The sequence below is a fragment of the Aphis gossypii genome, chromosome 2 (assembly GCF_020184175.1).
Source record: "Aphis gossypii isolate Hap1 chromosome 2, ASM2018417v2, whole genome shotgun sequence".
Lineage (NCBI taxonomy): Eukaryota > Metazoa > Arthropoda > Insecta > Hemiptera > Aphididae > Aphis > Aphis gossypii.
This window is the reverse complement of record NC_065531.1, coordinates 25,166,228-25,238,316: the sequence shown is the minus strand read 5'-3', so window position 1 is coordinate 25,238,316 and position 72,089 is coordinate 25,166,228. Positions and strand designations below refer to the sequence as shown.

Below are 72,089 nucleotides of genomic sequence, written 5' to 3'. Positions count from 1 at the left end.
AATTGTATAAATTATAAGATAAATATTTTTATAGTATGGGTATTGTATGAAATTCCGTATCATTTGAATTGCACAAACTGCCTGTCTCTGTAATTTCAATCGAAGACCAAAAATAAAAGAAACATAACCAATAATACAGTTAATTCCCAGAAAAAATAATATAAGCAAATTACAAATCATTGTTCAATAAAAAAATCTTAATAAACTATTTAAATCTATTGATTATCGGATATTATATACAATGAGTCAATAACTGTGTCAAATTCTATAGCACACATATCCTCGTATTAATCACTATTCTCTAAGTTTTCAATACTATTGTTTCCTCATTCAGCTTCTAAGAATCGCAATAATTATATATATTGCGGTTTCACTGTTTCTCTACAGCGTGTCCTGCTGTTGTACCTATAGTATTGTATGTTACTATATAATATCGTCGTGAAGACAGGGGCGGAGAGTTTCTCTCGTCTCGCTACGCTCTCGCAAGACTTTACAGGTTTCCTTATGGTTTTTTCACTGATTTGAGTGCACATCTGCGATTATATTATAGGTATTATTGTTAAAAGGAAATAATATATTCTACTATAGATCAAACGCATATCCAATTAGACAGTTCTTGCGTACAGTTTCGACAGGTGGATCACTGGTATACTCCGGTGCAGTGACATCATTACACCACTATATATTACTCGTGCCGAACATCAGGTTTTACAGGAAAAAATGATAATAGCTCACGGTTTCTCCTCCTCACTACACCCTCCAACCCGCCCCACCAACTACACTACTTAACACTGCTCGTCTGCCTCAAGTGTTTTGCAATAAAAATAACAGTCAACCATTATTGATCAATGATCATTATCGACGGACCCAACACTGCAGCGGCAGAATATACTAGTATAATTTGACTACTTCATTACTGTAGAGTGTAGAGTGTAGACGTTCAGTAATTTTCTATAGACGGGCAACAAAACTAAATGTCATCTCGATTTGACCTAATGACCGGAACTTCGATAAAGCAATGCAAACATCCTGGTTGATGCGGGTAAATTTTACAAGTGAATCCCCGATAAACCTGAACAAAATGTACGAACAATGTGATCTACCTACGTAAATTAATTTATTTTATCCACGACAAACTAAATGTGTAATAAACTGATAAAATTGTTCGTTTAAACAAATTGTGTACGACTCAAAATGTCAGGGTTCAGTTACATGATATGAGTACAGCAATAAATAATTTAAACTAACTAATGTATTTCGTTGTTTTATTTAATCTATTTAAATTTGAAAAATCAGTATTTGAATTTGATATTTGAAGATATAAAAAAAATGACTTCATAGTAATATAGTATATATTATGTATACCTATACTGTATTCATAATACGAAAACCTATAGCTGTATGACATTATTAATGTAGATCATTTCGAAATTTTATTTTCACAACCAGATTCCCTATTTAGTATTTTGTGACTTGAGTAAATCTCATTTTTATAATTTTTTATAATTAAACGTAACCCAATATTACGAGTATATTAATAATTGCATCTACCAATATTATCCTTATAACAAACGATTTTTCCATTAATATGGTGAAGGAAGAAAGAAATTTTCTCACAATTAAGATCAATAAGTAATTTATATTTATATAAGCGTGTGGCCGTACATACTTTTTACCTCAATTTATATTATTTTACAAAACTAAACAATATCTGTTCTAGGAATTATTACTTTATTCACACGAATATACATGGCACATGGCCACATTTCGTTATAATATTAGAACATCCATTTTCAATAATGGATAAATTAGTAATGTTTTATCGGTTCTATATTTTATCCAATCTTTGGCGGCGTATCAAAGAATAATATTCAACTTGTGATTTAATACAACCTATGTATAGTATTTTTTAATTTAATTCAAATAAAACAAATAATAATATTAGTATTAATTTACTAATAAAAAATAAATATATGAAAATTAAAACATAATAAGGTTTGTTTTAAAACGTCAATCATTTAATATGCCTATACAGTCGAATAAAACTGTAGTCGGTATTAATGAAATCAAGACACTTTTAATTTTTTAATGATAATTAATATCAAATATATATGTGAACATAATCAATCATGACTGAAAATAGTTTTATAAGCTTGACATTTTTTGCATAAAACGAATGAAGAGTAGTGGGTACAACGTACAAAGTACATATTATAATAATGTCAAACTGATAGCCAACTAGCAGAGACTAAAATTGGCATAAGTATTTAAAATGACATAAAAAAATATTCATCGTTATCATTTTAATAGCCATATTATATATTTACTCAACAAACAATTATAATAGTTTGAGTTAAATTTTAGAGATTCTGTCAATATTTTGAACAATGGTTGAATAAAACTATAATTTTCACGAATATTTTAATAGTTATAATATTATACACCTAGAGAATAAGGACAGTGCTTTCTGTAAGGAGTATTATATAGGCAATTCATTTATTGAAAAATTTAAAGCTTATAGATAATACAGGTATAAACTCTAAATTACGTACTTATAAGTATAATATATCATTATGTATGAGTATGATACCATATTAATATGGTAGGCATTATCACTGAGTATAATTTTGTATTATTTTATATACTTTTCACACATATTATAATAAATTATTATATTATATGTTATAGAAGTAATAATATAAAACTATAATCAATGGTACCTACTAGCGTTTCCCATACGGTCACAGATATTATACTTACGAGTATAAGTGTTATATGTATCGTACTATCGTATTGGAGAAAAAAAAAATATTTAAAGATTTTGATTGTCTTTATTGAACAAAATAGATGTACGGTTCTAGTTAGTTGTTACGCGTATATGATAATATTATACATTCTGTAATAATTACAGGACAGCAATCGCCGCTCGTCGGCGCCGCCATATGACAGCAAAAACAATATAATATTATATTATTATCGTTGGCATTTATTCAAACATCGATTGGCGATAATTAGACTGAATTCGTATGTAGGTATAATATAATATGTTAACGAAACGTTTATGTGTACGCACAGCTCATCGACGACACATACACTCGCAGTGTATATAAATATATGTATATTATATATAGATAGGTAATGTGCACACTTAACCTCGGTATCCGCACTTTGTCACAACTGTCAACTATACACGTATATATGTATACGATTCTCACCAGGGAATCATGAAACTGGTTGGTCGCGATTTCGTTCTTAGATTACACCGCGTATATGAAACGTCCACCCGTTCAACGATAGTGTTGGGGGACCTCGCATTCCGTTTTTTTTTTGTATTTTAAATTCCGTTTTTTTCTTTCGTCTACAGTGACCACCGGACCACGTGAGCGTATTCAAAATATAAATATCTCATATGCTTATATTATAATAATTTGATGTGTTTAATATTATTGTCTATCTACCTAAATTGTAATTTATTTTATAGATGAATTGTCTCCGCGCATGAGTTGAGTGTATATGTCGTATACTATTACTATATACAGAGTGATCACAACCATGCTTACTCCCATTTTTTAATTTTATAATGAATTTATTCGAATTTCGGTTTTTGTAATTTTTAAATATACTTAAAGACCAATTTTCAAATTCTTAAGATTATTTGTAATATTTAATAAGGTGTGCTCTGTGGCAAATAAAGATACAAACTTTGATTTTTCAAATGAGAACTCTCCTTTTTTACTATAAATTATTTAGTGGATAATTGAATAAAACATTTTAATGTAACTATTTAAAAACTCAAATTTTTAATTTTTAAGTCATCAAATGAAATTGTTTATATTAAGGTCTTAAAAATGGTATAACAAAAATATAAAAACAAATTAATGTTTGAATGTAGTATTTACTATAAATTATAAATTTTATTGATAAATTAGTATAAACTACTAAAATTTCCAAATTACCATAGACCATATCTTCTAAAACTTGCATTTCTGCAAGACACTCCATAATACAAAACATTTAAAAAATGTCTAAATACGGTTTAATGATATATTAAAAAATCAGATTCTAAATAACTGCATTATTGAAGAAGAAGAAATGGGATGAGCATAATTGATGAATCACACTGTATGTACCATCGTTCTTGTATTAATATTATACAGGTATATGTATAATTTTAATATAGATAAATAAAGTTTAACCTAACATACTCAATGATAGTAAAAAAATATTATAACGATGATAATGAAAACACGAGATTATTACGGCACCGGTATTTTACAATAATTTTCCGTCTTAAACACATAACGTATACTCTATACATTATACATAGCCATTATATAGGTAGGTATTGCCTGCGTATATTATTGTAAGGTTTGCAAAAAATTACAGTGATTACACTTTTATGGATAATACCTATTTAATATTATGTATTATATGTTCACAGTGGAAATAGGTTTTTAAAAATCACTCGTGCAAAACACGGGCCATAAAGAAGTTGCCAGGGAAAAAAATCGGTGTACACATATTAATTATAGGTGTGTACGAAGGAGCGTTCTCGGTCATCGTCGTCGTGACGGTCGTCGGTCATTCACAAAACGAATATAACATATTATAAGATATTATAATGGATCGTTAAATGCGCACATCAACGAGCGCTTTTCTCGATCTCGCGGACTCGTATAATATATATACGTACATAATATAGTCGAGTTACACGTACAGAATATTATGATATACATATTATTATATAATCGCAGACGTTAACGACTTGTGGACGAGTTGATATCGGGTTGATACTTAATTTCAAACTCTATAAATTACGCGCCGTTGTAGGTAGGTATATATACTTAAAATTCCCTCCCGTATAGACGATGAGGTTCGTAAAAAAAAAAAAAAAAAATATTCATTAAGTATACCGTATACGTGACTTGGTCTAGACCTAGTGTGGGCGAACGGCGGACGGACACGTACGTATATACATCTATTCTATTGGTGTTTTTCTCTTTTAATTTTATCGTGTACGTACATCATGTACGCGGTTAATTAATACGTATATAATATAATATAATATGCTGTGTACGAGCGGATAGGTGTAAACGACGCGATCGCGCGACTGTACGATTGCGATGGTGATGATGTGGTTGTATTTACAAGTATATAAATTATATAATACATACATATTGTATATGTGCATGTACCCAACCTATATCTGTAAATTAATTGAGTGGAAAAGAAAAACGATTAACGAGCGCGGGCTGTCGCGTCTGTCGATTATTATTATTAATATTAATAATAATAATAATAATACTTCTATAATCGTCGGTGTCCTATGGGGCTACGGCGTGTTGTCAGTGCACGCGTTCCGAAAATATAATAATATTAATATGCACTTTGATCAAACGGCGGAAGAAAAAAGTTGATTTTAAAAGGCCAATGTTTTTGGAATGTTTACAATAATTATTCAGGATGGTATTATACGCCGCCACCACTGCTGTGTATAATGAGTACACATCTAAACCAGAAAACCAGTATCATAATAAAATATACACAGTAAGTATATCTACGTTTGTTTTAAGTGTACGCCCGGGGGGTCGGATAATATGTGGTGTGGAGTTGTGACAAGAAATAAGTATTTCTTTTATATTTCTCAGAGACGTCGCGCGCAACAGAAATAAGAAAAAATATCATTTCCCAAATGAATAATTAAATAGGTATACACAACACACACACACACACACACACACATATATGTATTATAATATATATTATACAGGTCGTATCTGATACGTCGACGATGTTCCCAAACAAAAACTATGACAATAATCGTGCATTTGAGATAGAAAAACGAGTGACCAGTGTCGTATATATTACGTAGGTAAACCTAACGTTACAGCAAAATAAAAACTTTCAACCGATTCGATGTACGCCTACACAGATATTCTTCAGGCGCTAATGTGTTATTATAATAGGTACCTTATTACACTGTTACGTAACGCGTTAAGTAGAATTTAAATTTATTGACGTTATATAAATTGATGTGAATGATATGATAATGTTAGAGAGTACCTATAATGTGAATAGACTGTAATTTTTTTATAATATCCAAATATCTAGTACGCTAATATGCTATTTTGAAGAAATAACAATTTATTCGAAGACTAAGGCTTATAAAAACTTCCAGAGATGGAGTATAGTGTCTATAGGTTATGAAAGCTTTATCAAGAATATAATATTCACGTTTAATTGTTCCGTTGATATTATTATTTATATTTTATACTTAGTATGTTAATAAAATAATAACTGTCACCAGTTACGAATAATTTCATTCGGTATAACACGTACTAATATCTAATCTGTAATTCGAAAAATGAGACAATATTTTGAGAATCAATTATAAATACTAAATAGTTCGTGATAGTTCCTCGAGTAATGTAAGATAGTAAACATTATTCTCAAAAAGAGAAAATAGATTTTAGCTCATTTTAACGAATTATTTTCAAATTTTCAAATTTTCAAATTGATTTGCAATACATAAGCATATTTTTCCAATCGATTCAAAAAAGTCGGGATTTCACGGACGTCATTAACTAGGTTAGTAGTGAAAGCACGATTGTTTTGTCTTGTAATGTGTCCTAATAACTTATGCGCTTTTTACGACTGTTAGAACCAAAACGCTAGAGTTTACTCAAAGGTTCTATGAACTTGCTTTGGTAAAGATCATTATTATTATAATCCTTTAAATTGTATACTTATATATTATTACTAAGGTTTGTTTCTTTAAAGTTCCATAGCTATGAGTGATGGGAAAGGTTTGCAAAACGGTTTTGTTTAAGATGCAAATATCTTAAATAGTTAGTTGAGTAAGTTAATTTGGTATCTCGTATACGCCTTTGAATCGAATATAATTCGAAAAATTGAGACGTTTCAAAAAAAAAAAAATATGACGTTTTAAACGGATAGGTTTTACATTTCAGCTCTCTGTAAGAATATAAACGAAACGTTCAGAGTGTTCAGACACAACCCATGATGTGGATCGGCGAACGTAACAACTACAGTGTTATTATAGCTACCAATCATCTACTAGCCGCTGCATGTACACGCTACCTATTAAAATACACGCAGGCGGATGTTGCCGGACTATACGCGCGGGTGCGGCAATCAGCTAAGAAGAAGAAAATTATCATTATTGTTATAATAACTGTGATTGAAAATACATAGATCTTTTTTTTCCTGCCCGAATTTCTACTGCGTTACACGGATTAATAAGCTTGTGTGGCCAGCGTAGATTTTATTATACAGATATATTATACCGCCTATTAAAATACATCGTCGTTGGTAAGTACGCGTGTAAGCCACTACGTGATATAATGTGAGTTACTATAAATCCGAAAATACGCGCATGGCAGCAGCGAATTAATAAAACGATAATACGTTGTCATTAAATAAATTATACCTACGTGGCTATAGATATGTCGTTGTGAATATTTGATGCCAAATAATTACAATAACTCATTTCGAATAAATGACACGCCCAATGAGTTCTCGACTACCAAAATTTGTTCTTCAAACGTACACACGATATATACTTATATAGTTATATATGTATAAATGCAGTAAGTATATTATATACACGCACACACCACATATATATAGCACGCGTGGATCGAGCTAAAAACGCATAAAACTTGTTTTGCGAAAAATGATTAAGGTGTAGTATAATATTATTAATATAATATAGTGGATGACGTTACTCAAGAAGATTAGACACAAAAAAAAATATTCAGGACCACGCTGAGTCTCTCTGGTACGATATAATAATATTATATACTGTATAGGTAGGTACCTATTATATATCTAACGGACGCAAACTAAATGCGATGTATAAAACATTATAACAAGAACCAAACACACATATGTACCTATACCTACCACTCAATGTTTCAATCGCTAACGGGTGTGAATTAATTGTACACTTTACAGAATAGATTCGGTTGCGTTAAAGTAAGTATTATGTTGTAGGTACAACGTTAATTCGCAAAAGGCCATCTTCAAAAAAATATAAAATCTAAAATATGGATTTTTGTTCCAAATAAACACAATAGTATACAACATTACGGCTTATATAGACCCGCGAAGAAATTCCATATAAATAACTCATAAAACAAAAAACCGAAAAACAATAACAATAATTATTATTGCAACTGCCAAAACATTCTTTGTGTCATAATTTAAATATCCGCGATTTATCATCGTAACTTTTAACTTTAGGACTTTAATCATAGACAATATTATATTAAATTATTTGACTTTATACGGTCACATTAATACCAAATACGTTAAACTTTTGAACATTTTTTTAAACAAAATATATTACTGTATACTTACTATAAAAATTATTAAAAATAAAAAATTATAATAATATATTTTATATCAATTTAACGAGGCAACTCTTTTTTGCCTAATCTTTAGATAATAATCTTATCTAAAACCGTGTCCACGGGTCACAACTTCTTATATCGATAACATTTCTATTAGCAGCTGTTAATTACACATTTTATAAAAACCTGAAGCTTTTTTAGCAAATAATATAATTTTATTATATGTTTATATTGCTATAAAGGGGAGGCGTTTTAACACCCAAAACAGCTTCCTTGACTACGAGCTACGTGCCTAAGTCACGTACCTGCAATTATAGTTACAATGTTATGGATTTCAATTTATTGTAAATGTATTCAATAGTGAATATAATAATTATTAAATTATGATTAAAAGTTGTTTATTAACCATACTGTAAAAGACAACCAACTCATGTACAGAAATGTATTACTTCATTACAGCTGTAATTGTACGTCGGTTACGCTAAAAACCTAAACCGCGTCAGCGTCGTCGTCCCTTAAGAATAACCCACCAGAAAAAATCATTTGGAGTGACGCATCACAATAGTTCATATTTTTATAATAATACTAAACGATTAGAAACAATATCAAAATAGATTCAATAAAATCAAATTTCTTACCTTTTGGTAGAACGTTTCGTCGAACCTTCAAAAATTCGGAAAGTAAAATCCAGTTATATTCCAGAACGTAAAACGCCGAAATTTAGTGCATTGACTTGGTGTGGCTGGATAAACATGTTGAGTTGAAATTTGTTTAGTATTGTCAATGATATTTATTATGCAACAATATGTTAACCACAAAATAAATTATTTGCCGTAACTACTAACTACGCGTAAACTCTGCGAGTTCTATAATTTAAGGCGCCAATATAATTCAACCGTGAAACGTGAAAACAATAGTAACCACACGGTCCGAGTGTGATTGAAATCAACTACGCGGTAATACACTATACGGTATAAGTGGTAAGGTGAGGTATGAAAAAGAAAATTATGGTTAGCCGACGGTAACCAATTAAAACTATAGAACATTTAAGAATAAATCGGATTATTCATATACATGAACCTGCAAAAGCGCCTTTATAGAAGCGACGTGCCGACGTGAATACTTTTACTTAATTTTATTCGATTTAGGAACATTGAATACGTCATACGTCATACAATATAATTATAAGATAGCAATGAGTCGGGTGGTACTACTGAGTACCTTCCCACCCTGTAATTTCCCATTATTTAATCTAATAGAAAAATTACTTATATTATACAAACAAAATATATTTAGATTGTAATTATTAGAATTCTCCGTCAGAAAAAAAAATATATAGATATACAACTGTGAATTATTATATGCAATAATAATTTGTTTCTTCAGTAAAGATTATAATATTACGTCAACGACAGCGTAAAACTGAAACCAGAAAGTAAATTCAATATTTCAATACATTTAAAATATAGGAATAGGATGTAACGTAAGTACGTTTAGAATATTAGATATTAGATAATATTTTGTGTTAATGTTATTAAGTTAAATGGGTTACTAAATATGATAACTTGTATACCTACTTACTAATTTTATTTCTATTGGGTCCGGGCCACATGATGCGTTATTAACCGGTGCATTGAATTTATATACGTAAACAAATATAGGTAGTCTTAATTTATTACTATTATTATTATTATTTGATAATACTTTATAGATATTTGTCTATATAATACATGGCCATATCACATAGCTCACATTTATGTACTTCCTGTTGGGTAAACCACCGATAAATTTAAAAATATACAGAAATAGTCACCTTATTATACTTGTACAAACTTTATTATGATGATATTAATTTTTCTCCAAATTATCTAAAATATAATGATTGATAAATACCTAATACGATAATAAATTATGATAACATTTCCAACGAGTTCTAAATAGGTATTATTGTTACAAATCCTTAATCAACATAGATGTGTTTTTGAACTGGATACAGTTTTTTTTTATTTGTTGTAACGATAAAAATTACAATTTTGCTTTCATTACACGAGGTTGCTTCTATACAATTGATGCATAATATAGGTGTTACTATAGCAACCTAATTGTTACATTTTTTAGATTCTGAGCGGAGCGAAGAATGTATTGGTTTTACAATGATGTTTATTTTTTTTTTATTCTGTAAATACTCTTTTTCCCCTAAACTTGCTCAAAAGTACAAGTGTAGAATATTTCTTGAAAGTTTATATTCTTGAGCTGGAACTTTAGAGAGGTCATTTTTGGATTTTCGAAACGGTACTCGAAATAAAAACGGCTAAAGGAGAAAAAACGTACGATATCACGATTTTGTAATATTAAATAATTACGGACGACTAATTACGGCTTTGTTTATCACCATAGAAACGAATAAAATTAAATAAAAAAGATCCCTTCGTCCGCTTAGAATCGTTTTTTATCGAATGCAATCATTGCATTCAAATCGAATGCCTACAGTAAAATTACACTATCCTGTCCGAGGACCGAAGGGACGATGGACAAACATCCACCATCGAAATGCGCTGACCTACTTTTTATCATAATTTTAAATACATCTATCTATAATTTAATGTTTTTTTATGCAGCGGAGAAAATATCATAATTTACACAATGTTTTTTTTTATATATACAAAAAAGCTTGAGCTCTATTAAAGAAAATTTCACGAATTTAACCACCGTTCAGATTGTTGGAAATTTCTCGTTAGATCTAACCTATTCAAAACAACTCATTCCATACTTCCATAAATCCCTTGTATAATACCTCTTGCAGCTGTAAGTTATAACAACTTATAAACATAACATAATTTGTGAATAATAAGTTTATATTTATGTAAATAATATGGTGAATCAGTAATGATGACCCTCATCATCTATATAATATAACTATTAGCTATTATATTATTAATAATAATCATAGGTGTGCTTACGGATCAGGTCGTTTTGAAAATGGACATATTAGTGAATTTAAATTAATTCAAAAGTAATTTTGAATATTTTTTGTTTAGCGAAGAACTAATTTTATGCAAGAAATTTCCTAGCTAACATTACTCGTCCAGACTTGTAAAATTTTTTCGAGTACGCCAATATGATAGGTCAGAATTATCAACACTATCAACAAGTCGTGTATATGCAGTGATCTGAATTCACAGGTGGGTTTATATTCCATTATCCGTAAAAGTATATTAGTACTTAAAATGGAGCTATGCCAGGTATGGAGGTTCTCAGTGTGGGTTTCGCAACGCGAAATGTAGACGACCTGTAAAATAGTAAAATATTGTAATATGTAATCGTAATCATCATCATCACCATCGACGCCGTTTAAAACGCACCGAAGCGTAAATACCCTGCACCGGTGTAGTTTTATCAGGACAGATCATCTGCATCACAGCTCTTGACTGTTACACAAAACCTGCACTGTACGATACTATCGCGTATACTATATACACACATTTTATAAGTGTACCTACTTACAGGCACACGACGTCGGCCGACAGTTTTTTTTTTTTTTTACACGATAATAATTAGTAGCTATATTTACATTGCATATTATATATATATTTATATTATTAGGCGTACAGTGTTATACGCATAGTATTAGTGTTATTGTATCGAAATCAAAAAACAAATTATAATTTCCTCTCGTCGACGAGATATTAATATAATATTATCACAACGATGATCGCGCATTGTAAAAATAAAATATAAATAATAAGTGGACTTTTCTCTAAAACTCGCGTTTTTGTTTTTTTTTTCTTTTATCAATATCTATCTATACCTAGCTTATAATATAATAATAATTGTAGGTAATCGGTGGTCTTCGCGTGTTCGCGCAATTAACATAAAACGCGGTTAAAACCGTCCATTAACTACGGCACACTAACGGCCGCGTATAGAACAACGCGCTACCTGCAACCGTCGCGCCGCCGCCGACAGACCAATTAATATTATGCTCTGTCGCATAATATTATACAAAACATAATAATAATATTGTATCGATATTATTATTTTATAATGGCCGTGTTGTGCACCGTATCGCGGCGATCCGATCTCGCGCAGACGGCGGCGGTTATCGATCCGACCGGAAATCATCGACGGCCGGTGTTATCGATGCTGCAGTATATACCCACCGTGTGTGTATAATATGCATTGAGCATAATTATTTTTATATTATTATTAATTATTATTACTTATATAAATAATATTATTATCGTGTTTTATTCGACACGACAACGTACGTTCGGTCACGTTTTCGGAAATTATAATGCGTTGTAGAAATGTAGACTCAGAGATGAGCACACAGTTCACCTGCGCTCAACGTATAGTATAAAACTATAAAGGTAACATATTATGGTTAGAAAGTGACCAGATATTTTGTGTTTATAAAAATGTTAATATATATAGGAATATCGCAAACATTCCCGAAAACCAAGAAAGGGTTGATTTGACGGGAGGAGAAGGTATGGAAAAGGAAAGGATTATATTGCAAGTGATGAGTATATTTTAACACACGGTTTTACAAAGTGATTTAAATATTATATGCAAACAGATTTTAGGTTATAAAAATAATAACTTTCGTAAAATATATACCTAACTCTTTATTAGCACTGCTCTTTTCATCTCTTTCTCTGCAAAATTAAAATACAGTATCAAAATTAAAAAAAAAAGGAACTGTTTTTATTCATACTAATGTTTAATGTTTTTGTAATAAGCTGCGAAAATTAATATGACATTGAAATAATAAAATTGGGACACAATCTATTACAATCCAGTCTTGACTCAAAGATTTAGAGGGACACCTATTTAAAAATTGGGCTTCACATTAGATATGAATTATAGCGTAACATGACGCACCATGGTTGAACTGGGAGGGGGTAGAAGACATTTGGGATGAGAGACGAAATGGATGCAAACAGCTTGAGTACCAAATACGGAATTGAATCAGTAATAACATAACTATACGACACAATAATATAATATGTAAATTTGTCGTGCTTAAATAGGAAAAGAACAATATCATTATGCAACCGGTTCCGTTCCCATCATTCAATTTAGAAAAAAAATATTACAAGAGGCACACCAAAATAATTATAAAATGAGTGGTATCCGTCTTCCCAAAATCTAATACTATTTGAACTTTATTAACACATTTTAATACATTAATTACTATGTGCGACGAAACCACTTTTATTCTTATGTACCATGTTGAATTTTGTTTCTGCGTAAAAAACATTTAAACAAATTAAAATAACATTCAACACTGTAATTTTATGATAATTATTAATTATTATATTTAATACCCGCGTGTATCATAAACATAAGATTCAACAATTTCTTTGTAGTCTATAGGTCTAATTTTTTGAAATCCGAAAAGCGTCATCTTAGTTATGATACATATTTTCACACCACGTATATGGTATTATTATCTGATCAGTTTTTGGGAGCTAAACAATTTTTGTGGATGGGCTTTACCTCTTTGAACCGCCATTAGGTTAGGTATAAGCATATGCCGTTTATCACATTTTTTCGTCAAGATAATAGACTAACAATTACTGTTGTCTACGCGGCATCAGCAAAAGTTCGAGGGTGGCAAACAATTTATAACCACGCTAATAATATAACTGACGAGTTTGAAGCACAAAGCTAGGTCACTCAACATAGTTGAATATATTACCAACCCCATGAATTACGATACAATAAAAGTCAACCCACTGCCCAAGGAATCGTTATAATCGCTAAAATCGTTTAAAATCTTACCTAACATTTTAACATGATATTTATATTATAATACTAAAAATTAAATTATTCATAAATTTCATATTGATCTGGACACTATTTATGTTATAAATCGTTATTTTTTAAATCAATATGCTTAAATTTATTAGAAACAACCAACATTTTTTTTTAGCTTTTTTTAAATCACTATACGTCACATTATTGATTGTAGGTACAGTTCTTCTCGAAGTTTACAATGTTCTACCTACACTATTGGTTCGTTAAGCAAAACGATTTATTCTAAAAAAAAATATAGGTTAGGTGTCTTATTCTCATTCTACAAGAGCGCTTTAACGTTGGAAAAACATTATTATATTATACGACCAATACTGATTTTTTTTAATACTATGGTAATTGATAAGTTGAAATTACGTCTTAAAACACATTTTATAGCTTAGAAACAAATCGTAGGGACTATTATTGAATAATATTATAATAAGTAATAACACATAAGAAGTCAAGAAACAGTGTTATAATACTTGTGAGAAAAAAATAATGCAATGATATTCCTGCAATCATAATTTTAATTTATAAAATAATATTATTGAGTTATTTTATAACCCAGATTATAATATAATAATGTTGTCAACATATCTTATAAAATGTATGTTACATTTATTGCATTCTTTCTTATATTTTTTATAGAAGATTTCTAATACTAGTAACACATCCAGGGAGGGGGAAAATTAAATTCCCCCTCTTTCCCACACAACTACGCCAATGATTGTGATCATTTACTGTCTTGCAACTGTTAAAAATAAAAACCAAGGGGAAGGGGATTTCCCTACTTGTGTCTAACTGCAGCTATATACTGAATAGTCAGTGACCACCGTGTATAGATGGTAAGCTGCGATCACAGGCACGATTCACAATCAATGCTGATAGATACTCTGGTCAAACATGGGCCATTAGGATATTGGCATGGTGATAAATAATAATATAAGGAAAGAAAAATTTCAAGTCTCCGCATATTTTTTTCTTATAAATATATTTAATAGAATTTTTTTTTTCAATTTCGTCTCGCGTAAACAAATACAGAGCGGTACAGACATAATATTATTATTAGGTTCATATAATATTATAAACGAGTAACGATTTTACGATGGTACACAGATATGCAAAAAAAATTGTTCATTAAAAAAAAAAAATATATTAAAAACCGATAAGAAAACAACGTTGCGTTGTAATTCATACGATTTCTGTTGGTCTTCTTAAAACATGGATTTGAGCAAAGCTTAACATAATTATGACGACGAGGTTCGCACATCGCACTTTAGTAAAAATAAAAATAGACATACACGGATATAGGACGACACATAACTACTATTACTACGCTGTACCAGTACATATTCGAAAATACAAAAATTGTTCACAGGTGCGTTGCGTACGTTATACATAGAGTATTATATAAATATATTATATTCATAGGTACATAAATATAGTGTTATAATATTACATTGTAATGGGAAATATAAAATTTATAATTAGTTTTTTTCACGGACAATCTTTTTACGTCGTTCACTATTGCGATGAAAAAAATATTACAGTTTTCAAATGATATTATTTACGGTTTGAATAGAAATAAATACGATTTATATTATATATATATATATAAACATAAATAGGTATATTTTATACAAATAAAAATAATATGTCCCTGTTTTACCGTTTTCCGTTTAACAATCTCACGACGGTTTTAACATTTCGTTTCTATCACATCATGCACGTTTTGTATAATAATATATAATATTACAATAAAAATAGCGTTATATATTAAAAATAATTCAATCGTCCGTAAATAATATTTATGATATGACGTTGTATACTGGTGATAATCGTTTGGAAAGAAAAAAATTCAAAAGATATGCGATTTCCTCAATAAAGAATTTTCGATTTTTTTTTTTTTTGTTCATCCGGCTAATTTTTATTGAGATGATAGTCGAAAAGAGCGTGTGAGTAAAAAAACTGTTTTTTTACTGGATGATGAGCACGCTTCATTACAAAAAAAAAAATTAATAATAATTATAATAATATAATAATAATAACAGTCGCTTCGTATAAGGATTTCACGATAATTTTTTTTCCCCGTTAGACGCGAAATGTTATTTCCCGTAATCAGGTAAATAGGGGATATCGTTATTAAATTTGAGCAAATATTCGCTTCGGCGCGAACAAAAAAAAAAAAAAAACAATACCAGCATTTTACGAATAATGACGGATGACTGTAGCGTCTGCAGCTGGACGACCAGAATGTATCGAAAACCAAATCGGCAAATCTCGCGGCGACGATAACAATGGTACAAAAACGAAAAAAAAAATTGGTAATAAAAAAACAAACTTACGTAGGATGGCACGTCGCGGTACATAATACATAATAATATATACAAAATAATAGTAACACACACCCTGTTTACACTTATTTGAAAAATAACTAGAGTAGAAAAAAATAAATACGACGCGCGTATGACGACGTTCGTGTTGGTATACGAAAATTACGCAACGACGATGATTGTCGGTGTACGAAACAAAAAATATATACTATACACGAGAAATCACTATGTATAGATAATATTAATAATAATAACATAATACCAAAGTATTACGCGATTATATATTATTATAATCAATACACGTATGATGTACCTATATACGAAAAAAATTTAATCATTCAGGAAAACGAATAATTAAAAATAATTATTACCTATACATGCGCATAGACTTACTATTATTTTATCTTTGGTTTTGACAAAAAGCTGTGTGCGCACGCACGTTTGTAGTGTGTATATGTGTGTGTGTGTGTGTGTGTGTGTATTGTTCTTAAGATTATAATTTACATATACAAATAATAATAAAATTATCGGCTACGATGTACAATTTAATAAATATTATAAACACATTTTATATTTACTATCAAAATATTGTTACAAAAGTGATACGTTTTAACATTATAATAATAATAATAATAATAAGACCGTCCGCACTGCGGTGCACTAAAGACTGCAGCACCGCTACTGCGGTTCGGACTTGCAGAGGACCTCGAGCGGGGGGGACAGCAACAGTTGGCCGCCGGTGGGCGAGGTGGGCGACGGCGGGTCCAGGCCCAGCGCGGCCGCCATGGCAGCGGCACCGGACGCCGACGACGACGAGACCATCTCGTACCGGGAGTGGGTGCGCATGTGCCGGGTGATCATGTCCCGGCGGCACGCGGCGTACGGACACTGCGGACACTTGTACGGTTTTTCGCCGGTGTGCGTGCGCTGGTGGGTGCTCAGGTGGTCGGACCGCGAGAACACCTGGCCGCACACGCGACAAGTGTACGGCTTGACGCCCGTGTGCAGTCGCATGTGCCGGGTGAGCATGTCGCTGCGCGCGAACGACCGGTTGCACACCTCGCACGGGTACGCCTTGGCCGCGCCGCCGGACGAGTCGCCGCCGCCGCCGTTCTCGGACGACGACGAGTTCGCCGCCGTCCCGGTGCCGGCCGACGACGACGACGCCGACGCCGACGTTTTGTGCCGGGACGCCATGTGCTTGGCCAGCCGATCGTGCAGGCTGAACATCTGTCCGCACACCGGACACACGTACGCCACGTCCGAGCCGACGGGCATCTCCTCGACGACGGGCGACACTTCCAGGTTGTACCGGACGGCCACCGAAGCCTTGGTGGTGCGCGACGCCACGTCGCCCTTGACCACCGGCACGGTGTAACCGCCCGCGCTGCCGGGCCGGCTGTAGTAGCCCACCGACACGACCGACGTCGTAGGAGGAGTGCCGGCGGAAGAGGCGGTGGCCGGCGGTAGCGGAGGTGACGGCGTCGTCGCGGCGGCGTTGGCCGCCACGGCCGTGGAGACGGACGGTTCGACCGCCGGCGGTTCGGGGGCGGCGAACGGCCAGAATCCGTTCTTCATGGACAGGTCGAGCGGCAAGTCTTGGGGCGGTTGCGGCGGTGGCGGAGGCGCGGAAGACCTACAGGACGCCGGGCCCCTTTTCCGAGCCGGCTTGTCCAAGGGATGCGGCACCGAAAACGGCCTCTTGCCCCTCCGGCTGCCGGTACCGGTCGCCGACGTGGTCACCCGGACGGCAGCGGCCGTCGAAGCGGTCGAGTCGTCGTTAACGCCGCCGCCGCCACCGCTGTTGCAGTGTTCGGCTTTGGTCGCTTCGAACCACATAGGAACATCGGAATCGGAATGGCTCCGCCGCTTCCGGAATATGTCGGGCAGGTACTTGGTGTGCAGGTAGTGTTCGAACGTGTACATGGAACCGGCCAACAGCGATGCCGGCGACATGGGCGTGACGGGCGGTTGCTGCGATGAGTTCTTGCTGTTCTGCAGGTGGTTGAGGTGCTGCTGCGACGGCGGTGGCGGCATGGGCGGTAGAGGGTGCCGGGGCGGCGAGGTGCCGTCGCCGCCGCAGAACAGGCAATCGCACTTCGGGTACTTGAGATAGTGGTGAAGCGGATGTGGCGGTAACAGCGGCGCCGGGTGAAACTGTGGCTGCTGTAGATGCGGCGCCGGCGGGTCGTCCGGCCTCGTCCGGTTCGGGCTGAACGGCGAGTCGGTGTGAGAGCTGCGCGGCGACCGGTTGCACGAAGACGAACCGGCCGGGCTGAACGGTTCCTCGTAGCTGTCTTTGCACGAGGACCTCCGCAGCGACTCGTCGCTTTCGTACCCGACGCCGTTGGACACGTGGCCGCTGTCCACCACTACCGTGGCCGTCACCGATCCGTCGGTCTCCTTGATCTCCGGCTCTTCTTCTTTCACGGCTACGACATCGATTTCGATGTTGTTGTTGTTGTTATTATGATTACTGTTGTTGTTGTTGTTGTTGGGCGAAGTAGCCTGGCCCGCTAACCTGTCCAACACTTGGTTCAGGCGTTTCCGCTTTTTGTGCTTGACGACCACGGGACGCGCGCTGGGAACGTGGTGCAGATGGTTGTTATTGTTCGTGGCCAGCGGATGGTTGTTGTTGGTCTTGTAGATCGTCGACCGGCTCGCCCTGTCTGTCGGCGGCTCCATTTCTACCTCAGCCATAGTCATTCGTGCAGCTAATCGAACGTACGTTCAATCACCGCAAAACGACGCAAGCGCACAAACACGGTGGCGACCTGAAACGAGAAAAAACGTTAGTCGATCGTCCGAAATCGGTATAGTGTAGGTGTAAGGTATATTCATAAATAATAAAGTCGTTAGTAAAAGTTTAACTTTCAGAAACAGATATTGAATACTCTTGATAAGAACCGAACAAGCTGTATAGCTTTTAAGGGAAGTCGCAATACTGTAAATCGTCTACATTTTTAAAACGTGGAGATTATTATTATTAATTAACTATCTTGAGTATAGGTACGTCCACGCAAAGTGTGGTTTTTATTGATCAGATCCGCAACTCTACCGCGACACGATTTTAAAATTTTCGGAAAAATCGAGAGACGGTATAGAAAAACGCAAGTATACGTATAATAATATAGACGAAAACATTTTCAAAGCTGGGCTTGACGTTTTTCCTTTGACGTGAAAGTTTGAATCCTTCCCGAATGAGTAAGACTCGGGCAGAGGATGTGTTGTAGAACAACAGCGTCGAAAACTCGAAAACACCCACGAATAATTATAGGAATAGTTGGAATAATGTTGTAACGCAAAAGATTATACAAGAGGGAAAAGGGACGAAAATCGCATTTAACGCAAATATGTTTACAGACTATACTATATTTTGCAGTGTCGAAACTAAATCTAAAATAATCTATTAGCAATCCGAAATCTTCCCAAATAAATATTTATAATAATAATAATTTTTTTAATTATCATTAAATAGTAAATACACTATACATTTGATAGTTATTGCAATATTTAAAGTTGTTATTTTCACTTTCATATTGACAACACAACAACTCCTAATTCTAAAAATATTGTAAAATATCGATATTTGAACTATGAAATCTATGAATGTATATATACAGGAATAAATATAATAGAATGCATAGTTATTCAAGAAGTGAATTAACATGCAAAAAAACGTATGAGTTATACTTTATATTACCTATCTTATAAATAATTATAAAAAAATCTTTTTTTAATTTAACTTAAAATATTAGTATAATTAAACATAAATGAAGGCTTTTTTTTAAATTAGATTTTATTTTGATTTATGAATAAAAAACATGCCTGGGTTAATATTAAGACTCCGATTAAAACTTTAAATATGCAAAAATATGCAACATGCCTACGTTTTTGGATTTGAGTTTAATATGTATTACAAAACGAATTTGTGCCAAATCATATTTATAATATGCAAATGAATTGACTTCCAAGCCCTGATTATTATTAATATTATCATTATTATCATTATGTAGGTATTCTCTGACAGCGTGATATAACGCCGGACAGAGGGAAGGCGACAGCGACACAGAGAACCTAACCCGTTCACCGCCGCGTGAAAAAAATTGCGCGTAATACCCGGTACGACGGGCGGTTACGTTTGAGGACACGACGAGTCGTTAATTAGTGCTCTCGCGAGCCCGGCAAGGACGCCAAAGATAATAATAATAATATTATTAATATTATAAACCTATATATATATATATTATTATCATTATTATCGTGTGTGGATATATTATAAGAGACACGTTTATTATATATAAAATATATATATGACGTTACGCAATGTCGTAGATTGTTAATCGTCGAAATGAAAAAAAATTGTTAGCAATAACACACACATACAATAGGTGGTTTTATGATTACCAATATATTATTATTATGCATGTGTGTGTGTGCGATATAAAATTGCCCAACTCAGTACCTATATCGGACACAGCGGGGGAGTCTCGTCGGCCGCGGAAAAGACTGCGTGGAGGTAAAGTGCATTATTACGCTGACACAGACGAGAAATGACACCTCGTAGATGTCTATAATACTGCAGTATCATACTTAACGTATTTACACCGATCGTAGAGGCCTCAGACAGGTAACGTCGCCAGATTTACACCTACGGCAACTGTCCGCAGTTTTATTCGCACCACCATTATTCCAATTCACACTTTGCGGCTAATAACTGTTTATAAATACATTAATACGATTCACACAGACTGAACTGCACGATCCCGTTGGAGAATATGTTAAACATATAGAAATACTAAAAATGCAGGTGGGTGAACGCGTTTGGAGTTTTTATCCGAGAAGTTATATTATATATTATAGATATATTGTTTATATTATAAATATTTTACATTGCATAATACATCGAACTATAGAAGGTATAACTATTTCAAACTACTTAGCACCTCTCAAAAATATTTCACATCGCACATTATAGATACCTTGATTATTGGTAATTATATCTAAAGGTTAGGTAGATGGTATGCTGTTAAACTGCATGCCTTCGAATAAACTTAAAAGAAAAGAGTTATCAACATCACTCTGCTATAATTTTAGCAGTATAATATACCTAATTATAATAAGATAACTCTCTGCTGTGGTATACATCATATAGGTACACGCACAGAGTACTGCGGCCAACTGTACGCGGTTTGAGGCGAGCGGCGTAACCTTTTAAAAATCGATAAAACTAAATCATCGACAATATAAATCGTCCGAGATCAATCTGCTCGATTTTTAACCCAATCTTTCATACTTTGATTTTAACGAATCGAAAACAACACTGTTACTGCACGATATAAATACGCGTTTGTACGACGTCTCGGTGACGGTTTTTTTTTACGCACATAGATACCTATACATATATAGGAATTTTTGGAAACTCGACTGACTGTATATATGCATGTCGTCTCACAGCCAGTAGTAGTAGTAGCGTATAGTAAAAGAAGTAGTAGTACTAATGCATGGAGCGGACCGATCGCGGTGTTAACGACATTTAACCGGTTTCGCCGGAGGATTATGGGAGACGATTTTGTTTGTTTTTTTAATTTTTTTTTATTAGGCGCTGTTGACGTTTAATTCTTGGTTTTATTTTATTATACGTTTCCAAGACGCTTAGACTGACCCGATATAATAAAACGATCAATAACTGAAAATTCATCTCGACGACGACCGTAATGTTGTTATTATCATAATATCATCTACCGGCCTGGACCATTTTGTCGTGCGCAGCGACAAAGACGACGGGCGGCATACACACGACAATTATATTCATAAATTTCAACAAAAAAAAAAAAATACTTTACTCACGACGACGACGACGGTGACGATCATCGACGACGGTCATCGATTAAAACCACATTTGCAACTCTCTACATTATATTATAATTTATAATATAATCCGCGTGGCGGCGGCAGACGACGTTTGTGTGAATTTAAAATATTTCCACATAACATACTTAAATACATACATATATATGTATACAAATATTATAAAATTATTGGTACGAGTTTTATCGGCGAAATCGAAAGGTCGTTTGAAATATCACTTCACACGTCACAATGATTGAGCGCTTTTTTTCTTATAATTTACGCGTATGTATTTCGCGAAGAAAACCTACGACTATTTCATATTATTATTTTACCTTCGATAAAACGTACATAATATTATATATATATAGGCGTATATTAAATCAACGGTACCGAACGTCGTCCGTATAGCGAACGTTTCATTACAATGCGGCCGCCATTAATCCAAAACGTATGCAATATATTAATATTAGTACGTACATATTATATTAAATGCGCGAGGTGTGTAGAATACTTCTGTTACACTAAGTAGGCGTATAATATACAGATGTATATTATGTAATTCTTACGCGTTATGCGCGAGTTTTTCAAGTTCGGAAGAGATGACTACTGCCAGTTTAAACTCGAAAACCGCGTCGTTATTGATGAAAATGGGATGCACGAGAATAAAATTACCCCTCTCCCATCCGCAACCGTATTATAACGAGTGGTACCACAATTACAAACAAGTTTCACGACGACAGCGACGTCTATATTACATATATTTTACGTACAAACGTATAGAGAATATAGATTTTCGGACACTTACTGGCTATTACCACACACGACGATGGAAAAGTCTGCAAGATTTCCGATGACGTGATGTACATTTGTAAAAGACTATCAACACGATGATCTACAAAACTACATATTAATATTATACGTACATCGCGAAGATCGAAATGCAATTTACGACGGATCGAAAAACGCACCAAAACGTTAAGTAAGGTGAAAAACGGTAATATACTATAATAAAATATTGTTGCACGAAGACAATTATTATGTATTCGTGAAGTAAAAAATATATTATTTTAGCGACGAGCAGTAAAACTAAAGAGACGCGTGCGAGTTGCTCTCGCGCTGCCACCCGTCGATATACTACAGCGATATCAAGTTACAGAGTGCATGATGTATTTATGCGTATATAAGTGTTTACTAGCGTACTATATAGCGAGCGCTATACGGACAACAAAAATACTACTTATAAATATATTACTATAAAAGCGGCGGCGATGGGGGTGGTAAACGGGGAAAATATTAAATCGAACGGACTTATGAGGCGCCACATGAACTGCGGGATGTAGGAGTATTATATATATATATATAAAATATGATATATTATCACGACGCGGAGAGGGGCGGTCGGTCGTCCTTGACATTGGGTCAGTCAAGTGTGCTCTGCGCCAGAGCTACCGCTGCCGATATAGTATAATGTAATCGATAAAATACGACAAGCGCGCGTAAAACGTACGAAGACAAGGGTAGTTTTCGCAGAAACACGGCAGAGAGAGCGGTAGAGAGGAAAGCGCGCGCGCGCTCGTGTCTATGTGTATATATGCTACCTGTTGCTACGCGGGCGCTGCTCTCCGAGCCAACAGGTTAACCACCCGATCTGCCACCACCGCTTTCGTGTTTTCCGATGACCGTGAATCGCGACGTCATTTCGATTTCTATACACACACAGACAACACACACACACACATCAAATATCACGCAGAGGCCATCGACCGCAACTGCCGCCGCCACCACTACTTTGACATCAACCCCCCTACCGCCCGTTAGTCAAACATACACCACCCCGTCACACAAATAAGAATCAATAAGGTTTTAGGACAACATCGCAGCAATATTAGAGTAGGTAACGGGTGTTTTTATTATTACATGTACGACCCAGTACGCAGTTTTCTGTTTCGCAGCATCCCTGGCGCTAGCGACTTATAAATATATAATTATCAAATCGACCGTATAACTGTTCAAACGAGAATTCAATCGGAAGCTTGTTAACTGTTAAACCTATCGTATTCGGTGAACTATTTACTGGATATTTCTCATTGACGCGGTGACACACGATACGTATATACTGCAGTTACTGCGACACACAACACACACGAATACACGTCAGGCCGATTTTCACAAAACGTGTATACATGTAAAAATTACAAAGACGACAATTATTTCAAATTTAAGCGTTATTATATTATTATTGTTGTCGATGTGTGGGCGTAAGTGGGCGTAAATTGTGGGAGCGTTTCGCGCGTAGGTCGCGTCCTAAACAGAGGACGACGCGTGGGCCCCCCCTTGTGCGACTGTATACTCATATATATACTCCTACGCCACTGTTTTCTAGAGCAGTTTGCGCGGACTCTGGTCAAAATACAACATAATAACCGACGGCGATGGCTTACGTCTCGTAATATTACCCGACACGCATGCACTGCGAGGCGCTTACAGTAATAAAGACTGCAGTGGGGGATGATGATCGATTCGATTTTCGAAATTTATTATCTTACTAACGTGAAGACCAAGTGTCGCGGCGTATTATTACACACGCAATCGTAAATAAATACATCAATTACATCAATCGCAGTATATCGACGCAATATAAATACGTCATATTATTATATATTCGAATGTTTCAAACGTGAGATACACCTATTTATTATTGCAGCAGAAAAATCAAAAATCCAATACGACAAACGACTCCCCATGATACGTAATAATTTATAATATACAATAGCGAGTAGGTAACAAAATTTAAAAAAGAGGGTATCGGCACTGCATGTGGATATATCGCGTAGTTTCGTAACATGCACGTTGGGTAATCACAAGCCCTCGGTTCGCTTACTATAAATATGTATATATTTACATGCACATCAACCACTGTAAGCGTATATATTATTATTACAATCATATTATCGTCTTCTCTCATCCCAGCCCTTAGCGGTACTCGGACGAAGAGTTTTACACCCCTTCGCAAGGACCGAATACTTACGCCCTCCGTCGACGATGCGTCGTATTGTGAGTGCAGTGTATGTATATAAACGCGCGGTACGTGTCATCGTCCGTGATGTGCAATAAGGAAGAATAAACCGCACGTGCTAAACTACTATTGGTCGCTTGCATTCAAACGAACTAACGCCGACCCACTTGCGCAGCACGTACCAAAAACCCTGCAGGACCTCGTACAACCCTTTACTTCCGACCATCGGACAGTAGACACGAATTAGGCAACATTCGAGATGCTGTGACGGCATTAGACATAAACTGGGGACCTCTGTACAGTATTCTTGTACGTCGATGATGATAATAAAGATTAAAATTATTATAGTAAATACTTTTTTTTTTTTTAAAGAGACCGCTCATTGTATTTCACATACACATTACGTGTCGTAGGCGGTGTATGCCATTAGAATTTAACTAAAAAAAAACGTTGAAAAATGCCAACATCGCTTTTTGTTTTTGTTATGTATAAATTTGTATTATTGCGATAATACTATATGTCTATATAGTACCTAAGAAAACAAATTCTACGATCATAGGTGCACACAACACACAGCGTAAATGTATAATATAGCGATAGCGACGACGGGTCTCTGGCACAAATCCGTTTTCTATTTACTCCAATAAATTAACTGATATTATAACCATAATTCTTAAGTTTTATTTTAAATAAAAACTATGCTATTATTATGTATGCGTGTCCGCGTTTTGTCACGTCAAAAGACGCGCGGACATTTGTACATAATAATAAAAAATACGATTGTTTTCTTCAGTAACATGACCTACATTATACATTACATTATTACAACAAGACTTGCGCGTTATTTTTCTTTAATATTTCAAAACAATTTAAATCAAACGCCACGTATAATATTTATAAACGTTTAAACTTGAAACTAAAGTGTCATATTTTCAAGGTGTTTAACAATAAAAGATAATAGTAATAAATTGTTGGAATTATTGTTTTAATTTAATTGATATTTTTGGCGATGACTGTATAGTTATTGTTGACACTTGAACCCTGAAATATGCAATTACGTATTAACGGGAGGTAGGTTTATAATAAAACATACAATAATACCTACATCAGCTATTCCTATAAAACGCTATATACCTAATAACATGAAGAACTTATAAAATTAATACAGGGAGCAAAAGTTTTTTTTTTTATTATTAACCTGTATAACTTATAAACGGAAACGTTGTATTGGAATTTATAAAAAAAGGACTTTTTGTCTAGTAAACAATATTTAAAAATTATGTATTTTTTGACAATGAATACGTAACGGCTTTGCGCGACACAATGGCAGGATGCACCTTTTTTCTTTATAATTCACCCACCAAATCTGTTCAAAGGTCATCAGTACATCCTTGGCAATCATTAATTATTTATCCTTGAAAAATATTCAACATTTGAACCCGTCTGGCACACGCACTTTTAGTTCACCTCCCCCATTTCGCATAGTATTGTAAATAACACATTTGAATATTCAGCCTTTGTGTACCTATATATTATTATTTAACGATAATTTTTATTTTTTGTATTTCAATATTAATTTCCTGTAGGCTCAGGTTAATTATTTAAATTTAGTTGAGGACTGGGTTTTCTCAATTTTTTTTTTATCACTAGAACTAAAATTTTTACTGACATTACATGTACCTATACATAAATATATAAGTATAAAACGGTAATATTTTTCATAATATGTCGATTTTATTTTTCCCGGGGGACGTCAATAAAAAAAAAACATTCTCTTTTAGATAATAAAAATTATAAAATAATAAATGTTGATCGTAAAACAGTGTCCGGCGCTATTAAATTTGACGTCGGCCGTAAACGATTTGTTTAATAAACATACCTATAATATATAAGCATAAATACTATTATACGATTCATTTATAAATTATAGGTATAACCGTATAGGGAATTTGTAAGTATACGTCGAATTAATGTTATTTGAGTTTTATTTTATAAGCTTTCAAGTTTACACATCAATGACAATCTCATCTTACGATTCGTATTATTTTGTATATTTATAGATTTTTCAATTACTTACTATTACATAACCACGTTGTAAAAATAACAAATATTTTAAAATAAGTCTAAAGAAAAAATATTTTAATACAATTATTCATAATTTTATACATTTTTGTCAATTATGTAATAATTATTATTATTTTTTTTTTTTACAATAAATTATTATTATTATTACTAAATTATTTGCCTTGTGAAATTGATGTCCGGAATAGAATTTCATCGGTCGGGCGAAATTCACAACATACGCGGGTGCGTTAATTTTGTGTGGAGGGGTAACTATATTTTTGCACAAATGCATTTTCTACCGGATGTGCCATTCAAACAAATTAGTGTTCTTATTTCAGTCAACGTTTTATCCAGGCAATTTTGAACGCCCGTAATTAAAACACGATTAGGACATCGACGACGACACTTATGCACACAACTACAACTAGTATCGAAGAATTTTGACCACACCGAAAATACGATAGACCTACGGCCTTGCATTACCATATAGACAGACAATCGATTTTTCGAATTCATCGGTCACTAATGGGTTTCTTATTACAATAATCACCGGTTTTCCTCTGAACTTGATTTATTAGTTATAAGTCGAAATTTAATTGAAGCCCTCGTGCTCGACACATCACACACATACACTACTGTTCTAGTTCGATAATTACATAGGTCGGTATGAAATTCAAAAAATCAACGTGTTATTAAAGTGTCTTGGAGGAACGAAAAACGTCTTAACCGTAACATCAATCGTAAAGTTTAAACATTTTTTCGACGCGTAATCAAATAATGAAATATACCTAAATGTACACACACACCAGCAGTCGAGTCGTACATTTGCCGCGACCATCGGAACGCCGAGCGTAAATGTTTTCGATATACGAAAAAAAAAATTAATAACAACGCGAGTGGTAAAAAAAAAATACCTCGTAAATATTATTATTAAAATAATAATAACACCGGGATGATTATTATAATATTATTTACGATAAAGTGCGCACGTTAAAACACCGGTAAATCTGTTCACGGCGAAAACGACCTACGTCGGAGCGACGACTACCATTATTATAAAATATATAATACCAACAACAATATATTAACGATAAAAACGATTCTGACCTGCTGAAACCTGCGTTTTCTTTTCTGTTATTTATTGACAACACGAATCCGACGACAGCAGAAAACGTGCGATTTTCGAGAACACACGGTCGAAACTTCACGACGGCCGCCGTACATCGTCGAGAATATTATTATCGCGGCAAGTCACAACGCGTCAAGTATATTAAATCTCGAATCGTATAGGTACGATGTGATGTTATACTCGAGAGAAAAAAAAATAGGTACACACAACGAGAAACCGCACACAAGTCGGATTTTACACGGCGATCGAGAAAAAAATCGTCATGATAATAATATTAATAATAATATATTATATTATATCATGTACGTCGCGCGTTTACGTAGGTTACTGTGCGACGACGGAATCGCGGCGTAAGAGAAAAAAAACGGAGTATAAAAATATATAAACGACAACGACGGTAATAATAATAATATTATAATATCGTATAATATTTTTGTACGGAAAATAAAAAAAAAACTCGCGGGCGCGTGTTGATCGCGCTCGGCGTTATAAACTCGATCGTGAGACACGTGATCGTTGCGCGGGACGTGTACATTCGTGAAGATGACACACGACGAACGTCCGGACCGCCACTGGCTGGCCGGAGAGCTCCGCGATCACGTCGCCGACCTATACCTGGCGCACTCGTGACGTCCGGCGCTCCGCACCGCGGTGACGGCCGGCGCGCACACACACGCACACCGCCGCCGCCGACCGCGCACGAACGGACACGAAACGATAGCCACCTCCGCCACCTCCGCCACCGCCGCCACCGCCGTCGACGACGCCTCGGCGGCTCGCAGTCGCTGCCGCGCGCGACCTCCCCGGAAATTTCGCGACGACGTTGCGTGCGATCGTCATTAAATGTGTGTTGCCACGTGCCACTCTGCTTCTACGACGACGATGATAATAATATAAATAATATTGTTCATATTTTATTTTCGTCGTTAATGGTTCACTAATATAATGTTATAATATAATAGACCGATCGAGTTTGAGGGATCATCACGCGCCGCCGCTATTATTGATTTATTAAAATATATTATATTATATTGCACAATAAGTTTGACGATTGCTCGTGCGATCCGGTAATGCCCCGATGTTATTATTAATTATCGTCATCGCGTAATAACATTATATTATTATCGTCAACCGCATATTGGTTTTTCTCGTCGTTATTGTGAACACAATACACAAATCCGTTCGGAGCCGAATAGGTGTTCCGAGAGCTGATAAAACCCACCGAGCGCCCCACCACCCCCAACCCACATGCGCTACCCCACCGCCAGTCGCCAGTCAATGTCACGCACCCCTCCCACACACAAACAGGTCCGTACGAAATAACTGGAACACGGTTTTGATAAAGTCGCCACGCGCCGAAGCCTAAAAATAACTTATTGACGTAACGACCGTATAAATTGTCTCTCGCATATTATTATCTCGTTGTGTTTAAAGTATAGGCACATTTTGTACATAATATATAATATAATATATAATAACAACGTACACCTATTTATACCTGTGTACGCACATTATACGTATTATATGTTTACGTATGAATGCGAATGCGGGAGAACGACTCTGTAACAGTCGACAGTCAGAAACGGACAGGTATTTTTTCGAATTTCTTGAGTTTCTTTTAGTTATTCCGTTCGGGACGTTATCTCCGCCGCGTTCGTGCGCGTATTATATATATTATGAAAATAACCAGCGATCTCGCTCGGTTATTATATTTTTCCCGGCTATTACTCAACCGTTTTATCGATTACACATTAGACGTTGTATTGATATCGCGTACTCGCGCGTCACAGGCTCCGGTAAACAACCCGTACGCTCTATACACGCAGGCACTGGCAGTGCGTACACCGCACAGCGTACGTAGGTATTCGATTATAATCCTCAACGGTCGATGTCGCGTGCTCGCAGTCGAACAGTCTGTGAAATTTACCGCCGCCACCGCCGTAACGCTATCGTATCATTTTCTCCGATTTATCGCGAGGATTATACGTTATAAACGACAAATAAAACGATAGGACCTATCGTAATCGTAGTGAATAATAATAATAATAATGGTAATAATGGTAATTATTACGCGTAAAAGACTGGAATTCGGATAAGCCTTTGGCCTGTGGGTATAATCGTTGTCGACACGAAGTGTAGTACGAAACACAAAAACGATTCATGTCTGTGTACGGATGACGGATTTCCTTGTAATACTTTCAACCGGAAAATTCGGTAGAAGGGTTCCGTTGTATATATAATATGCGATTTGTCGTCGCCGAGCGCATAATAATTATATATGCATTGATTTCCTAAACCAAAGTCGCTAACCGTACAAAATAATATTTTGCGGAGAACATGCACATGCACGATGTTGGTTCTATTGATTTTATCCTGGTTCGACGACAGCGCGTTAATAATAGTTCGATTATAATAGCGTCGTCGCAGAGAAGGGCGAGTGTCGCACGTGTCGTGCACTAAACAACGATCAAAGTGCGTCAAAATACCTTAACATATCCTTAACCACCCACTATCAACATTTATAATTATTATACTAGTATACACGGGAATCGGTGATCATAATATTATTATTAATAATTATGATTATCAGAGTTCGTAGTTTCGGCCACGTGATAATTTGTCCTCTACGACCTCTCCATAATTTAGATAATTTCCAATTGTTTTTACGTTTTAAAACGGTGAACCGTTCTTAATGTCAATGATTATTCATAAATCATAATTTCATATCGAAAAACAAATCGTCTATCGGGTGCTAAAAGAGTTAAATGTGAAATCGTGTGAACGTGGTTAAAACCTAACTTCACCTTACTTAATCTAACCTACAAGGTATAGAAAATCCATCTCCATTTCTCTGGCGATTCCAAACGTTGAATAAAAATCAAAAACACAAGATATCGACTTCGAAATGTTCGTAGATAACATGACACGCGCTAACGAATAAACAGACTCGTGATATTGCGGGTAGAGGTGGTTTACAAGCACGCGCATGTAGGTACTTACGATAGGTAATATTATACGCACGCATATAACAATAATGAAATCGGAAAAAAAATTCGTAGGTAGGTATAGGTTTATTATTAATCGTTATTTTTCTTTTCATTATCCGCTGGGCAGGTAGAGTGGTACGCTGCAGGCATCTGTGTGTAGAATAGTATACAATATCAATAGGTGTTATCGTCGTCGGCGATACCACCAATACCTTAAATAATAGTTATACGCTATGGCCAGCGCACGCGAGCCGTCGGTTAGGAGACGCGTACACAAAACCGTTACGAAATCGATTATAAATATTATTATTTTTGTCGGGAAGCGCGGAAAAATCGACCGAAAGACCGCGGAGGAGGTGGCAGCGGCGGACACACATTGACTCACGTCCGACGCCGGCCGTCTCGAGTTTGACTCGCACGTAAAAGAGTGACGACAAAAAAAATAATAATAAAAAAAAAAAAAAAAAAAATGATATTATTAATAACAATAACAATAACAATAATAATAAAAACGATTTTCTTTTGGACCGGTCGACGTGTGCGCGCGAAGACGCGCGCGAGCGAGACACGAGAGGGTGACGTCCGCCCGTCCGTCCGTCGCCGCGCCGCGCCGGACCGCCACCGCCGGAGACTCGTGCCGCCCACGTGAGTCGTTTTTCGTGCTCCTATCACCCCACCCTCCCCCTCGACGAACAGACAACGGGCGGCGGAGCACGGGACGCAATAGCACGTGCCCGTCCGTCTTCTATTGTACGCGATCGCACGTATATAATATATGTACACAATATAATATAATAATAATAATAATAATATTATATAGGTAACCCCCACACGTGTAGGTACACATATAACATTATATCTATTATTATTATTATTATTTATTGTCGTCGTCGTGTCCGGGGGTTGGTATATGTGTGCGCGGCCACCCTCGCTTTATTGTAACACACCGGGTCGCGTGTTTAACAAGATTTCGCGCCGATACGAACAACACGCAGCCGTATATATATAATACTATACGGTATATAGGTGGATTAAACATTATTATTATTATTGATATTATATAGGTTCGTGATTTATTCGTTTGGCGTTTAGGCCCCGACAACGGCGATCCGGTATATCGAATAGCCCCGCGTGCGTATTTGTTGCGATTTTATATCGGTTTCACGCGAACGCGGCAATAACGAGCGCGGGGCATCGTCGCTCGACGGGGTGCCGTCGACGTCGTCGTCGTCTTGTCGTCGAAGTCGATAAGTCGCGGTCCGGAAGAGGAGTATACGCAGTCACTACTGTCGTTGTTGTTGTGTAGTAGTCGTAGTCGCGTACCATTATTATACATATAATATAATATATTATTATTATAAAGTGCGACCACACTCGCAGTAGGTATACACCACACGAACAATATAATATATATAAATGCAGCCTGCAGTCCTACTGCCGCTGCATGTGCTGCACGTCTGCTGCACTCGTTTTCATATATACGGGTGTAGTGAGTAATGTAATATATTGAGGTATACGTGTATAATAGTATAATGAGGTGTACGACGAAGACGAGACGCATAGTATATATATTAATAACGACCGTTATTGTGTGTGTCGGACCGCGCGGTGTACGTGTAATTATTTGTTATTGGCTGTTTATATAATAAAATATGCGAAGTGGTCGTATTACACACTTATACGCGTATAGATGTGTATGTGTGTGTGTGTGTGTGTGGTTGGTCGTCGCGTTATAATAAGGGCGAACTACGCGTTTTATATTGTACAAAGTCGACTGACGGACGACCGTTTTTTTTTTTTTTTTTTAACAGCGTCCCACCCGGGAGAGAGAGATTGTAAAACTGTCCGAATCCGACGCTCGAACACGTCTACGGACAACTCGTGGCGGCGAGAACGGACACGTCATATTATAATAAACATATAATGACATAAACAATAAGATCGTTTACGAACGCAGCTGCTAGCGATGGGATTTTTTTTTTATAAGGGCGGTATGCCGGTATAGGTATAGGTATATCATAATACGCGAGACGTCTTGTTTTCCTCGTGGTTGACGCGTTTTCGACGGATTTCGTTAGTGTGTTTTTTTTTGTTTCTGCGACGACGAAACCCGGGATCTCCTGATAAAATCGCACCCCGTAATAATATGGTATTCGATTTTTTTTCACCGCGAATTTGTTAGGTTATTGTTATGTATATAGTCACGCAATGATCGCGAAATCACAAGTCACTGAACACTGAAGTTGTATTATATACCTAATGATACGAGTTGGTATATAGATAAACTAAATGGAAATAAAGTCTCATTGATATTTCCCGTATTTTCATATAATAACCTATAGTAGTAGGTTTTATGACTTGTATATTATATGATGATTGTGTTTGTGTTCATTAGTAATTAATCATTTAAATTTGTAGGATTAAAAAAATAAAAACATATCCATAAACAATAATTTTAAATATATTCAATCGCGCATGAAGAATAATTCTCTTTATACTCTGTTGTAATCAACACGCCCACTACAATATTTTAATTAATAAAACCACTTCAATTATTGGTAAACAATTATTTTATATGTCGATATACTGTGGTGAGTAAATAGGTATTTAGGGAAATGTATTAAGTTTTCTCCCGATAAGACATAGTAGGAAATGACGTGTCAGTCTTGTCACCAACCGCAACTGTGGAGATACGACACCTCGTCGTAAAGATACTTGAAAAAAATAATAATAATCAATAAGACGGCCGCAACGTATTTGTAGAAAAAAATGAAATTTGGGGTCTGGTGGCGCACAGATGCGAGAACGCGTGTCTGCTAGGTATTCGGATTCTTATCAATACGATCACACCAGGACGGTATCTATTGAGGGGCGTGACGGGTATAACAATGCGGTTCTTTTATGCACAAAAAGAAAATAGCTTTAACGGTTTTTTTTTTTGTAAGAAGAAAAACAAATATGTATTTACGTATTTTAATCCATACATATACGCCATCCGAGAAGAACAGATTTTGCGCGTTGTGGACTGATGGACCGTGGTGTACGTACAAAAAAAACCTCTTAACTAATCGTTGCAAGTATATACACCGTATACCTACTACAAGTTATGTCCTTGTGTACTTAGCATGCGTGTATATCCATTATACACACAAATATTTCTTTTTCAAAGACATAATATAGGTACCTACGCGCGTGTATTGCGAAAAGATATAATCGTGATGTTCAAAATTTTTTCGTAGACATATACGTATCAAAATGTTTATCTCGCCTATATTATGTTTACTTTTTACTTAGTGTGCATCTTGTTATACATAGCTAACATTTGGCAAATGCGGTAAACGTAAACGGACATAATATGAAGTGGGTCTTAAAGTCTCTATACCTAAGCTGCATATTTACGGTAATGCGAGTTCTAAAAACGTTTTATTTAAAATTTTAATTATATTAAAAGCCGTTTAGCTGAGTAGTTTTAACGAGAAACCTAAGCTTATAGTACCTATACGTAGCTGTATACTTATAAAATTATAAATAGGATATGCGTGTATAAGTATTAAGCATCGTATAGTAATATAATATAAATCTCTTTCTCGTGTAAAAGCGATTTATGAGAAACGGGGTTGATCGATCATCACCATCACCATTGTGCAGGTAGACCGTTATCCTTGTAACAAAATCTTATTTTCAAAATATAGTTATGACACGTGCGACCGTTTTTTTTTTTGGCGCATTTTGTCTTGAACGTCTCTTCAACAAAGACCCGACCCAAAGGAACAGCTGCACCGCACGACAAACAACAATCGATAACGCCCCGTGCGGCTGTTTGATCTCGTAACAACCCAAACGAAATTGGATTAGAAATTATATTATATGCAAACACCGTAAACGGCATCGTACACACAAAATATAACAAGACCTTTTCTTATTCATTGAATTTCCACTCGATTTGATCCGTCCGGTCCACAAGAATATATTACGTCGTACCAATAAACTACCAAGCGTCCCACTACCGGAAATTTCTGTCCGGTTTTATAATATTATTATACATACATTTTAATTAATATCACTATTACAACGTGTCTAGACTGTTATCTTACAGTGGTCGGGCGTATTAATTTCAACTTTCGTTTTCATATCGAAAATAGATAATAACGTTATAATATTAATATAATATTATGTTATCGCAGCAAAAATTGTGTCTGTTATTATAAAAACCGATTTTGATAAAATAGTTGCCGTCTATATCTATACTGTACGTGGGCATCAACTAAGTTTGAATAAAATGTATTGACTTCATAAATATTTATATAAGTTTAGACTTATACGCAAAGGCGATAAACAATTTAATATTTAATCTTTAATTTATTTTTTATGACCTGTGTATTAATATATTTTGAAGTATCTCAGAACTAATATTTATAAGACGTTATTTTGCGAAATCGTCACTACACACCAAACAGTACATTATTATTTCATTTTTTTTTTTTTTAGAGAACATTTCAAGAGACAATTAATTATTCAAAAACAAAATCTACTAGTTATAGTATTATGTACTTGTAGATATCAATATTCGGTTTTATTCAGATGTCACTAAAAATTATTAATATCGTAGTCGTTATGAATTACGATACTTAAATATTGAAATTTAATTATTATAGTCTTTCACTGAAAAAATTATCATACAATGTGAACATTTTTATAAATTTTGAAAAATATGTATAATTTTAGGTTTTAATTTTTTTATTGTTATACAATTAACTGTATACTAAGTATATGATTTAAAATGTAAAAAAAAGTTTTTAAAATTTACTTTGTTCAAAAAGAAGATTCGGTACAGTTTGTAAATATTCATTTACTTTAAATAAAAAATAATTGTATAATACTTAGTTATTTTTATAAAAAAAAACCTGAATGGTTTAAACCGCAAAATAATTTTATATGACAATAAAATAAATTGGTTTGCACCGGATTAATCAAAGAAAGAATTTATTGAATGAATATAACATGACATCATTAATTATTGTTGTACCTATAATTAAATATTTTTCAATGATGAAGAATTTACTCTAAATTTATTTATTAGTAAAACTTGTAATAGTAATTGAATATTTTATTAACATTTGAACATTTAACTTAAGGTTCTTTGTTAAAATTAAAACTTCTTTTTAAACATTCGATTCCTTTTTTTATTAGTAGGTAAGTTTAAAATGTATTATTAGACAATACCTAAATTGTTTATTAAATATCGTCATTCATCAATATAATACTACAATGTGATATTATTTATTGAAATGTTTTTCATTATTATTAGGTATACCTTATAATTACACTCCACAGTCGACAAGAATATAATTTTTTTCATCATAGTCAATTTAATGGACGTCAAAAACGATCAAGACTTTAGGGAATGTCTTTTAAATTCAATAAACTAATAGCTACCTATCTATGTATTAAAATTTAAAGAATATCGTGGGTGAAACTATAAGTTAAATTTGATGATGAGAAAATTCCGCACAGGTAGACAAATAAGTTTGCAAGTGTAAAGATAAAAATAAAAATAGAAATCAATTATCAAAATGTAATCTAATAATTCTGTTAAGTGCTTAATGACAACATTTGTCAAGGAAAGTGTCAATAATTATTGTACGATAATAATGTACTATATTTGTATAAATAGTACAAAGAACATAGTTGATACGCAAAACAAACCTTTAAAAAAAAAAAAAAATGATTAGTTTGAACATATTGTGGTTTGTGATATGTGCAGTGAAAAACAAGTTTACATAATAATGTGTAAAACATAGATTGCGAACAAGGCGTGAATGGTGGACTAAACCTATTTGTATTTAATCAATGTGTGTACTTACTGTATATTAAAAACCAATTTATTAAAAAGTAAATAGAGAAGTTTAGAGGTCTTTAATCGTTGTAATATGAAATGTAAACCGTAAGGTTCATGTTTTGTTTGATAACACTTTTAATGGAATTTATTTATAACCAGTCGAACGCAGTAATGTAATTATAAATCGTTTAGCAAACATGCGTTATTTTGGCCAATTAAAGTTTTATATCAGTCAAGTGAAAATTTATAGTTTTGCAAATTTTTTAACACTTTACTTTAGCAAATAACTCCCCACGCAGAGTAGACCGAAAGCGGTAGCGCCCACGTGTGTCACGAGGTCAAATCCGAACGATGCGTAATATTCAACACCCGAAAAACTTAACGGTTTATTTATATGCCTATTTGAACTTAATTTTGTATCTGTCCGATGGCCCCAAATCACAGACTTGCACTAAGAGAATAACTCGGTTGTAAAACTAATTGGTCCGGTCGGTTATTAATTTATTATTATTATTATCATCATCGTCGGTGCCATAGCGATGGATTTCGTACTCAAATAGAAATAAATGTTCTCGTCCGATATAGCATAAAATGTCATAAAAATGTTAAAAAACACAAAAAAATAAAAATAATATGCGTATGTCTGTCGCGCGCAATCCAGTTTTGCATGTATTCCGGTTTTAACGTCGAAACCGATAAAAATAATTCCCCACCAAAAATAAAAATATATAATAATAATAAATAAATAAATAAATAATAACAATAATAAAAAACGGAATAAAACCAAAAAATAAATCAATTTACCTTGTGAAATCGTGCCGTGGAATCTCGAACGCAGACAGACGCCCACGAGACGTGTCGTGGGAGAAGATCGACAAAATGAAAAAAAAAAAAAAAACTAAATAATAATATTGTTACGAAAAAGGCGCACACTGCAATACACACAATTCTTAATAAATTATTATATAAATACGAAACGACGTACGGTACGCGAAATGTTTTACCGCGTAGAAATAAAATAATTTATTAAAAAGTATTACGTTATTAAAATATTATACCGAGGTAAGAGTACGCCGAGATGGCACACCTATAGCGCACGATACGGTAGTGCGGTGCAGTCGTCCGCGTGACAAAGCTCGGTTTTTTATTTTTTTTTTTTATCTGAAAAAATAATTTTCTCTCGCGCCGTAATATTAACGCATATATAATAATACGATTACAACGATAATAATATTATGTCGTTACGTGGTACACTCCTGCAACAGGTCGTTCGGTCGCCTGTTGCTGACACACTGATCCTTCTTCGGTTCCGCCGACGCCGCTTTTACTCGCGGGCGTCGATCGTCGTCGTCGTCGTCGCCGTCGTATAGTAGTAGTAGTAGTCGTCGGGTCTTCCCCCGAAGGGCGGACGGACGGACGGACGTCCGCTGTGTGTGGGGGGATCCCTGTAACCGGTGGGCGGAGTCGTCGTCGGGTTAACGTCGGCGGCGGTTATGTGGAGGGGTGGGTGGGGGTAGTTGAACGCGTACAATAGAGTATTATAACGTATTATATGTACGGGTGTGTGTGTGTGTGTGTGCGTGGCTTACCTGTACGCGTTTATATGGTTTCGTACATCTCATGCTGTATAGCGAATGTTCGTTGCCGAAACCGCAAATTATTATTGTTACACACGCCGACACGTTGGGTATGAGTCGTATAGGTTAGGTCTTGCAGTATGTACGGTTTGTATTCTTGTATATACTTTTTATAATATTATACATTTCTGTTATAATTATATCGTCGGCGGGATTCGGCCCGGGGGCTCATCATCCAGCTCGGCGGCCCGATGGTCGCTCGAGTTTCAGACCTACGTCAAAAAGAAAAAATATCATCCCCGCCGACTTGATGATAATTGATAATAATTATAACATTTATCGACCCGCCGCCGCTAATTGCGCACGGCGCGCGGAGGCTGCCGCCTCGCGTCGTCTATCCTCCGTGTGTATATAGATAGGTACCTATATATAATATTGTGTGTACTCTGACGCGGGCGAAAAACCCGTTAAAACATCAAAACAACGATTCCGGCTAGGTCGGAGGTGGTTGAACAACGACTTCGCCGTATGGACTTGGAAAATGATGTAGTGGTTTTTTTGTTTGGATTCTCTTGAGACAATTTTTTTTTTTTTTTTTTAATAATAATAAACGCTCGATCGAATCGGGGGTATACGCTGTAATTTGCCCACCGAGTCCCGCCGCCGTACCATAACGCCCGGTATATTTTGAATATAATATATAGAACACGTTGCAGTAGGTATTATATATTTATAAGTAAACGGCGCCGCATACGAAACATATTTAAAACCCTCGGGTTAAAATTTATCTCAGACCCCTAATTATATTATATATATATACGATGCCGGTCATTCCTAGGCCTATTATATATAATAATATTATACATATAGGTATATACATTATAATATTATATTTATTGTTATATTCGTTTTTTATTTTAGTTTTAAATCCAGAACAATGTACTTATTTATGTATATAAAGCACAGGTAGGGGTATACACCATATTCAACCTCCCGGAATATATGCGCTCAATTCGTCGAATTATGTCCGTTATAATTTATAACATTATAATATTTAATACGTATACCAACATTCTAGACATTGCTTTTATACATACACCGTACATAAGGTGTATTATTCAGGGATTCCATAAAAGATATGAATAATAAGATATTATGTATATTATATAATTTATAAAATATTTTAACCGCATTTCGCCACGGGAGCTGAAAACTATCAATATTCTGACACGATAGATTTTTTGATTTTTGACACGGTGTAATTTTATCAAAATAAATATTTCAAAGAAATATGAGGAATTTCGGCTTCTGTATATTATAGTATTACAAATAATAACGTTCTGAATATATTATAAAGGGACAATTTTAAATAAATAATTGTTATATTAGAACTAAAAATCTATATAATATACACATCCGCAGAAAAGCTATGTTATTATAATACAATAAAACGAATAACACCACGTTTCATAATAAATTTGAATTAATTCTAACAACCTTTAATAATTATAAACTATAATAAATTTATACGTTTCTCATATATATTTGATAAAATTCTATTAGTCATCTAATTTGATTAATGAAGACTAATTTATGAACACTTCATAACAATAATAAAGATCGATAATTCGAAAGAAAATATCAGAACTGAATAGACATATAATATATACTTGATTAAGAGTTAAAACAATTATATAGTGTGGATCTAAAATATATTTGAATGTGATTTATAATTAAAATAATTTTTATAACTAAATTAAATTGTGGAATACTTGCATGAATAATTTGCTATACATTTCATAACAAAAATGTATAATTAATGTATTAATATATTTTGAAATTTTAAAAGACATTAAAAAACTTATAGAACTATACTATACTATTGTAAAATAGTAAATTGGAGATTGTTTGATGGTTTTAAATTGTTATGGTTATTATGAAAATAATGAAATTACTATATTTCTTTACCACAAGTGAGTTGTCAATGTTTCGCAAACAATCTAACGTAAATGTTGTCTGTGTTAAATTTCTACACGAAGTCGTAAACTATTTTGTCGGCAAATTAAAAGAAAAAAGATAAAATGTGTAATTTACAATATAAATGAAGATGAAGTGCAATGATTCTGCATAGATTTTTCCCATGCACCCGACGGCCTCTGCTTTTTTTATTTATTATTTTAATTCTCCGTCCGATAGATTTAAACGAAAATTATTTCACTAAATTCGATTCAAGTCTATTGTTGACCCAGAAAATTATAATACTTATAAAAATAATCATATACTTTTAAAAGACTATAAATCATCGAAACGTATATTATGTATTATATACCTACATATAATACCTCCGTGTATGCGGTAATTGATTGTTTTTGCATCGCAAGTATATACAGGTTAATAGCTAGTTTCGGTTTGTACGACAGCAACAGTGATGAACAACCGGATCGAACGTGATCTCGCTATAAAAGTTTTTTTGGAAAAATTAAAAATGTCCTAGAGGTTAACGAAATTTATGAAAATGCACCATTTATTTCAGACTCGCTTATATATGTCCCTTGGTATCTATTTAATATAGTTTAATAAAATATATTATATTATATAGAATTATATATCATACACACATTTATAATATTATTAGTTACTACGGATCTAACGGACACCTATACTCGCGGATAAATCAAAAATACTTTGTCCCGAATAATAGGTAAGAATATATTTTTTTTCAACGTGAATAAATCAAGTCAACATATATACGACATTTACACGTGTCCATATACACATATTTATATATATATATATTTATATATTATAAACGTTAATTTATCCGTGTATAAGGTATATATATACGCGTAGTATATTGTTGGTCGCGCGAAACATGACCGATGACCATAATACTTATATACATATCTATATAATGTACGTAAATATATATATATATATTAGTTATATCTACCTAATACGATAGGAACAATATGTGTGTAGACTATAGGTAGGTAACTCCTCAAAGTCGGTGGAGAGGTGAGGGGAATACACAATTTATATTGTACCCGAGTGATGCGAACATGCGTGGCCGACGTTTGAATACCGTGCATTGTTTGAGACGCGATATTATTTTTCATATTTTCATTCTTTTAATAATTGAAATTATAATAATGCTCTGCAGAACAAACGCGGTCGAATATATACGAGTACGTATATAATAGATAATATTATACTTGATTGATATAGTCGGTCATCAGTCAATTCCGCACAATAATTATTATATTATTATATTACGCGCCTACATGTGTTATTATTATAGTAATATATGCATAATTATTATTATAACGGTTAATAATATACATCAGCATCATCATAGAGTGCAGACTGCGAACGTTGCAGAATTATAATATTATTAGAAGTTTGAGTAGTTTGGATGTTTGATTAAACTGCGTTATAAACGGAATTACGTACTAAACATCTCTGCATATCGTCTTGTATTCGAAAACCCTGCCGTGTTTGGCAATTAATAGTTATATCCTTATGTAGTTATGTACATTACAATATTAAATAAATAAATATGATTATAATAAATTTTCAAAAAATATTATTTTAGGACTATTATTGTTATACTCGTTCGATTCATATACATATTTGTTTCTTTTAACACTACCAGAGTGTTATTAAATTTATATCATACTTGTTTTGGGTTCTCTATCGCCTGCACGAGGATCATAGTCGATAATTTTTTTCTTATTTATGTACACGAAACACGCACACAATAATATAATATGATATTTAAACGTATGCAACATAACATATAAATATATAATAATGACATCGACCTACAGCTGCACCAATGCTTGTTCTATCTCGATACGCCTGTATCTTTATGTATTAAACAAAAATGTAACGATTGCTGTACCTATAAACTGTTAGTCGCATATTTAGAACTTTTCAAAGGGATGTGATTTGGTTTAAATTTTAAACAAATATAATTGTAGTTATTTACTTTATCTATATGACCGCGGTCGGACCTATAGATTATATAGACAATAGGCCGTATAAAACATGTGTATTGTACACAAACCCATTAAAATGATACTTATTATAGTTATTACTTATATAAAATATTGTTAAGTAGTGCATTTTCAGTGACTTTATAATTTATAACCATCTATAGACCATTTAAAATCTAACATGTATACAGTATACTATGTACTATAACTATATAGTACTTATCTAATAAGTAAAATGGTTTCAAGTTTTCAACAGTTATAAGTGTTAATGTGTTATGATAAATAAATAGCACATATTTATGTACTTATTCAATGTGTATACGATGTACTCATCGTATTATTTTTTTTTTCAATAAATATACTGCCAACTTTATTGTACGGTCTTTAGCACAAACATTTTGATCGCATCAGATTAATGATAATCATTTATATTTTTTTATAGTCACTATTTGACTGCTACATTACGTAGGTACCTAAGTGCAGCCATTACGTAGCACCGACAATCGTAATATAGCAACGGTTGACACGCAGATCGGCAATCCCGATTGTACAAATGATAATTATAAGGACTTCGGGACCTGGGCTAAGTATTTAAATTTGTAATATGTTATTTATATTATATATATAACGTATGTATGTATGTACATTTATATTGTATATTATATTATTATTGAAAAACTCGAGCCGGCTGCAATCGCTTGCGCTCCGCATCCCGCCAATGTTTCGTCTACCCATTAATATTCCGTATATTAAACAACGTTTTAACAACGTCATTTGCAGTTTGTAATCTTGGCATGCGTTTTACGTTAGTAAAGTAAAATATTATTCACTTCTTATCTTTCATCGAAATTTTGCTTTCCAGTATTTTTTCTTCTTTAGGTACAGTTCATTCCGTATATTATAACCTTTGCATCAACAACGCACTTGTCTAAATCAGTTTATATATACACGCGTCAAACACACACACATACACACGCTTACATGCAGCATACGTATAATGAATATAATAGTAAATTAATACATAATTATTATCACCCGGCTCTAAAAAGTAATATCTATCTATATTTGTTTCTATTAATGTCGTATTACACACTAATATATTACCGAAGTAACGTAGTTTTATGAAAAACCAAAGAAAAAAAAACTATTTACGTTGGATTTTTTTTTTTATATAATTATTATATTATTCCAACCGGGAAATCGAGTCGATAAACTATTCATACTTATTAGGTACAACTAGGTTTTTTTCATAGTATAAACGTAGGTACTACGTTTTAAAGACGTTTTTAATCAATTAGAATAAAACATACTAATCGGCGCCTACACGTAACAAGTCTTTGTAAAATAAATAAACATGAATACACTTATATTTATGTAAATAGACATTTAAAGAATACGGGATAGAGATGTTTTCGTAAAAAAAAAAAAATTATAAATATAATATATTATAATTTATAAGTTATAAGTTTATAACATATTGACGATAACACAGGTTCATTTATCGTAGTTACAATATTATATAATATTGTATTTTTCGAAGTTATAAGACGTGTACGTTGCATTGTACGTATTAAAATTAGTTAAATATTCTTTACTCTATGGTTTAAACGTCCGAGAGAAACGAAAACACACGAGCATTTCATAAACACAGTCGCGTCGTGTTAATTATTAATAATTGGACTCGGGATTTATCACATTTTGTGTATCCATATATTATATACAATGTATTATACCCCGTGTATACAAGCTCGATAATATAACCTACGAGAGGCTTAATAATAATAAGTATACCAGGTATATCATTATAAAATATTAATATACATATTATATCCGTAAAATTTACATTATAATATAGTACCTACTACAGGTGTCTATGTGTGTGCGCTTACAGCTCAGCTTACCTATATTTATATTAAGCAGTTAAATACTATATTTGTGAAGTAACTATATTATGTAGTAGCTCGAATAATATGTAGATAACTAACGAGATAATGGTCGTCCCAAATAATATAATGATATAATATTATATTATTATAATATCATAGAGTATATAGACGACCTGGTCTGAGTGTATCTTTAATGTATACGTTTAAAATACGACGTCAAAGTATTGTAAACATAAATTATTATTGTATTATAATAATAATAAAAATAATAATAATAGTGATAAGTGTATGTATAAGTGTACTATAATATACGATACGAAATGAATCCTGGTAAGTCTCATCGCACACGTTTCGGTTTCTATAATAATTAATTAGATACAATAAATATAATGTGTGTACGCGGTCTTATATAGACGCTCATTGACGTCATATAGACGAGCACCTTTGACCCCCGTCTGCCGTCCGACCATCATCAATTCGACATTACTCCCACACGGAACGGCGGAACACCCTCTCCTCTCTATACTATACTCGGCGCGTCCGATGCCACTGCCGCCACTGTCTGCAGTGATTTTCCTTATCAATCCCCGTAGCAATACAATAGTTTATAATGTTCTATGTCCAATATGTAAAGTAAACCGTTGACGTCAAATTGTTTACGCGATTACCGAATAAGGCCAAAACTTATCGGTTATATATACTTATACTATATTATCATTGTTATTATGATTATTCTTTATGAAGAACATAATTAAAGATGTCAGTGCACCATTTATTTTCTCTCTCTAACCCACGCATAACATAGACAAAACGCATTCATGCAAAATAGTTTTTATGGGTTTTTTAATGTTCTGAGAGCAAAATAACACGTAATAAAAATTAAAAAGAATAATATTTTTAATGATTTAACATGTTATAACTATGCCTAAACATTGTTTCAAAAAATCCAAATTTTTATTTTATTTTTTTTAACCGAATACTAAATTAAATACAGAACCGATTTCTGCAGCAGCTCAGACCCTCGAAAATATTATTCTCTATAATTTTATAGATATAATATTTAATAATATTTCAACATAAATAATAATTATACATGTGCACCCTCTGTTATTTAGTGTTCCATTATCCGCAATTCAAATGAATAAGCGATAATATTATACTCGAATAAGTCTGTCTCAGTGGTAAACAGGGCTAAAATGTCTGTTATATAATATAAAATAACAATATATATTCACTAGTCACTACCTTGGTCGGAATAATATATTATTATTGTTATTATTAAATACGATCCCGAAAACTGTTGCAGTGATTTTTGCGATTCAAGATGGATTACTATGAGGATGGGGGGGGGGGGGTTGAATTAGTTCTTGTCGTCGGACGACGAATCGCTGCAAGTATTTCCCGTTGACCACTGAACCATGTATTAAAAATACAATATAATTTATAGTACACACAAAAACATATATAATATTATATTATATATTTTAAACTCAGAATGTCCTGCGCGTAAATAGGTGATATTATATTATTATTTTATACTACTCGTATAGGACGCATACGAAAAACCCTCCTGGAGCAGACAAAGACGACCAAAACAAAAACCGTCAAGGGCGCACACGTACCATCAATTATATTATTCTGAGGCGCAATAAATATAAGTCGCACGAAGAGCAGCCGGTTTCGCGGTGGATGATCATAGAATAATATAATGTACGCGAGACGGTGGGAAAACGACTTGCGAATCGAGAATATCACGACGAGTGTACAAAAAGCATCGGCGGCGGCGGCGGCGGTGGCGGCTGCGCGTCCCACGACGGGACGACGACACGTACTGTCGGGGGGCGGCGATCGGGGCGTCCCACCTGGAGATCGTCCGGCTGTGGGAAGAAGAACCAAGAAGCCCGCAACGACCGTACGGCCGCGGATAACGACACGCACGCACAATGGTCGCGCGTTACGTTCCCACGACTTTTTCGGGGGCGCCGTTTGTCCCGGCCCGGGACGGCGGCCGACCCCTCCGCGCGGCGCATTGTTATACGTGTGCTGTGCTACGCGCAGTGTCTAGGGGGTCCCGTCCCGTCCGTGGAACCCGGTCCAGGTGACGCCGATGCAGCATAATCGCGCACCGATTGTTTATACACGCGGCGGCGTATACCTACGCTCGCGTTTTATTATTATTTGTTATTTAATTTTTTTTTTTTTCTTTACAAGAATTATCGCGTGCACGGTGGCCGCCTACTTTCGGGCGTGTGAAACACGTCGTTCGTAGTCTTTCGGGAAGATTTCGCAATTGCGGTTATAAAGGTATATATTATAATATTATAGGACGAAAAAAAAATACTATACATACACGCCCGAAGGGAGACGCGATGCGCGCGTACATAGGCATTAAATACCGTACTTAAAATATTTCACGAATTACAATAATATATTATCTAAAACGATCGCCGTGCAGTGGTGCAGAGAATTCTATAATAATTGTTTTTTATGTACGAACGTTTTTGAACGGCTGCAGCAGTGTGATTTTGTCATTATAATATTACGAGCTGATCGTATATAGAATTATCGAAAAAACAAATTGGAAACTAGATACTAGACACTTATTACTGTTTTTAAATTTGTATTTTCAAGTATATACTTTAGGAAAAAAATAACGATTTTGTACATAGTTAGTACGATATTGTAAACTCAACATAGTATTTCATTCAAAATAATATGCAATATGCATAATACCTATTTTAGTCAAATATTTTACGATATGATGTAATAACTTTTATTTTAATACTATGCATACAAACAATAACATTATATACCTCGTATAACTACAACTATAATGTTCTCTACTGTGAAAAGAAAGATTAAAGCAAAGCACTATATGTTCCTAGATATTGTTTATACTAGACGGTATGAAATACCGTGATATCACACCGAGGGATAATTATACTATTATTTTAATATTAATTACCAAAATTATCATCTCTATTATATAGTAAAATATTTAGGTATCTATAATTTTTAAAACATATTTTACGTAGAATCGGATTGCCAAATGATGGCCTATGGGGACAAACTTTATTTGGCTATACGTACAATTATGTGTGAATGTATACGCACAGAATTTTTTTTTTACATCATATGACCTTGTACATTCAAATGAATTTAAAAAAAATGTTATATATAACATTAACATCGTGGTAGGTTCATAATATTATTATATTATTGGAGTTATAAATTTTTTTACGAGTGTCACAAACAATATACCTAGTTGTACAACGAGAGAAGCTGAAATAAACATTTATTTTTTCCACACGGTTTTTGTCACGTCCGTTTGCGGTTAACGAGATAAGATCTCGCAGACAACAGCCATCCGTTATGGTCGTTTCACTGTTGCTCACACGCCCCCGCAGCGATTAGGCCGCCGTCAACGTATAAAATGTAATCGTGAAACGCTTTACTAAAAAGCACGTCAACTAGATATTATAATGCATGCGTTGAAAAACTCTAAATACCATGATTTTACTTATACTTAGTACACTTTATTATTTATACTGTAATAATTGTTAACGATTAGGAAATATGTCGAATGTCAAAAACTGTGTAAACTTCATACACTCAAAAAACATATTCTATATATACTTACATATATATATATGATCGTGTATTATATTGTAGTAATATATAATAATAGTTAATAATAATAATAATAATAGCTTATAAGAGGATGCCTCTGAGATTTTCTTAAACCCATAAATTAGGATAAAAATGTACAATTTAGGTATCTATGTGTTATAACATATAATTTTATATAAATTATTTTTTCCAGAAATTTAAATCTAAAATGTATTGATATTATTGGTTTATATTAGTAATTTAATTAGGACGAGCCGACGAGGTTTACATTTTAATTTTGCACAAGTTGACTCGATTTCCTATTGGCGTGACAGACTATAGACTATATAGTACTATACGGTTTGCGATTATTGAAGTTTCGGCTAAGTTGGTTTATTATAATGGGACTTGGTAATAAGTAATAACATATTAACATTTCTGATTCTGATTTATCGCTGTCTATAGTGTCCGGAGTATGCGTGATACGTGCAAAATATTGCTAAGTGCTGAATTCAGACGATTGTCGCGTAATTTTGGGATTTCAACTGTCAAAGTAGAAATATTATTGAATAAAGAACGAAATGTGAGAAAAAATTAAAAAGAAACAAGAAATAGGCGTGCACGCTTACACGGTCATTAGCCTGGTCGAGTGCATCGAAAATGTGTACCGAGTGACACGGTCCGACTAATGGAACGGCCAACAACATCCAGTTTTTTTTTCGCGACGCTTTAATAATTATTATATTTCATCCAACGACCGCTAGGTATAATAATATAATAAAAAACGGGCCCCGGATAACGTTTAGGTGTATAATATAATACGCGTCAGATAGATTGAAATATAGAAATATACAAATCTTGTTTACTATAAAATGTACATTATAGATTTCGTATATTATACACACTACACATAAACACACATAATATATATATTAGTATTTATAGCTGTTGACTCAACAGTTCTTTCTTGGAGTATTAATCATATCTCATTTTCCTGTTGTATTGTTGAGCAAACACATACACAGACGTTTTAGATGTAACACCTAACCACCGTTTTTTTGATACATTGTTCTTCATCTCGATCAAAGGGCATTACGATCAAATATGTACGCTTTAAAATTTTTCACTAACCATGTAGAAAAACAAAAATAATTATTATTCATTGTAAAACTTGTAATTTTATTTAGCTCCTCGCCACCATTCTGCAAAATTTAAAATTATCGGACAAATCAAGTGGCTTATGTAGTTATGTTTAAGAACCAGCATCACCACGTACCTCAATGCGGGCCGGTAAAAGACTAAGTTCTAATAATAATAATATATGTATCAAAATCATTATGATTTATCGTTTGTTCTATGTAACGCGGGCACAATGATTATCGGCGTGATATTGCGTTATATTGGTTTTAATAGTACGTTATTTTTCTAAATAAATCGTAAATAAAACATTTGGCCGTAATTCGTATGCAGACGAACGGGTAATAGACAACCATATAACTAGACACTAGTAACTATATATCGACCCATAAATAGCGAAATGTTTGAAAAGTTAATATTGCCACCGCCCCGCACAACCGCAACCGTTTGAAACAATTGCGTTAGTGAAAAGCTTTTAATATAGGTATGCATTTACATCGATACTATAATTATGTGGAAAAAAATTAACGATTATTTACTTCTCTGTAGAGTTTATATATATTTATATATAATATTATTATCTGTCTATATGTAAATATATGAATTAAATGCGATCGTATATTATTGAACCTATATATACATTCATTTTTTCGATATTGTTGTTTTACTCGCGGACTGTACGAGATCTGTATTATTATCTTTTGAATTATGACGGTCGACCGACACACGTATACCTATAACCTATTATATAATAATAATATATAGATTGTTGGTATAAAAAAAATATATGAATATTTTGCAATAAACAACTGCTACAGTGCTACACATTACCCTAACTACAGACCTAACAGCCCAAGCACTAGGACAAGATAATATTATTATCTAATAAAATAGCTTTTATTCTGATAATATAATGTATAATAATTTTTACACGAAATAAATATCGTTTTTGAAAGTATTTTATATCGATTTTATTTGTTGGTTAAAAAAATAAACTCTATTAACAAACCGATATGGCCAATTAAAAAAAAATCAAAAAATCAATCACACCTATGTATCACAGACAAATTGTAATAACATCAATACTTACAGAAAGAAAAAAAAACATGTCCTACATTAGCGTGGCAACACTTCTTCAATTTAAATAAATTATAATTAGGAGAGTGTCAATACTCATTATAGTCACTAATCTGATAAAATATAAACACTACATCTACTATATGAGAATTTTGAAACGTTTAAAATGTAAGTATTATAAAGCTTTAGCTATCCGCTATTGAGTGTATTATTTGGTTGATGTTAAATTAATAAAATGTCGACGTGTTTGTACATTTAATATTAAATTTATCTATTTATTAAATTTAAATATTTTTCACCTTAAAGTATAGTCAATAGATTCATTACTAACTATATAGTCTATGTTATAATAACATTTAACGTTTAAAAGTAGGTACACTAGATATATTAGCTATAATGTACGAGGTCGCCAATTTTCATATTCATTAAATTCATAAACGAATCGTAGTACTTGGCTACTTATCTTCATATCACATAAAGATGTAACATAAAATAAACATATGAAAATGATCACATAATAGTCGAATGATAATCGAATAATCGAATAATCAAATATCCTATATTATATTATATAATATATTCTTGACCAGTTTACCCTCGGAGTTTGTCCCCGACATCTGTTGTAGTGCGCGTACTGTGCTACTTAAGTGGTATCGGTTTTTTTTGTCACAAAGTTAAATATTAATTAGATTTTTCGAAACAGATTATCTGACGAAATCTTTCTTTACGGGAATTTATCGGGTTTTTTTTCACCGTTAAATTATTATTATAAAACCTATCCGTTATCCTTCGCCGTGCATAAACGCCATAAACGTTTTCAACTGGCCAGCAAATTTACATACAAATAAATAAAGTAATAATAAATAAACCGAACTGGTTTGAACATTTTTTCACGTATAGGTAAGAGTATTAAGTGTTGTGTTGCACAAGAACGATGTTGATGTCGTTGTACGAATAACTTAATTTGGTAAAATAATCATACATATGCAACTGATTAATTTTAAATTTAGAACAATTTAACTACAATAATTCGATTAAAAAAATTGAAACGATCAACTATGATGTATATAGTGATTAGTGACTAAGCTATAGATTATAATTTATTGTGTTGTAAATACTATATATTAACTATTATTGCTATATTATTTTATTGCTTTTCAAAAATATGTAGTATCTACTAGAAAATATATGTGATTTTATATTTTAATATTTATAACAGAATAATATAAAATCCTTTGGTGCTCAATTAATACTATATGTATAATTAACTACTACATGTTATAAATTATATAGTCAATTAGTCATACAACATAATATTTTATTAAAATTGCTCATAGTGTTTAATAATTTAATTTTAATTTAAAAGTAAACTATGTTTTGTTAGTCTATGGAAATCAGAATTTCAATTATCAATTCATTAACATGTAAGTTAGGTCAGGAACACTTGCGCAAGTGTAATATCAAAATGTGTACAATCGTGATCTTAATTATTGTAAATTGTCATAATCGTAAACATTTTACGTGCGGACACTACAAAATGGTTATTAATCGAATCGCACGACATAAAAATATAATCATGGCACGTGTAGTTTTTGTATAACCTATATCATATTATACTATTATTATAATTGTATACATAATATCCTACAATATTTATAGTACCTATAACTGACAATAACAAAATTATTATATCATTATTAATTAGTAAATAGTAATAAATAATAATGATAAGATGTTTCGACAGAATGCAATAGTCATTAGTCAGTCAAAAATAGTGAGTAAAATATATAGAAAATTCGAGCCTACGCAAGAAATAACCTAATATACACGTATAATGCTACATAAGTTTTCTGAAAACCATAGTTATTTAGAGGAATCTCTAGGAGAGCTTAATAATAATAATGATTTAAGATCATTATTATTATTACACTTGTTGATTCGCTCTCCTCCAATGACCACAAATATCCGATAATGATATTTGGAAAATATTTTAAAGTATTTACAATACTAATTATGCAAAACTATAATATTTATCTCAAGTATAAACGTAAAAAGTTAAAAAGTAGACTTTACCTAATTAGACATTTTCTCAGGTCCAACATCTCTATTTAAAACCAATTTATTGTTTACAAAAGCCTCTTCTGTTCCATTTGGACCTTCAGCATTATACTTTGGGGTCTATCCAAAAATTTAAATATTTAAACGATTCAAGCTTTTCAAACTATTTGTCTGTATGTCATTGCAAAAGCTCTATGCTACCTTGTTGCCTACGTAACGAACAAACGATTCCACTACAACATCCAAATCAAAATCATCCAAGATACAACTACCATCTTCTTATAAACGGTTTCAGGAAAACTCCTTACAAACTACTCCGACCACCTCATCTCACAAATGGCTTCACTCTCCTAGCGACAACTATATAAGACGTCTCAAACGCAATTAGTGCAGAGACTTACCTAACTTATAAGACATACCTAATATAAACAGTATAAACTATATAATAATCTATTTAAATCATTATGTAACTAATTTATTTATTGTACATAATGTATAGATTGTAAATTTTCAATAAACGTCACTCATTAAAAAAACTACAATATTTCGTAACTCAAATATTAAAAAAAAAAATTTTCGTTGTTTATTCGAATAAACTCGATTAAATTATGTATTACATTTTTATAACTTACCGAATATAAATATTATAATCCTCACCGTAAAGCTGTAATTTAAAATTTTTTATCGTGTAAATGTTGATCAATAAAGTATTATAATCGTAATTTAAAAAAAAATATTATTTAGAGGTATAATAAAGAAGTGATAATTATTTTAAATGAATTCAAATAGCACCCAACCAATACCAAATCAAAAAAAAAATTGCAAGTTTATTGGTATTGGTCTGCTAAATCCTCTTGAGAAGTTTTACAATATGTTTAATGATAATAAAATAAATAACATCTCTTGTACCGAAATTCGTATCTCCACAATATAATATTATAAATATCGGAATACAGCCATTGAGTTCCGTTTTACTGAGCTACATTTTACGTATCCCACGAAGATTTACTGATTTAAAACGGCAAGATCTATATTCTTATCCCAGCGGGGGTCGGATAGGGCGATCAATGAGTAATGACCCCCCCTCTCTTTGTCGCAACTGATCGAGTAGAAAGAAAATAATAAACAAACGTTTCATATTAACTATTAACTTGTTTTATTATATGTGTATATATTTTTGTTTTTTGTTGATTTTTCGAATTAAAAAAAGATATAAACAATAAGTTCACAATAATATTAATTGCAATATATTTTCTTGTTCCTCCCGGATTCTTAGAACAGTTATCTACCATACGTACTTAAAATTAAAGTTACTTATGTAACTATTTAAGTCGTGTTACATTTGAATATTTGAAGTCATGAACTATGTGCTAAACCCTATATAATATATATGTATATGCGCTATGCAGATGCACTATACACTGTACCGGTGTCATTTATGCCAAATGTATAAGTGACGTGAAATTAAACGAGATAGGTCTATCTAACTATGTATTTATATTAATTTATATGATTTATGATAAACCTAGAAGGTTTATTATTAAATAGAGAATGCTTGGAGAGTATTATAATATATATATAATAATATTTTAATAGAAGTATGTGCATAATTGAACAGGTAAGTATATGCAACTTTATATGTAAACTAAGATAAGTAAGATTAGGTAGGCACGTAATTAAAAATATGAAATAATAATATGTTAAGTAATGACAATAATGTCTATATATAGTTGCAATACCTATATATATATTGCATTGTTGCACGCAATTCACTAAGAATATTTTATTTGTTTTTAGTATGCATTGTGTTGCACGTTTTATCAATTTTTTATAATATTTTACATACAATTATTAACGCAGTTGCTGTCTATGTACGAGTACATATGAAACATAATAATATTATGAATGATCGTATAGTATAATACTATAATGCATTAAATGATTTCATCGATATTATCCCTAACCAGTTGCACTACATATCCCCCTTTTTAAAAATATGATCTGTACCCCTGTACAACACTGTCTCATGCAACTATTGTATGATATTATATTTATTATTACAATGTGCTGTAAATGGGAGTTACCAAATTTCACAGTATAAAAATCTTGGGGATTGCACGGGAACCGCTGCATTACGCTGTATACTATGGCTATTGGCTACTTGGAAGTTAAACGCGTAATGCGAATGTTCGAAAAAAAGATTAATTATTAAGAAAACATATAGAATATCACCGACGGACCACCATACTTCGAGATCATATTACATAGATTCGGTCGAACTACAAAAACCATCGTCATTACTTCCGAGTGCTATACATATACCATTATAATATTTTAATATTATATAACAATAACACATACCAATTATTACAATGGTTGTGAGATTTTAACGAAACAAATATTTGTTGGTTGCAATTGTCTATACGTGAAAATAATCGACTAATTTTTTGCGTAGTAAGAATATATATTTAGATATATATATATATATATGTATACGACTTATTATCGGCGCAGTGCCCATCACATAACATATATTTCAAGCTACGGGTGCAAAAACGAGTACGTATAGTATATATTATACATTATTGTATACTATAGTACTATACATACAGGAGACATATAGATTTTTTTTTTATTTCACTGAAAACGTGTTTTATTTTGTTGGTAAAAAGAGACCGGCGAATTAAAATAAACCATTTTGATCGCGTTGGAGTCGTGCCTCGCCTTCCGAGTCAGCACTCGGGTCTCCGCCGCGCCGAGTGTTGCGTGGGCAGTTGTTTGATTCTCACTAAATGATCATATTATATGCGTGCGTAAAAAAAACATACACACACATACATATACACACTTATAAAATGTGTGTATATAATCTATACACGTTGAAGGACAGCTCAAATCGGTAGTTTGTCGAATGTTTACATAAGATTAATCCAAATCCGGTCTAAAAGTATATACATATATACTTAAAGAGCAAAGAAAAAGAAAAAAACGAAATATAAAATAAATATATGTATAATATTATAATGGAAATATCGAAAGTTATAATCGACGACGTTTATCCGCCCCCGAGGGCGATACACAGCTAGTTTTTAGACCAGTAAGTGTAGGACGACGGCTAATTGTTGGTACGGCGGCGCGCGTATTGTTAAGCCGAGACACAACTATGTTATTACAATTATTATTATCATTATATTTTTTTTTAACGGGTGACACGAGATCGTGCACTATGATTGTATTGTACTTAACACGTATATTATTTCTTGCGCGTTTTTAGATAGGTGTACACGTATATTAAAACCTTCGACAAATCGTCTATGTATGAGCGTAGATGGTGTTCAGATTATCTGCGGAGGGAATTATTATTAATGTTGTTGTTATGAAATTGTCACTGCAAGTTGCAACGTATTTATATTCTTACAGGAAAATAACCTACAAAAATAATAACATAGTGTTATAATACGCGATTTACAACATAACAGTTTCAACACATGACTTAAATATTGAACACAAATATTATATTTTTGTGAATACTATGGGAAATGAATAATATTTACTACCTAACGTTCTTAAGCAATACCGTCGTAGATGTTACGAACATAAAGCTATACGGACGATATGATTTGAAGTGTCGCTTTTGTTCGGTTATGCTAGGTTTATCCTATAATTATATAATATGATTTATATTACACAAGTTTTAAAGAAATTTTTTCGAAAATAAGAGGTGTAGACAACGGGATCGGAAAAATTATAGTTTACAAGACCCACCACTCCGTGGTAATACCAAAAGGCAAAAAGTATCCATTCAAAAACGTAAAGCTGATAAATGAACATGTGTTTGATTAGGTTTTTGAAACAAAAATATGTGTTTTAAATGAGTTCTAATCGAACAACTTTCTTTGTAAATTACGCCCTCGCATTTGGGCTCGCCCGGAATTAAACGTTTAACATCTGCTTTATTATATTGAGCTACGTATAATATAATTGAACGCCTCCTAACAAGTAACAATCCTATACGATATTGTATAGTATCTACCAAGTACCTATGCATATCGAAGTATAGTTTGTGTTTATTTTTTTCTGTTTGACAATTAACTATTTGTGAGTGTATATTATTACAATATAATTTGCACATCTATTAGAGAAATTTTGTTCGGAACGATTATTATAATATCGTGTTGATACAAAATGTTTTAAAGTTTATAAGAATTTGCACCGACCATACTAAAATTATACAATATAAATGTATAATACATCACCAGACGGAACACATGGACGCATGTGTATCGTTGTTACGTGATTTACTGATATGTTTTCATAAAACAGTAAAATATATAATAATCATAATATAATATACATATATACATATATTTCGCGCGCGCGAGCTCGCTTGATTGCGTATGTGTAAAATACTATAAATCACGACAACACCTACAATATAAACATTATAATATTATAAATGAAGCTACACAATATAATATATTATATACTGCGCATGACTCGTTGGTCGACTACGACTATATTTTATTCGTGTTAAATTGTGGAACAATTACAAGTAATTAAAAGACGATTTAAGAATTGAAATGCTTTGCTCGGCATTTCCTATATACAGTATACAGCATAATATATACATACACGATGTCGTGTAATAGAAGTCAATTAAGATATTCGTGTGATATTGTCGAATAACATACGACTACAATCTATACAGTCAACTGTTTCAGTACAGATTTTTATTTTATTTAAACGTATACAATACAACGTTAATTCAATGATAATAATAAATAATAATATGTTATAATCTATATATTGTTACCTTTATCCTCCACGTGCGTAAATAATATTTTATAATTAAAATACTAAAATTATTTGGAATATTAGGTCAAATATTCTGGCGTAAAACAAGGAAGTAGGATTATAGAAGTAAATCGTTTTTAATAAAAATTATATGTTACGATAACATTTATATGAAAGTATAAACAATGATTTGATAATGTTCAAGTATTATGGTTTAGATAGGTATTGCATATACAGAGTTTGCGTTGTATTTTTAGTATTTCTACTCAAAGATGAAAAATCATATACACTTGATAACAAACTATGTAAAGATGATGTACTGTGTACACTAATAATATATTAATATCGGTAGTGAGAAGAAGTTATAGTTATATAGTTTATGGATCGTATTATTGTAATCACCTTTATTAAAAATATTATATCTTTCTATATAATATACAACATATTATATCGCATAGGTATTACGTTATTCGTTGACAATATTATTTTGGAGTGGTTTCAATGATTATCAAAAAATTAAGTGATAAAATTAAAATTAAGCGGGCCGGTCTACAGATTTGAAACGACCGTATAAACGATAATGAAATGAGTAAACTTATCTCAAAATAGGACGTCTTAATGTCTGAAGAGAGTTCACGCATGGCGCATGGTACAGTTATCATCTAGTCGTGTGTCAAATGTTCGATCATTTTTCCTCGTTTGTAATAAATAATAATAATTTATTAAAATGTTTACCGAAAGTACGTGAACACGTGTACAGTGTACACGTGTCGATGGTTTGGTCACGAAAATCCGATATAAATCACACTAATATCACACAGTTATCGTAGTTTTGAATTTGGAATACCATATTTTTATTCCACCTGCAGGGAATGTGTTTTTAATATCCATTTTACACGTACTCGCATAATATAATATTATATTACAGTAATACGTCTTATTTATTTAACAATTATCCTGACTGGAATATACTTAAAATTGGATTAACATTGTGTCCCTTCGTAAACATTCACCCAAATCATTCCTATCATAATAATCGTCCTCGTCATAAGGAATTCCAAAATAAAATACCGATAAAAAGTCCCGAATTTAATTATTTTGTTTTTTTGAAAGTGACTTTATTAAACTGTGTGACCTAATCCTAACTTATTTTTTAACATTAAGAATCTAACCATATAATATGTTTAGATAATCATTTTAAATGGAAAATCGTAAATAATAAATTTATTAGGTACACCTATAATTTTTTACTTGTCAGTAATTTTTCTTTAATTGTACATATGAATTTCTTTGGGTAGCAGTTTGTATACTCTGTCAAATGCTTAGCTTGTATGGATTGTAAATGTTATGAAATCTTTAGTGTTTTTATATCCATTAGATTTTATCAGTCATTAAAATTAGCTAAATCTTTAAATTAAAAACAAAAGGTAGGTAATACTGTAAATAAAATAGCATAAGGTGTATTCTTGTACATGATTTAACGTAAACTAAATATTAATTTGTGATAGAAATGTAGTATGAAGAATAAAATATATAAGTGTGATGCAGTATAATGTACATAGAAAAATATTTTTAATGCAAAATAAATATAACAATATAATCATGCCAGCAAGTACATTATATCGGAAGTAAAAAACTTTAAATGTAACATAATGATTTGTGATAAAATATCTAGCAGTAGACTAAGTCAGATTTTTGTTAAGGCTAGTGGTCTTCTGAATGAAGGTTTAATCAATTTATTTAACGAAGTTATGATAAACATAATTATCGCAAATAAATACACAAATAATAAATAGAAAAAACATTATTATGTATCATGTGCAATATGAATAATGATATTTAATTTGTATTTTAGGTGATTGGTCATTGAATAAAGAAAAACTGTTTTTGTTATTCATCAACTTGGATTTAAACCATGATTAAGTTTAACTTTCACTGTGGATAAAGGATTTAGTATTTTGACAGAAGCAAGTACTTGGTACTGTGACGAAAATTTTAACCTCAGTCCTGTTTAATTTATGCATTTATATGTTATACGAGTCCATAAAAATGATAATTTGTTACTGCTTTATAATATTTATTAGAACGTAAACCAAATTTAATTATTAAAACTTTTCTTGAAAAATGTAAACAATAAAATTTGTCTTCCGAGTTCCGATCCCAGGTTTTTATACATGTCGATTTTGAAAAGGCAATTATTATAGCGGCTATTAATATTTTTGGTCCAGAATTAGTAATTATCAGAGGATATGATAATTAATTTTGCCAGAGTGCATTTCATTAAGTTCAGTAATTATGTTTACAAAAAATGTAAAAAAATGATGACAAATTTAGTAATTTTTTTCAATGATTGATAATCATTTATTCCTTTCCCTTGAACAGGTTCATGAGGGAATGGATTTTTTTAAACAAACAAAAAATGAATATTCGAATTATTAAATTATTTTGAAACTACATTTGTTAATGCTTTGTATAAAATAATTGTTGCTTGTATGAATGTAAAATTAAGAAAAACCAATTCTCTATTTCTATCAAAAATGTAGAATGTCATCTGAAGTCACTTAAAATATTGAACAAACAATTAATAATATATGTGAATCATGAAGCAATCGCTCATATACTTGTTAGGATATAGTCATTCAATAATATTATCAATATGGGTGCTAATTCGAAAAATGAAACTAAACGTTGGAGCATGAGAAAAATTATAAAACAATCAAAAGTAATTCAAAAAAACATTATGCGAACTTATTGATGAGTGTTGAAGAGTTTTTAACTTATTGAGAAATAATAATATATTGAGACACGGTCAAGGTTATAGTATAAGCCACATATATTTTTTATTTTTAATCATATTTTAAATAATATGTCTCTAAAATAAACTTTGGTGTGTATAATGTTATAATTTATGTAATATTTTTAATTTTTACTCGAATTTTTTTCATTAGACTTTTAGGTAGAATACTTGTCATTGGTATTATCATTACGTATAATATTAACTCGCATAATATGTCATGTGCATAAATGATTCACAAAATAAATTCACCGCGGGCACGAGTTGGAAGCAAAAAAACAAGTACCGAAATTCGATCGTTTTTGAATAATTTGCATTTTAAAGTATATTAACTGAAATAATTATTGTTTCTTAAATATATATATACGGCCGTATATCTACTTACATAGTAATTATAATATACACACATTCATAAAATGTGTATATATTAGTATATTATTACATAATGTGTTAATATTATGCATTGGTATATATAAATTATAATTATATTTTATAATAGGTTGGCCTTGAATTTTTTTTAACACATTTTTGTGTTAATTGTTGAAAATTATTGACAGAAAAATTATTAACAACATTGACGTGTTCATTTTATGCAAATAGTTTGCATTTCGAGAAAGTTACGGTCTGCTCTAATTATGCATTTAAATTAAATGTGCGTGTATTTTGTGTATGAGTAAATGATTCATTTTGTGCATGCGATGCTATTTATTATTATTGGTTGTTTGACCCACCATCATAATGATGAAATAGTTATTTAGACGTATATATTTTGATAGGACAAAATAATATTCAATCAATAAATTATAAAATCCATTGATTGATAATCTGGAATAAATATTGATTCATGCGTATATATAAACATATATTTTTATATTTTCTAACGATTATTATTTGAAAATCAAAGAAAATATTATATAATATTATCTATAAAATTATAAAAGTATACTAAGGTATAGTATACAGCTTAATTAAGAAATAATAATAAAAAAAATGTTGTCAGGTTTTTAAGACGAAAGTTATATAATATGGTATTTACAAGAATAAATTAAATACAATATAATGTAGTACCTAATACTTAAAAATATTTTTCAATAATTTTATTTTAAAAAACTGTTTTCTTTTTTTTTTGGGAGGTTCTTTCAATCACTTCATAAAAATGAGCCTGTTAAATTTTAATTAAATACTTATACCACTACTCCTATATATTACTTATTATCTAGTAACTATACTATAGTTCTATAATATTTCAAATACACGAATTCAAATTTGTTGATTCGTAAGGAACAAATTACAATAGTCTAAAAATATTAAATATTATAGCGACCATAAATTATTGTGATTATGTTGTTATTTATTATATGATTCCATGTGTTTTAATGAATTATATCTATTATCTTACATAGTGATTGTGCGTATTTTTGTATAGATTATAGATTTATTGATATATTTTGAATACATATATTTATGAAAAAAAGTTGGGTAAGTGGATATCGTTCTATTGTAAATTAGGTGTCAAGTGGGTCACTATTTTAGGTGAGTTAAATTTGAATTCATATAATTGTAAACGAAGAACCGTTCTGAGCGGAAATGGTCTGTCGGCTTATTATCACCAAGTATATTTCATAAAAGATTTCCATGTTTTTTTGATTTAGGTACTAAAGTATAGGTAATTTATTTTACTTTTAGTATTGCTAAAATTATTATTTTAGTTGATCTAATTTGCCGAAAAATATTTAATTTATTATATTATTAGTATTTAATTATAATAATAATATATTATACAAAATATATACATATATTTTTTGGTAAAAACCATATTATATCACTATATAACTCAAAATGTAATTATATATTTCTGTAAATACTATAAAATTGTAAAAAAATAGGTTCATAGAATAAATTATTTAATAGATAATATCTTAAAATAAAAAAATAAATCAAAAATGTAATTGCGTGTAGTAAAATGCATATAATAATTAATAATAATGTAATATACCTAAAAATTTTCAGTTCCCACAAACGATAATGTTTTTAAATTATTTGAAAATAATTAACATCGTTATTTATTGTTTAAATAAGTAATTTCGTAAAAATTCTAATTTCAAATATATATATATAAACAATTATGTCTATGTAAAAAAAAATTGAAATTTTGTTAAGTCTATGATTTTATGAATAGCTAAAAAAGAGTAGAAATATTTTGAAAATTTTATTGTAAATAAAAAATGATAATATATTATATATAAACATTTAATATAAGTTTTAAGTTTAACGGTTATTCAATTTTTAGTTAGGTGGACCGAAAAAATAACCTTTTCCTGATTTAAAAAATAAAGTATTTGAAGTTTTAAATTTGGATCTCATTGAAGTACAAACTATATCCAATTTTTTCTATCCAAAATTGCCCTTTAAGTTTAAAATCGAAGCATTTTATTAACTACTTAAAAAAAATAAAATAAACGACGATAATAATATAAAGGCTTTGCTTTATCGAAGCAAATTATTTTATTGCAGCTTTATGTGTTTCTTATTGATTTTTTTATTTGATACACGATACACCTATTATTATGATACATACTATATAATACGATATTATAATTAATATATACACTATTGCCTAATCGAATAGGATGTATTTTTTATTATAAAATATATAATCTTTATTGTATGTTATAATATTATATAAAATAACTTAGTTTAAAGAGTATTATACTTTTTTTCAACAAAATATGCTGTCAAACTCTCTTGGGTTTTGCGTGCGGTCTTTAGACTGACAGACACGTAATGTATAATATTAATATACATTGTATATGTGTTAGAGGGCGTATACACTATAATATAAGTAGGTGCCCACATAACGATATTTACATCATAATTATTAATTATTAATTATTGTATTATTTAAAATATTATATTCATGGAGTAATAATGTACGATTTTTCTTATATGTATAACGTAAGGGTCTTACTGTTTGTGATAATCCGTTGTATATATTTATTTGTACATACGTTCTCTCATATCATTATTGTATAGATAGATAGTCCAGTAACAGATTTTAATACTTATTAAGTCTGAAATTAATAGATTACGGCTCTCATGGTATTTTTAATTTAGTAATTGTATGTTTTTCTCTAAAAATAATTTAACACAATTATATGTTATACAATTATATTAGTTAAAGCCTTACATTTGGTTAAGTAATTCAACTAAAATATAAGATGTTCAGATGCACTGTATTTTAAAGGATTTATTTTTTATTTTATAGCTTAAAAGGTGTGTTCTAAGTATATCAGTATATAAAAACAGCTAAAATATCCTTTATATTAATAATATATTTGATTGTCATCTAAAATTGTAAGTAGGCAGACATTTTTAAAATAATATGTTTAAAAACGGCTGTCAATTTTTCATAACATTTTTTATTAATCTTTAGAATTCTTTTAAAAAATAAAATTATACATATTAAAGTAATACAGCTTATTATTTTTTGATTTTGCTCGATATTTGTTTAAATTACATTAAAAATTTCAAAAGAACAATTTTTCTATAAATAGGTAGTAGAAAAATATGAATAGTATATTAGTATAGTAAGGGTTAGCATCTACATTTTATAACTTAATGGTATCAGATAAATACATAATATTTTAGCTTTTGATATATGATATAGATTTGGGGTAATTTTCAACCCCATCAAAAATTGAATATAACTGTTTCTCCGCAGCAATGATTCAAATTTTATACTGTCGTTGGCAATAAGAAATTTTATTAAAATATGTGTCTATTATTTTATTTTTAAAATCTGGAAACCCAGTTAAGTCAAGTAGATTGAAATTTAACCATCGGTGACTGATAGTGGATAAAACGATGAACCATCAAACGCTGCAATACTACCATACTACATTATGCCATGGTTAAGATGAGACCTATTTTGTCCATTATATATTTTTTAGTGCTTATATATTATATATATAATATACTATAGGTACATGATGTAATGACAGTCCCTAGTTAAATATGGTCCTTGTAAATATATATCTTGATAAAGAAAGTTTCTATCCATTCATGATAATATGATGTATACGTATTTTGTATACTGCAGCGAATAACCCTGTGCACAAAATACTGTGGAACTGTATAAGAGTCAAAAAGCGATACGCATTACGCGCTACCCGTAAGCACGAAATATACTTTTAAGTATTTATAGTTACTGTAAAATCTCATAGAAACAAACACATAATATATATTTTACTTGCGCGTTACGAATCGGCAGACACCGTCGGATCAGCGATACATAATAATATAATAACCAAAATAATAATAATAATAGTGCATCGCATACCGCTATAATTTAGTTATTTTTATATTATAATATAGAAGTACCTAAGTTCGTGTGGATAGTATATTATAAAGTATATAGGTATACTACAACACTTTTGGTATACGGGTTGTCTCATGGCAACGGTATATATTATATTTTTTGTACTGTCCCCCGCCTTCTCGCGTACACTATCAACATTAAAACGAGAACTAACATGTTTTTTTTGTGCGATTTTTTTCTCAACTGAACGGATGAATCGCGAGTGAAAAAATCCCGTAAACAAATTATTTGCGTCTTGAACTCGCTGTAAACCGGTCGGAGATAACGCTTGAAAACGGAAATTATTATTCGTCGAACGACGGACATTTCTAGCGGTTCGGTTCCTCGATACATCTACCAAAGTGCCAAACATACAAAATATATATTGGTACAAGATACTCAATAATATATTATGTGCCATTAATATCTTATATTATTGTATAATAGTAACCTCAACCAAAATTTTTACAGAATAATAATTAGTAAACATTGTTATTGTTGTCAATTATAAGGGGAAAGAATGGTGATGAGAGACATCCCCATTTAAAAAATAATAAAATATACTAAAAGAATATTTTTATATTCTAGTTATTCTTATTTTATAACGAATTTATGTTGGAATAGATTAAAAAGTAAAATGATACATAAACAGTAAAAAATAAGTTACATTAATACATTTTAATTTTCCAGTGTACTAAGAGATAGCAAAATATTTTCCGGTGTACAATATAAATTGTTTAAAATATGGTAGTATATAATATACGTATTTAGTCAAATATTAATGTGACATCGATGTATTTAATGTGGAAAAAATGTAAATAACCAATTTTTTTTATTGTTTAAAAACATCACTCTCTTCCACATCATATTAATATGAATAATAATATCATCGTCTCCGCTAAACGTAAAATGTACAACCCGACTACCCGAGCAATGTGTGTGCGTGCACATGATAGTTGACAATATATAATTGTTCAATACTATAATACGATTTACATGTATAGTTTAATATGTATAAGCACATATACTGCAGTATACATTATATGTATTATACATAATATAGATACCCTCCAATAATTGCTGAGCGCGGGCAGCAGCGGTGTTGTAGTACAACTACTATTACAGTCGCTGACGGAGACGCGCCCACGCGGCCGGGCCGCCTCCTTTCGGAAGCGCGACTCCGCCGCGCCGCCGCGTAATTAGCGCGGACAACAACACGTATAGGTATTAGCTGATATAACTACCTACTGTAATACAACCACGACGGCTTGCGTATATTATATACACATACATAAAGTATACACCGTATATTATTATATATTACGTTGTTCCGATACGACCGCACCCGATAGGATTAAATAGATAGATCGTCCGATACGATATTATATACAAACTATAATATATTATTATACAAACTGTACCCAACTGTATATTAAATATTATATACTGCACGCGTGTGTACCTATACACACGATCGCCGTTGGTTTGCGTCCACGGTATGTGCGTTTTTTTAAAACACACACCTCCGCGTATAACATTAATGCGGAAGGATATTCGCACAAGTCGTTGTATGTGTTATACATACTCGTGTCTTGTGTTTATATCGTATATACTGACGTTTAAAGGTGGCTTTTGTCGGATAAGTCAACTGGAACATAATTTTTATCTCTCAGTTTTTTAGTGCTCCGTGACTCGGCAGTTGACATAATTTATTTAAGAGAAATTAAAGTGAAATAATAATATAATATATATTATTATAAAAATCATAAAAATTATTAGCCAAGGATTATTTTTCATTTCATCATTTGTTGATAAAAAATATAATGTAGAATGATAAATTTAATTATTGTATATTTGTATATTTTTCTTTGTTTCCATTAATCAACGTCAATCGAGAAATTCTACTTCCTTTATCACACCTCTTTTTACCACTAACTATCTATTTAATTTTTCTCTACATGATATAATGCGTTTGGTTAATGAGAACTCTTGCTTTGACTACGCTAAGAATTTTGAATTACACATTATAGTGACCTTATAAACTTGTAATTTAATATATTCCAGTTATTTACTTGTATCTTTATTACTGTTTTGGGTTTTACAACCCTGGTTTTTATTTGAATAAAATAAAATAAAAATAATTAATTTATATTTTGTGTTGTAAAGGATGAATTAAATATGGGTATAAGACTATTTAACATTAATTACTTTTCTATTTTATTTCAAATCATTTGAAGCATTTTTTCAGTTTTTTTTAAAAAAACTTTTATAAAAATCTTTTGACGGTTAAAAATACAGAATAATAACTTGTGTTATGTTAAAGATAAAATTATTCGATTTTATTTTTGTCGTAAGTTATACTTGATATTAAAAATTGCCCAATGGTGCTTGAAAGTAATATTAGAATCGATGTTTTTAATTTATTGAAAATATGCTTTTATAAAAACACAAAAAATATCAGTCTTACAGGATCGATCATAAAGGTTTATGCAATAATACAAGAAAGTCCTACCAACATTTTGGCAATCTGTAATATCTGCAATAATCAATATTATACCATACATTCAATGGCGTATTTTCAATAATTTCTTGGGGGGGGGGGGGGTTTCTATTTTAAAAACCTCATCTGAGTAACACAAATTACAATAAATTAAGATACTTCACACAAAAATAACCCAACTAACCTGGTTACATTTATTACATTTTATGGTTATATCGACAAGTTTTTCGGTTATTTAAATTGCATGCAGATTTTTTTTAAATTTTATTGTTCTATCGACGAATAAAACCCAGTAATAATTATCGCGTACGTAGCGTTGTGTTAGCCACCTTGCAGTTTTTCTGAGTAAATATATACAGATAACTGGCTGCAAAACTACCATCATTGCGCATCTACGATATGTAATATGTAAGTACTATACCACACATGTATATTGTATATAATATGTATAATTACCGCATACCCAAGTGAAATGTTTGTATATGAGATCGCCACGATGATGTATTTCGTGTGAAAACGCAGAATCATCATATAATCATATTTCTAGAAAACGTAAAAAATAACCAATAATATGCATTACCGTTATTCATTGCACTCACTGTCTCACGTTGCGTTATCGCTGCAAATACGACACTTGTGGAAATTATCAAATTTGTGACGAGTAAGTATATATGTATAGCTTATAGTTAGGGTGGTAAAAGAGTCATGTGGCGGAAGAGGTCTTGGTCACATTTTATTGATTTTTGAAATAAAATTATTGTTCAACGTCAGCTGTGAAAATAAATTTTGACTTGTTCGTAAGTACTATACAAATTTCACATAACAAATTTATTCTCTTGTCATCGTTTTTTAAAAATATTGTTAATTCAAGTTATTATTTTCTCATGATATTTCTGGCAAATGAAATTGAATACACTTAATGAGTAATACAAATCTCGCACTAATAATGTTTTAGAAATGCTCTTAAAAAAATTAAATAACCTACAAACAATTATTTTTATTTAACAGTACTACATAAAATAATATAAATGTATTCAAACTAAATTTAAACTGAAGATTAAGACGATTAAGAAATGTGTTACTTAAATAATATTCACACCATTATCGAATAACATGATAACATATAAGTACGTAATATAGTGTATATAATATATTATATTGAACTCATATTCAAAATCGAAATTCATTAGTCTAGTATTATTTCTCTAATGAAATTTTGAAAGGAATTTTGCTAGACCAGGTTTTTGAGTATGATACGCATATAAATATACTATTTAACACGCATGGCCTACGTCTGTATGAGTGGGGGGCACTTGAAAACTGTCTAGGGACGCCCCTGTCTGTATTATATAAATATATGTATACGAGGTTAAAATTTTTTCTATATTTTATAAAATTCTTTATACTTTATTTCTATGAGGGAACAATATTGTGAATTAAAGTGCTTTAATGCTGACAGATAATATTGCCGGTTGTGAAAATTTGAATTCTGAAATCCAATAATAGTTACACAGTGCACTCGTATAATACATAGGTACTTGCAGCGTATTTTAAAAATGAATTAATTATTTCACGGATATATTAACACAAACATACACACACACAATATATAATATACATATTATATAAATGAACATTACTGGCGCAAACGGTTTTACGAGTATTTATAAATTAGTTACAGCTTGTTGACTCCGTTTCAGTGAGTCGATAATGATATATTATTTTATTATCATCATATTTATTACACGGGCTGTCGAGCACAGTGGAAATCGACGGCGATAATGAAAAAGTGTAAACATTCAATTAAACACTGCACAACGGGTTATTTAAGTATGTAACAAGGGCCCTAGTTTTAACGCATGTCGGCAGGAATCGTGGTTTTTCTTACATGGCACCTAACATGCAGCATATTATGTGTATAATATATTATATTATATGACTCGCGATTGCGCTTCGCGGGGAGGCGCTCGTCATGGCACCACCTCGTGAGTACCTTACTACTTACCTAACCTACTTACCCAACATCTTACAACGAAGACCAACACAACTAAGTATTATATGTTATATTATCACTCTCGAAATTTATTTTGGTCTATAGAATAAAAATAGCTGTTGTCATATTCAGAATAAGTATGAGTTTCGTGATCTTTTCTCATATTTAGAAATATTTAATACATTATTTAATGTTTATTTAATTAATAATAGAATGTTATGAAATTTTAAAAATACAAATAAATATAAAATATTTAATTTACTATTATTATTTTTAAGTGTATATCTTGGATAGTTATGGGTCTACAATTTGGCATAATATGTATAATGTCAGATCCTCAAAAAAAATCTCTATGTAGTATCTACACATCAAGCGACAATTTCAAAAACCGCAAGTTATTGCAAAATCAAAGCTGTTAATCTTTTTTTAATTTTATAAAAGGTTAAATTATAATCTATACATGTCAGTACAATAAGTAATTTTTATAATAGATTACATTAATTGGAAATTACAGAGTTGGAAGTCACTTAGTAGACATAGTTGTACTACTCGACAAATCAAGTAAACCGGTCTCTAGGCCAAAACCGTTTTAATTCTTTTTAGGTATTATCAAAAATTAGTAATTTTACAGGAAGAAAGTTGATTTATTAGTGGATTTTTATGGTGAATTAACTTTGAGTAGAAGGATAGGAAGTGAGATTTAATCAATTGAGATTCTGTTAGGATTTTTTAGGATCTGTTAAGATTAGCGTTTTTTATGTACCACGAAGCAGAGACGATTTTACGAAAGCATATGGAATGAAAAGCTTGGATAGTTCTCAGGTTTGAGGGTTTGGTGGTGCCCCATATCTAGATACCATGAGCCCACATTAGTTTTGTATAATAGCTTTGTAAATTAACAATTTATTGTGCTGGTCTTAATCAATGGGTGGAGTAAATGTAGTCTATAGAATTACGAATTTCTTTTTGTTTTAAGATGTTCAGCCCAGATGAGTCGATCGTTTGTCAAACATGTTGCTAATTTAGAAACGTATTTTGTAGTCATATGTATTATTATGACAACAAACCGACAATCATATTCGTCCCTTTACAGTATAACACTGATCACCACTCTGACTTTCTATTTAAGACAGCGCCCTGTAAATACGTACACGTAAAGCTGTTATATTATATCGATCGATGTAAATCGACACGGAAAATAATCGCGTCATGTAATGTTCATATAATATACTTTATATTATATTATATACATATAAATCGCCCCGAGAACTTTATTCGAGGTCAGCGTATTTTATATTATTTTAATATATTAAACGCGTAGGTGTCGTGATCGTATATGTTATTATATTATATACGAGCGCTCCATTTAGTCACCCTTTGGCGGCCGACGAGTATATGCCAGTGCCCAGTACAGACTGCAGCAATAAGTAATTACTAATTATACATAATATATTATATACACAACTATCATCTACATATGTGTATTATACTACTATGTACGAACTACGAGTACTACCTATATCACGTCGGTATAATATTGACACGAACGAATGGTTGGAAAAAAATGTTCACCCGTGTCTTTTCGGATTTATCGCCGACGTTAATTAGTGATAAAACCAGCTGATAAGATATTATAATATTATAATGTACACCCGACCCGACTTATATACGACGTGCATGGTCTTACGGTGAAAAATTACCAATGTTTATAAACGCGCGCATATCTATATAGTATATTAGTGTATGTATAATAATATTATTATCACGATGATTATTAATATTAATAGTATGTACTACAAAGCAAAACCATTGCAACTCTTTCACCGTCGTAGCTGGCATACAGGTACCTACCGACGTGCACTATTTAATAATAATTATAATGGGATTATTATGCAGTTAGATATGCATTATATGCGTATAATATGTATAAAGGTACCAATATTTTTTCAAAAACATTTACATATATATATATAATACGAGATAGTATGTATAAATGTTTGGCGTGTGATTGATTGTTTTTACGATAAGTAGATTAAATACGATAGATTGTTATTATAAAAAGCGTGCGTATTATTCGACGTGTAATATGTTTAATTTTAATATATATAATATTTATATAGTGTTGTTACTTAGATATATTAGTATATAGTAGGTAACAAAAGTATAGTCACCCATATATCCCTACTTTTTAAATACGTACTATGATAATGTGATGGGTTGTAGTTTTCTTTAAAATGCATAAAAAATATTAAAATATGTATTACGAAAAAATAATCCCGCTCCAATTCATAATAATAATAATATAATGTTTATTATACCTAAATATTTATATATTATTTATGTAGTCATATCAGTTATATTGTTTTCCTAGTATACGCGTGGTGTATACAGTAATAATAATAATATAATATGTTAAGTAAATATTATGTAAGACTCATTTTTAATTTAATAACTTAATAAATGCATTTTTGATTAAACTATACTACCCACAATGGCGTAGGTACATAACAAGCTAAACTATACTTAACGTGTACAACGTTATTGTGTGTAGATACTAGGTACTGTGTAACACGTAGGTAATTATTATATAATATACTCGTAAACATCAGAAACATTTAAAATGTGTTAATTTTATTTTAAATACATTACGTTTTAATTACTCAATTTAATAAGATGTTTAATCGTATACATTATGTATATTTTTTCAAACGATTCTTAGGATTTATTTACAATACATATTTCAATTAAACCGTACGCATATGTATACTATATTTTTGTATCGAATTGATTACTTTAATAATTTGCTATATTTGTTTATATGTAGTTGTTACGCGAATCTATAAATGAGTTTAAACTGATATAATAATTATTGAATAAAATGTATTATTATTATTTTTTTTTAAAAAGGTTTAAT

General features: G+C 32.0%; 1 protein-coding gene across 3 annotated transcripts; it reads right to left on the bottom strand.

Annotated features, from left to right (window-relative positions):
* Positions 1-15,149: 15,149 nt before the first annotated feature.
* LOC114128672 (early growth response protein 1) lies at positions 15,150-38,748 on the bottom strand. 3 transcript variants are annotated; one of them, XM_050199831.1, is made up of 2 exons: positions 38,203-38,748; positions 15,150-19,284 (listed from the first exon to the last, which is right to left on the bottom strand). In XM_050199831.1, the coding sequence occupies exon 2, from the start codon at positions 19,214-19,216 to the stop codon at positions 17,189-17,191; it is 2,028 nt and encodes a 675-aa protein (XP_050055788.1). In that variant the 5' UTR covers positions 19,217-19,284; positions 38,203-38,748; the 3' UTR covers positions 15,150-17,188. The 3 variants fall into 3 exon arrangements, with proteins under 3 accessions (XP_050055788.1, XP_027849045.2, XP_050055789.1); XM_027993244.2 differs by lacking the exon at positions 38,203-38,748 and adding an exon at positions 28,551-29,210; XM_050199832.1 differs by lacking the exon at positions 38,203-38,748 and adding an exon at positions 23,169-26,214.
* Positions 38,749-72,089: the final 33,341 nt, after the last annotated feature.

Coding starts and splice junctions, on each gene's coding strand:
- LOC114128672 (XM_050199831.1), bottom strand. CDS start 19,216: ATGACTATGGCTGAGGTAGAAATGGAGCCGCCGACAGACAGGGCGAGC.